We start from the raw sequence: 71639 nt of genomic DNA, 5'->3' as shown, positions 1-71639 counted from the left end.
TCCAAGGGAGAGAGATACGGCATCCCTGTGCCCCTGTCAGTCCCAAAGGAGCCCTGCTGACCCGCAGAAGCCCAGTTTCAGACAGCCCTCTTTCCCTCTGTGCACTGCCAGTGGTGTAGGACAGTTAGAAACAACAATGGAAAGGATATTACTCTCTATTAAACTCTCTAGGTTTTCAGAGCAGTTTCAGTTTCAGAGCCGCAAGTCGTCAGTTTCGCCAGGAGAATGCTGTGGGAAACGGTGTCAAAGACCTTACTAAAGTCAAGGTAGACAACATCCACAGCCTTTCCCTCATCCAATAAGTGGGTTGTCCTGGCTGTTTTACTGCAAAGAGAAGCCTTTTGGCTTGCTAATGCTGTTCTTGTGTCGGCTTCCTTCTGTGACTAATCTGCTAGGGTGCCTAGGCTCTGGACTAAGAACTCCTAATATCTGGATGTCCAAATCAAAGTGTATAAACAACAGTGACTAAATAAAAATATATGGGTATTTGTATATCTATAAATAAATAAGACATTTAATAAGCGCTTGTATATTGAGCTGTCCGTGCATAGCCATCTGCTGGGATTGTGCCTGCCGGAGTGGGAGAGTAAAATACGTGAGATATGGAGCAGCTGGGAATATACACACTAAGATACACTTACAAACCTCCTGACAGCTATTCTGGAGAAATTCCCAGACCTGTAGAGTGTGAATATCTTGAAATTTGGAGGAGCAAGGAATAGAGTACCAAAGTTTACCCATCAGAAATTGCCGCTCCAGCAGTGGTGAAAGTCTGTGGTGACTCCAGTAAAATTAATGGAGATGCAGTAATGCAAAACTGTTGTGAGACTGGCATCAAGCACTTTGCTTTTCTAGGAGATATTAATCAACATTCTGACCTTTTCCCTGGGAAATTGTATTCCTTTTTAATTCTGTCCATAGGGTTACCAGATGTGCTGTGTTAGTGGGATTGTCTTAGCCGTGCAAGGCATTCTTGGGGTCCCAGTTGATTTGCTGAAACTGGGGTCTGCTCTGATTTCAGTAAAGCACTGGGATTTCCCAAGGGTTTTGCTGACTGTCTTCTCCATTCTAGCAGCAGGTCTATGTGGCTGAGCCCATCTTCTTCTCCAGTAACCTCAAACCCCAGCTGCCGGTCAGCTGAAAACCTGAGACAGACAATCATATATTGCTGTCTTTGCCGTGGAAAGATCTGAATTATAACAGCAGAAGTTCAGCAACAGCAACAGTTTCAAGCCTGACATGTAGGGGAAAATATCTTCATCCTTGCTTGCAGGCACTTACAGCAGGGCCATGAAAAGGGCAGACCATGTACACTGACTGTGTAAGGGGTAAAGAAAAGAGAAGAACCGGAAAACCCAGCAGAAGCGAAGCTAGTAGGGTAGAAAATGGAGTAGGACTGGGAAGTGAAGGGTAAAAGGAATTACAAATTGCATTTTGGGGGCTTTTTCTCTGCAGAGACCTGGTAGAGTTTGAAACAGATAAAGATCGTTTATATAAATGATCTGAACTAGCAACAACGGGTTTAAAAGCTAAGTCCAGGATCTCCTGACAAATCGAGGGAACTGATCTTTAGGCTTGATATGAGACTCAGACCAGGAATGTTTGGCATGATTTTGCATTTCCTAATAAAAGCTCACAGTGCCTGACATAGCATCCTACTCTTGTTAAAACAGCAGTAGTGTTTTTAATGAGCAAGTGTTTGAGAAATTGCTTTAACGTCCTTTTCAAAAAACAGCCCCTCGTATCACAGCACTCCTTAACACCGTACACAGGACTGTAACTTTACAGCCTCCCTTGAGCAAGGCATGGTGCTTAGCTGTCCCAGACCTGGGTAAGCAACAAGCTGCAACTTGGTCACAGACCCTGTGCTCCATCTCCTTCCCCCTGGGGTCTTGCAGAAGGTAAGTACCTCTTACCCCTTGAAGTGAAATAAGCTATTGCACCTCATTTTACATTCTGGCTGAGAAGGAGAATGCTCCAAACTCAGAATATTAAACAGGCTTGAAACCCTTTACATGTGAGATGCTGCAGATGCAGGCAGCGCTCTGGCCAGGTGCAGACAGACTGGCTTCCAGGTGCTCCCCATGAGCTCCTCCAGGTGACAACTCCCGCCCCTCCATGCAGGTTGCTACATGTAATAGGAAAATTAAGCCTGGTAGAGAACTTCTGTGGTCACCTTTTCCAGCTTCTGGAGCCTTTCTTTCTTCCAGCTGTGTTTTGTTGGTTTTTTCCCTAGCTGTTAGCTGTAGGGGCAAAGAACGACGTGGCCTGCCTATGTTGTGTGCCACTGCAGCCGATGGGTGCTCCGGAGCCGAAGCAGCTTTGTATCAGAGCTGCTGACAGGGGACTTTCACCCCTCGTGTTGCCAACTTGACTCTCTTGAGCCATGACTTGCCAGTCTGAAATGCTGTGATATAAACCTATTTTTCTGAATCCAGTGTTGTCTGCTGAATTCCATCCCATGTCCCCTGGCCTTGGTTTTATTTGTCCTCCTGTGCTGGACGTCTTCTATTTGCAGTTGCCTTTTGTCTTGCCATCCTGGATCTGTAACTACCTCATATAACAAATATTGCAGTGCACCTTGCACATTGCCTTTTGCCCTTATTTCATGTAGCTATTTGACAGCAAGGTGAAAACCCATTTGCAGTGTGATCCCAGGTCTTTCGCTTTTTTGTGACAAGCAGGCTGTTGGCTGTCACTCTGTTGCCTTTCCTTGTGTAGCTTGCACTGCTCCTTCTCTGGGCTCTTCATGGGAAGCTATCATGTTCCCCTGTCCCTTCAGTCAATGCTGAGTAACTAGTCCTTGGGAAAATGCTTCATGTTGGCATGTGATGGTCCATGCTATCTGATAAGCAACATACTTCTGTCCTCTGTGTCTTTGACATCAATCTCTGGGCTGTCTCTACTGCTGACGTTGCTTTTGCAGGCATCCAACAGAAGATGCACTGCACTCGCATTCCCTTTTGGCACTGAGTTACATGAATGCTGCTGCAGGGCACAGCGGGCGGTTGGTTGAGCAAAGATGTTAGGTTATGACCCCCTACGGAGTACAGCATCAGGTCTCTGAGCTTGCCTCTTGCCCTCGTGCCCCCAGAAGACCTTCCTTGCAGGGGTAAGAGTAGCGATACGCTGTGACCATACAGTTCCGGTTACTGACAGTGAAAAGTCACCTGTCAGCACTTCCTTAGGTATAGCTTTGAGTTTTTTGTAGCTGTAGAATCTGAAAATTAGAAAATACAGCTTTATACTCCCAATTGTGTTTTCATGAACAGCATACTGCAAACTTTTTATGGGTCACCTCAGATGGGACTCCAGCCCCAGGTGTAAAACACGTACCAGTCTCATGAGATAATTCCCAATCTCCTGGGATGACTGCTAGTCACCCTGAGGCAATGTTACTTTTCCCAATTTCAGCTGGAAGCACGGGGTTACCTCTTGTATGAGTTGCTTCATGTGATCTGGTCAGCCCTGGGATTTGCCTGCCCTGAGGTCTTTTAGCAAAGAAGCAAAGATGCTGCTGCCCCCTCATGCTGTGGCGCACAGCAGCTTTGACCCCCAATGGAGAAATGCCTCGATATTGTTCTCAGAAAGGTTTAGGGAGATCAGAGCCTGGAGGGGTGTTTCTAGGGCATACTGATATCTCATGTGCTAAAGCTGGATTCTCAGCCACATGTGTTGTGGACACACACATGGCTCCTAAGTGTTGGTCTGAAACCCCGTGCAGTAGTTTCCCATGCACGCTGACTTCAGGTCAGTGCCTGCTTACTGTTTCTCTTACATGTCCCATAGGATGAGGTGCTGCACCTACTCTGACTATACAGCTGCCCCACAGCTCTCAGTCTTCTGTCTATTGTGCAGCCTCTGGAAGGATGGCTGCCTCTTTCTATATCCCAGAATCTCTTTCATAACCCCTGCTCTGGTGATTTCCCTAATGCTTTCCAGTTTCTCAGGATGTTTTGATATCATACTCCTGAATTGCTTCTCTGTTGTCAGCTCCTTCTGTAATAGCAATGTCATTAGTTACAGCTTTGGTGGCTGGGAGTTGCTTTAATGGTTCAGTTTACCCAGCAGGCTGGGCTGATGCCAGAGGTATTTGTGACCAGCCAGAGGTACTTGTGTACTTGCCAAAAGGTACAGCAGAGGTTGTCAGGAGAGTTCCTCTAACACGGTATGTCTGGGTTCACTTTTTGGCATTGCTAGCGGGAATGCTTTGCCCCAAAGACCCTGTGGAGTACGTCTATAATGACACTGGTTTTTGAACTGTGTAATGGAGCGAGTCTGGCATACCTGAAGTCTTCCTTGTCACTGCTAGGCTGGAATAGTGGGAATAAAGATGTAGCTTTGCCAGCACTTTCCTTAGAGACCCCATCATGGGTAATGGAGCTCCACATTTCAGCAGGCTCAGGTTGCCAACAGGGATCTGTTTTTAACCTTAGTTTATTCAATATGTCTGTCCTTGACATACATCTGTATATTCAGCAGCAAAGCTGCACAAGGGACTCTTTTCCCTTCCCTTTTGAGCTGAGAATATCTGGCATGAAACTACAGTCCTATCCAAGGCTTGTCCTATTCTGCCTACATCTCTTTCTGTAAACTCCGAGTGATAACATCTCCTGCTTGGTGGGTTTCTCACAACAGCCAGAATTTGTCCACCAGCACAGGCAAGGAGAAGAGACCAGACTGAGACCATTCAGCAACCCCATGACAGAGCTGGCACCAGAGCACAACTGTCCTGGATTCTGGCGCTGCACTGAGTTCAGTAAGCAGCAGTAGCAACCAGGTACTATTCTAAAGAAAGTGACTGCTTCTGTAATAATGCCACTCGAGTTCACACAAACATGTACATATTTGGTAGATGCTGTAGCCACCACCACAACTCTGAAAGCAGACAAGTATTGTTGGTATACCTCCCTGTTTTTCATGCTATTTTGATTAAGCTCATGCAAATATTTTCTTATTACTGATAAAATAGGCTAACCACCAAAATTTGGAACGGATTTTTTATTAGAATAAATATTTGAGATACTTACCATGACTATAGCACATTCCATTAGAAGGATCCTGGAGTGCTTTTGCAGTTACTGAGAAGAGCTGCTCCAAGGCCTGTGAAACTCACAAGTATCTTTACATTAACTTCATGAAGGTCTGGTTTAAACCATATTTGTTTATCCTCCTGTTTTAGGTATAGCAGTTTCCAAATTTTACAGATAGAAAACCAGAAGCATACACAGTGAAGGCCAGATCCATGGATGAATTTAAGCACCCACACAGCGTTTACGTACCCAGAGACAGGAGGCTGAGTCTCCAAGCCCATGTCTAGACCATAGATTTCCCAAGTCTGTAGATGATATTTCCACCAACAGAGTTTTCTTAGGTGCCTGCCACCTTTGCACACACCTGGGGCTAGCTTCAGAGTGGTGAGCCTCGCAGCCCCATTAGCACCCTTCTGCTAGGCATTGCTCTGCTGATTTCCTATGTAAAGCTTCATCCCACAGGTGCAATCAGAGGAAACCTATGGCACTCCTAACAGTTAAAGCACGGCCAAAGGCAGCACCTGCCTTTTATATACCAGCCTATCAGTCAGAATAGGAAAGCAGGATTAGAGCATAGGACCCAAATCCAGTGCCTTCCTCAGCAATTTCACTACGATAGATCAGTCACCCATCTCCCCAGAGGCATCTCCCACACCCTAAGCTATAGAGTCACACTCACTCTTCTTCCTTATTTTCCCTTTCTCCCTCTCCTTCTCCATGGATCTCCTGTCCTATCTGGCTGGATACCTGCCAGGAAGGCTGGAGAGGGCCCTTTCCAGAATAGCTGATAGCCAGGCAGCTAGGCCATTTCCTGGAAAGTAGATGTTCATGGTGGGAGGCTTTTGGTAAGAGACCCAACCACTAGTGGTCTATATGAAGGGGTAAGAGTGTAGGACCAGCCGAAGCTCCTGCTCTATTTAAAAAAAACACTTCAAAAAATAAAAGTGATTTTGACTCTGCTTTGGGAATGAACAATACAGATGTTGAACTCCAGAAAAGGCTGCAGAGCTGTAAATCCTAATCTGACAAATCCTTCCATGTCAGCCTGTGCTTGATGTACAGAAAAGGAGAAAGTTTAAGACACCTCACTTCCCTTTGTCATCTGTTGCCCAGGATGCTTGGTATCAGAATTAGATCCCAAAGCTCGATTTTCTCCCAGCCTCGAAAAAGTTCAGAAACAAGTTATCAAGCAAAGTAATTCTGGGGTGTAAATCCTAAAAACCAACGGCAGCTTTCTGGCAAAATCACTGAGCCCAGAGCATCATCCCTGACTTCCTAGCTTTTAGCCTTACATTCTGATCAGTAGACAATCAGTCCTCCAAAAGCAGTTGGTGTGTATTCAATTACTGATACCTAAATTTCTGAAAACACTGGAAACATCTCCTGGCAAGATGAAAATTTTGCCTCCAAAGTGACACCCAACTCAAGGAAACCACTTAGGAGAAATTAAAATTTTGTTCAGCAGTGATCCAACTTTCTTACTATTTGAGATGCAGTTCATATTTAGAAAAGTATACAAATTTCTTAGCTTTTGACAGCTGAATTTCCTAAGTCAGTGTCCCGATCCAATGTCAGGGGAGGTTTCGATACGATCCCAAGAGCGAGATTAAGACACAAACGAGGTCAAATGCTGTATACCCAAAACAGGTTTTTATTATTAAAAAAGTGAAGAGGGGCAGCAATAGGACAGAATGGAAGGAAAAGACAGAAATAAAACAAGGATGCGGGACAGGGCTGCAAGAATAGTCACCACCATGGATCCAGCAGTGTCCCCTTGGTCCTCAGTCTTCAGTTCTTGGGTGATGGGTGCACACGGATCTGGCTTTGATGGTGGGTGCACGCTGAGCAACATTTTCTGCTGCCTTTTTAAGTTCATCATATCCGCTGATTAGCATATCTGCTCGCCTTTAGGTTTTTTTCTCTGGTCCCACAGGTTTTGTTGCATCTGGCATCAGGGCAGGAACGTTTGCCTCTTGTCAGTCATTAGCAATGCAGGCATGGGCCTGGCTTACAGCATAGAGCCACAAACAGCTACAGGATGGGGCCAGCTCAGCACACCTTGTGTTCATTCTACTGAATTCAAACACCTTTGTTTCTGTATGTTTGTCCATTTTGTTATGTGCATGCATGTGTATATATATATATATAGGTACCGTTAAGTAAGTTAGTGTGAATCTTGTCATTTTAGAATCTGAATAAGTTGCTTTTCTTTCTTTTAGTATCTCTGAATTATTTTATAATAATAAATTGCTATTAGTTGTTAATAAACCTAGATTTCTTACTAAATATTACCGTGTCAATACTTTCATCCGCGACAAATTGGCGTAGTCGGCAGGATGACAAGCAAAATCACCAAATACTTACAAAAACACGGTATCCAACCAAATCCCACCTTCCCAGAGGATTGGGCTTATAAGAATTGGCACAACTGGGAAGAGGTAGAAAAACAGTTAACTATTGCTAGAGGTGCAACTAAATTTGGAAAAAATAAAGGTATGATTTGTAAAATGTTGGGAGTGTGCCTGGAAGCTGCCTGTCATGAATGAGAGAAAGTTAATCGTAAAATACAAAATTTACAAGATGAGATTACAGGGCACAAATCCACCAATCTGCTGTTATCGATTAAAATAGAGCAGCTGCAACAGCAACTTAAGGAATCCCAATTGAAACAACAAAAACTGGGGGAACATGTTGAAATGATGCTAATGCAGTCTCTGAACCCCCCTGATATCGTTCAAATCAGAAAATTAATTGTGTCTCCTGAAGACTGGGATGGTAATATTTGGAGCGATACACGTAATGACGACTCAGACGAAAATAATTATTTGCAGCCGCCTGAGTCTCCCCCTCTTGCAGTCAGACCAATTATTAAAACAGAAGAAACAACAGGACCTCGGGGTGGTGTGAGAAGTCGCATCAGCAAAACAACCCCTTTTGATCCAATTCAAATAGCCAATTTACAAGATCGTTACGGCCGTAAGCCTGGAGAAACTGAAACTGAATACCTATGGAGAGTGTCTCTAAACGGGGGAGATAGAATTTTACTAGATGGCGATGAAGCCAGTGGATATTGGGGTCCTGGTGTCTTTTTGGATGCTGGTCCCAACCCCCCGAATGACCCCCACTCACTAACAAGAAGAGTGGCATATTGGGCTGGTGGCATTGATGCCTTAGAGAGAGGAGAACCTCTGTTAATACCTATCAAATCTCTAAATGACCTCTCTGCAGCTTTTACAAAAGCTGCCTGTATTCAAGCCATGCATCAGCGTAAGCCTACTGATGTTCCTCTTTCGGCAACTGTAGCTCCTGCTATACTTAAAGTACTGATAAAAGGAGCCCCTGCCATGCTCAAACCTTTTCTCATTGCAAAACGGGATGAGATCCAGAGAAACTTAAATTATAATGAATTGGTAAATCTAACACAAAATGTTGGAAATAGTGGGGAAGAAGAATTAGAACCAAGAGTATTACCCACTTGGGCAGCTTTAGTGTGATAGACAGTAAACTGTTTGTTCATCAAATTCCATAGAAGATACTGGGAGCTCGTGACATGTTATTCCATAAACTATGTAGGCCTAAGCTTAATCTTAACTATTACACTGTGTAACGACTAACAGACTGTAAGTGCTTATCTAAGTTGAAATGCTGAAGCAAGGACTCCTACTAGGCAAAAGACTGAAAAGAGGGAGAAAGGGGAGAAGGACAAAGGGGAGAACAAGAAAAAAAAAAAAAGAGGGGTAGTGCTTATATTCTGTAAGATATAAACAAAAGCTTCGTGAGCCACTCTCAGGAAAGCAGGAAATATGAGGAGCTGGTGACGTGAGGAAGACCCGGATGGAGCGACCCCCTAGCTGCAAAGTGCGCAGACGCAGGATACACCTCTCAGAGAGACCCGATACCAGAAGGCGGAGGATATAAAAAAGACGGACCCTCGGGGAGTGATTGCGTGCCGTTGGTGGAGCAGGGACTCCCCGGCCACCCAGCGCTGTTTTGCTTATTGCCGCTTGCTAAATAAACAATTTAAATTTAATTAGTCCTAACTTGCATCATTTTGGCAAGATAGTCTATAACAAAATTGGTGCCGTGACTCGGATAGAGGCAATCTGGTGGGAAGCCCCCGTACGGGGAGGCGCGCCCCGCTGAGTTCAGCGGCCCCGGCTGAGTGCTATCACATCACACCCTCTACCGACGAACTCCAAAACTCGGCAACAAGCAAAAAAAATACCGGTAACCCCGTAATCTTTGTGCACGAAGCCCCGGACGAAGACGCAGGGTTGCGTGAGTATAGGCCGGTTACCGTTCGGTTGGGGTTGGGTTTCCCGGAGTGTGGTGTGTGAGACGCCCAGCAGGGCGAAGCGAGTGCGGACCCCTCGGTAGTGCAGTTCCCATATCCCGCGAGGGACTGGGTCACGAAAAGGGGGAAGCGAATTGTGTGAGTGTGTGAAGGCGCTCCGGAAGATGGGACAGAAGAAGAGCAAGCTTTCTGATCCCATGGGTGATTTGGGACCCGAGGTGAGGTACCCCCAGATACCACCAGATAGCCCTTTAGGCTTGATGTTAAACCATTGGGAAGATTACCCCTCTAGGCGGGGTAAGGACAAAGCAAAAATGATTTATTATTGTATGGAAGTTTGGGGAGGGAAACAAATCAGAGGCGACCATCTCTATTGGCCTGTTTTTGGGTCCTTTGAAGAATGGGTCTGCCAAGCCCTAAACATTTATGTCAACTCAAGGGAACCCTTTAATTTAGAGGAGTGAATATGCACAGGTATGGATAGCATCAGATACCCGAATAAATCTATATCCTCTAAAAGAAAAAGTTAAGAAAAAGAAGGTATGTGATGAGGACGAACCTCCCACCTCTCCTCCTCCTTACATACCTCCACCCCCACCTCCGGCGCCTTCACCTCCTCCGACTGCGCCGGAGGACCCAGAGAATTCAGACTCCCCACCTGAATCCCCGAAAGAACCAAGACGAATAACCCGTAGTCAAACTAGAATGGGGGGGGGGTGACAGTAGCTTGTACCCCCTAAGGGAGGTTGCGATGGGAGGACCCGAGCCTGGCATGGGATATGTGACTGTCCCTCTTAATTCAGGGGACGTCAGAGAATTTAAAAAAGAGATGGGGAATCTATTGGAGGATCCTTTAGGTGTGGCAGAGTGGGTGGATCAATTTTTAGGACCAAACATCTATACCTGGGATGAAATACAAGCCATAATGGCTATACTATTCACTGTTGAAGAAAGGGATATGATCAGGAGAGCAGGAATGAGAATTTGGGATCAACAGCATCAGCAAGGTCCGGCAGCAGATATAAAATGGCCTCTAAATCGACCTAATTGGAATAATCAAAATGAAATCGATAGAGGTCATATGCAAGACCTGAGGACGATTGTAATCCAGGGTATAAGAGAATCAGTCCCTAGAGGACAAAATATAAACAAAGCTTTTAGTGAACATCAGAAAAAAGATGAACCCCGTACCGAGTGGTTAGAGAGACTGAGAAAAAATCTTCAGCTTTACTCAGGACTGGACCCTAATACCCCAGTGGGACAGGCATTGTTAAAGACACAATTTGTGGCAAAAGCATGGATAGATATTAGAAAGAAGATAGAAAAAATAGAAGACTGGCAGGATCGGGGGTTGGATGAATTACTGAGGGAAGCACAGAAAGTCTATGTCCGAAGGGAGGACGAGACTCAAAAGAAACATACCAGAATGATGGTAGCTGCGATAAGGGAAGGACAGAGAGTGAACGGTGCTGGGAGAAAACAAGAAGGTCAAAGAACAGGCTATAGATCAAAGGAACCGGAGAGAGAGAGAGAAAAAGGGAGTATTGTCTGCTTTTATTGCGGAAGAAAAGGTCACACAAAGAAGAGCTGCAGAAGGAGAATGATGGATGAGAGAATGTTTAAAGAAGATTAGGGGTGTCAGGGGCTCTATTTGCTGGGGACCCGAGAACGAACTGAGCCCTTGATAAAGTTAAAAGTAGGTCCTCAGCAACAGGAGGTAGAATTTTTAGTAGATTCAGGAGCGGAGAGATCTACCGTTCAATCATTGCCCCAAGGGTGTAAGATTTCATCAGAAAAAGTACAAGTAGTCGGGGCAAAAGGAGAACCATTCGGAGTACCGGTAATTAAAGATGTACTCCTTGAAACAGATTCTAAAGTGGGGGTGGGATCCTTATTGTTAGTACCTGAGGCAGATTATAACCTACTGGGGAGAGATCTAATGATTGAATTAGGAATTAGTTTGGAAGTAACAGAACACAAACTTGAAATCAAACTATGCCCCTTATGGGTTGAAGATGAGGCTAAAATCAACCCTGAAGTATGGTACACTCCAGATATGGTGGGAAAACTGAATGTTGAACCTTTTATGGTAACCATCCGGGATCCTGAGGTACCGGTGAGGATTAAGCAATATCCCATACCTCTGGAGGGAAGGCAAGGATTAAAACCAGAAATTCAGAGATTAATAAAGCAGGGATTATTGGAACCCTGCATGTCCCCTTTTAATACTCCCATTTTACCTGTCAAGAAGGCAGATGGGGGGTATAGATTAGTCCATGACCTAAGGGAAATTAACAAAAGGACTGTAACTAGATTCCCTGTAGTAGCTAACCCACACACTCTCTTAAGTCAATTAGGCCCGAATGACCGGTGGTACAGTATAATAGACTTGAAGGACGCTTTCTGGGCCTGTCCCTTAAAAGAGGAATGCAGAAACTATTTTGCTTTTGAGTGGGAGGACCCAGATACCCACAGGAAAACTCAGCTCCGGTGGACAGTCCTACCCCAAGGTTTCACTGAATCCCCAAACCTGTTTGGGCAAGCCTTAGAACAAATTTTACAGGATTACCAGATAGGAGATACCCTTACCCTAGTCCAGTATGTAGATGATCTTTTAATAGCAGGGGAGGATGAGGAAAGGGTTCGGGAAGAAAGTATCAAATTGTTAAATTTCCTGAGCTTAAAGGGATTGAAGGTGTCAAAATCCAAATTGCAATTTGTTGAAAAGGAAGTTAAATACTTAGGGCATCGATTAAGTCAAGGAACTAAGAAATTAGATCCAGAAAGAGTTAAAGGGATACTTTCCCTACCAAGTCCAAAAACTAAAAAACAAGTCCGACAGCTATTAGGGCTATTTGGATATTGTAAGCAGTGGATCGAAGGGTATAGTGGAAAGGTGAAGTTTTTATACACCAAAATAACTAAAAATGGATTATTAAAATGGACTCAGGAAGATGAGCAACGGTTAAAAGAATTAAAAACTGAATTGGTAAATGCTCCTGTTCTGAGCTTGCCCGACCTAAAAAGACCATTTTTCTTATTTGTCAACACAGAGGAAGGAACTGCATTTGGAGTATTAGCCCAGGAATGGGCAGGAAAAAAGAAACCAGTAGCATATATCTCAAAATTACTGGACCCCGTAAGTCGGGGATGGCCTACATGCCTACAAGTTGTGGTGGCAGCTGCTTTGTTAGTTGAGGAAGCGCATAAAATAACTTTTGGTAGTGAATTAAGGGTACTATCACCCCGTAATATTAGAGGTGTGTTACAGCAAAAAGCAGAAAAATGGATAACCGATGCTAGACTGGTAAAATATGAGGCAATCCTCATTACATCCCCCTGCCTGACCCTTGAAACAACATCGTTACAAAATCCAGCCCAATTTTTGTATGGAGAACCTAGTCAAGATCTTTTTCATGATTGCCTCCGTAACATCGAGGAGCAGACTAAGATAAGACCAGGTTTGGAAGAAGAGGAATTAGGGAAAGGAGAAAAATTATTTGTAGATGGATCCTCTCGAGTGGTAGAAGGAAAAAGAAAATCAGGGTATGCCATAATTGATGGAAAAACTTTTAAGGTAATAGAATCAGGACCCTTGAATCCCAGCTGGTCAGCACAGGCATGTGAATTATATGCAGTATTAAAGGCTTTACAATTACTAAATGGAAAAGTGGGAACTATATACACTGATTCTAGATATGCCTTCAGAGTAGTACATACCTTTGGAAAAATATGGGAAGAAAGAGGCTTAATCAATTCTCGGGGGAAAGGCCTAGTACATCAGGAATTAATATCACAAATTTTGCAAGCTATACGAGGGCCCAGTGAAATTGCGGTAGTACACTTAAAGGGACACTAGAGGGGGCTCAATCCTTTAGTACGGGGGAATAACCTTACTGATCAAGAGGCAAAGAGAGCAGCGCTGTTAGCACTGCACTTGGATGATCCGATAGAGGACAGAAAGCGGTGTGTTAATTGTGGAGATAATTACCTCCCCTGTTATGGTTGCTGGAAAGAATACGGAGTAGATGGCATAGAATGTGTATGTGAAAGACCAGGGTTTAAGTGGTGCTTTCTTCATGGAAAATCCTATGAACTTTTAAGTTTTACTGTTCAAGAACAAGCAGAATTAAATCAAATGGGGATTAAACAGAAAGCTAATGGAAAATGGGAACTCCCGGACGGCCGAGAAGTTCTCCCAAAACCCATAGCTACCAAAATAATGTAACAATTCCATAAAAACACTCATTGGGGAACTCAGGCATTAGTGGATCAATTTGCAACTAAATACATGTGCATTGGGATATATGATATAGCCAAACGAGTGATAGGAGAATGTCTCGTTTGTCAAAAAGTAAATAAACATCAAATAAGAAAACGAATATATGGGGGGCGAGAATTGGCTCATAGACCTTTTGCAAGAATACAAATAGACTTTACTGAATTACCAAAGGTGGGGAGGTATAAATACTTATTAGTAATTATAGATCATTTAACTCAATTCGTAGAAGCCTTTCCCACAGCCCGAGCCACAGCTCACACAGTAACAAGGATATTACTTGAAGAAATTATACCTCGGTATGGAGCAATAGAAGCAATAGACTCAGATAGGGGTCCACACTTTGTATCCAGAGTAGCCAAAGAGACTCCGTGGCACCCGCAGAGCTCAGGGAAAGTTGAACGTATGAACGGAGAAATAAAAAAACAACTTACCAAACTAATGTTAGAAACTAAAATGTCATGGGTAAAGTGTCTCCCTTTAGCCTTGTTAAAATATCAGAACTCAGCCCCGAACTGATGTAGGCATTTCTCCCTTTGAAATGCTATATGGGATGCCTTACGATTTAGAAATGCCACCGGATCACCCCCAACTTGAAGAATTAAAGATAAAATCCTATCTGATACAGCTAATGGCAAGGAGAAAACAACTGCAGGCCCGGGGGATGGTAGTACAAAGGCCTCCATTGGATGTGGCCATGCATCAAATCCAACCAGGAGATAAAGTACTAATCAAATCATGGAAAGAATCTTCTTTGACCTCCCCGTTGGGAAGGACCCTACGTTGCTCTTATCACTACAGAAACTGCTGTTCGGACTGCTGAGAAGGGGTGGACACACGCAAGCCGAGTAAAGGGACTTATACAGGATCCGACCTGGAAAGTGACCAGCCCTCCTGGGGATCTACGAGTCACCCTTCAGAAAACCTGAAAGAACTCTCTACACATTGTGAGAAAAGAACCTACGAAGGACTCGATGAGTGAGACCCTAATATTTTGTCCAATTGAAACTTGTATTTGTTTTTCTTTTATATGCATAAAGTGTAATGTATGTAAAGAAGGCTGGGGGATTCATAATGCACATGGAATAAATCTCCGGTCTAGTTGTAATTAGTGTTATTAACGAGAACGGAGATTAACTAATCAGGCCCTAAAAATTGGAGTAAAAACAGGAAAATAATTGAAGATTCGAAAATTTGATGGAAAATATTTACTAAAGGGATAAATCTTGAAATAGAGTGCACTCACCCTAATTGGCCTACTGAATAACACCCTCAGAACCTAAGGGTGATCTGTAGAAAGCAGATCCCCTGGGTCCCCTATCGTGAACCCGAGGTCAAAGATAAAAACTGGGAAACCTATGTGTCCCGGAGTAGAGGCAAACGTACCCCTGAAGAATATGGCTGCTGCCGAGAAGATGGAACACCCTGCTGCTCTAAGCAACAGAGTAGGCAGAGGAGGCAGAGACGTACCAAAGTGGGGAAAAACTTACTGCCCTACTCTGAAGAAAAAAGGGCCTCTGAGGGAGAAGGGCCAGACGAGAGTGCCAGACACCCTGATACAAAAGAGACTAAGAAAAAATATGCTAATCTATAGAATCCCGCCAGTCTTCTATTGGAGCTATTGGATAGTTTGGCTAGGTGTATTAGCTACAATGAATACACTACCAGGATGGGCTAGAACGACTAACCAATCCCACCAATCTTTTGAACATACCCTAACTAACCAAATTATATGGCCTTGGACAGATGCTTATTATGGACATACAGGAAGTATGGATGCAGATTTGTATGGGACAGAGTTAGCAACTGCCATACTAAGCAATAACCTAACACTCCAAACATATAAATGGGAGAATTCATCCCATACCTGGACAGCTAAAAAAGGAGATGAGATACAGATAGGCTGCAGAGTATTCAATGTAAATGTGATAATAAGTCGGCACCCTTTAATTCAAACCGTCCGTCAGCCCCCTTTTACTCAAATCGTTATCAGAGACAAAACGGAATCTAAAATAGCTCAAACCCATTGTGAGTCAGAGGCCTGTTGGTATGCATTTACTGCAACCCAACCGGTGTCCATAGTTTGTTTGGGAGGGACCAGGTCAAGAGATCAAGCTATATCTTTCCGATTTCCATTGAATATACAGGAGAAAATTACAACAACCACAACCCACGCTTCCAAAGAGACTACTCAGACTACTCATACTGTTCCAACACAACCAACAGTCGTGCTTAGCCCAAGAATTTTTGAAATTGGACCATATGCAATTAGAAATACAGGTCAACAACAAATGCTGTTTAACCCGGCGTGGTCTCTCAAACAAGTTAAATTGCTGATGCAAAATAATGTTTCAAATATTCAGCCAGCCTGTTCACCTTTCCTAAAGACTTCTTACGAGGGATGGACAACCTGGCTGCAAAAACAAATTCCTCACGCAAAAAGAACGCAGAGAGACTTAACCGGTGCTTTGGGAACAGGATTGGGAGTTTTAAATAGTATTGATTCGGAGGTGATAATGAACAAATTGGCTACCTCAATTAGTGATTTAACTAATATACAAAGGCCTTTGCGATCTTCCTTATTGGCTTTGGGGGCTAACCAGTGGTTGTTGTCAAATATATTACCAAAAGGGGAAAAGGTAAATATAAAGGATCATGAATTGATTACAGATGCACTCAGTGTGCTCTAAAATAACCTCTCTTTAGCTCTCAGCTGCATCCAGGCTCAAATATGGATGCAGTCGATAGCTGCCTCAATTATAAGAGAAGGTGAAGAAGGTATTCTTCCTACTGAAATTCGGAGAATAATTTGGGACAGTGCTACTAATTTTGAAAAGAAACTCCAATCCTGGTGGAACCTGGTAAACTTTACCTATGATCCCATCACAAACACAGCTACTACCTTTATACTCACTATTTACAATGCCACCATATACCAGATTTACCCTATCATTGCATTAGGGCTGAATCACAACGGGACCATACTCTATCCTTTTGAGCAGAGAGCATGGGCCCGAAAGGTAAACGAAAAATGGCAAACTGTCAATCTAGAGTCCTGCATTGTACGGGAACAACAAGGATTCATTTGTGAAGGCAATGCAATTGAGGCACAAGATATTTGTCTAGATACCGAACAAAATATTTGTCACTTTGAGGTCCATCCCAATGAAAATCCTAAAACAGTACTTATATATATTGGCAAAGGTTGTGTATGTTTGAGGACGGTTTGTGAATTCTTAACCGTAGACAAGATCATAGTAGAAACAAAAAATTATTCAAATCTCTGTGTTTGCAATTTCACAAAGATAATTGGATGTGACTTTTCCTATTTAGCCCCAGTCATGTCTTACGAATTCCTGCAATCCAATTATACATTAATACATAATTTACAACCTACACCCATTGGAATGAATCTCACTTTGGTTAGGCAGTTACTTCAACACAAAGACTTAATTAGAATTTTAGAGAAAATTAGAGAAAACGGACAAAAAACCTTAATAACTGTTCATCACAATGTGGAAGAAATACACCGAGTCTTGGAAAGAGCAAAAAAGAATGCAGAACATAACTGGTGGGACACCCTTTTTGGATGGTCACCTACTGCTACAGGCATCTTGAACAAGTTGTGTCACCCCATTGTGGTTCTCTTGATATTAATCTTAATCAGTTTGACTTTGTCAATAATATTATATGTCATAACTTGGAAAATGATGCAGCGGGTAACATATCTGATGTCTGTCACCCGTCCAATACTCATTAAAGCCAAAACCAACCAATTAGATGATGACTTTAGATTGAAAAAAACTCTCCTGTTAAGTCAACAAGAATTGCAACGATTTGATGAACAAAATGATAAAAAGAAAAAGGGGGGATTGTGATAGACAGTAAACTGTTTGTTCATCAAATTCCATAGAAGATACTGGGAGCTCGTGACATGTTATTCCATAAACTATGTAGGCCTAAGCTTAATCTTAACTATTACACTGTGTAACGACTAACTGACTGCAAGTGCTTATCTAAGTTGAAATGCTGAAGCAAGGACTCCTACTAGGCAAAAGACTGAAAAGAGGGAGAAAGGGGAGAAGGACAAAGGGGAGAACAAGAAAAAAAAAAAAAAGGGGTAGTGCTTATATTCTGTAAGATATAAACAAAAGCTTCGTGAGCCACTCTCAGGAAAGCAGGAAATACGAGGAGCTGGTGACGTGAGGAAGACCCGGATGGAGCAACCCCCTAGCTGCAAAGTGCGCAGACGCAGGGTACACCTCTCAGAGAGACCCGATACCGGAAGGCGGAGGATATAAAAAAGACGGACCCTCGGGGAGTGATTGCGTGCCGTTGGTGGAGCAGGGACTCCCCGGCCGCCCAGCGCTGTTTTGCTTATTGCCGCTTGCTAAATAAACAATTTAAATTTAATTAGTCCTAACTTGCATCATTTTGGCAAGATAGTCTATAACATTTAGTACATGAAACTGTAAATCATGCCCGAGAAATGGGATGGGATGAAATTCCCAATGAAACAAAAAAATATAGGTCGCACTGTTAGGCAAATTAAACAATCGCATCAAAATAATTCTCAGGAACAAAATCCCTCTGACCGACAATCTAGGGGTCAGGAGTGGAGAAATGAACTATGGAAGCAAGCATTATCACTAGGAATTCCTAGAGCCGCCATTCAGAGACAGCCTACCGGCCTCATTCTGAGTCTGATTCAGGCATTTCAAAAAGGTATCGCTTCAAATGCTCCAACCCCCCCCCTCCCCCCATCGCCAGCTCCCAGAGAAAAAAAAAAGATAACCCTTTCCTCCCTCAAGAGGATCAGTTGCAAAGCACAGGATCAAAAAACTGATAAGGTCCGGACGGCAACTGGGCCTGCCAGTCCGGCAAGTAGAAGCTTATCAGTGGATAAATGAGAACGGCCCTTACATTTTAATTCCAGTTGGTCCTCAACAACAATTAATAAAATTTTTAATTGATACTGGTGCACAAATTTCAATAATTACACATCGAGATGCCAATAAGCTAGGCATACGACCTGGCCGGCGAAAGGTTAAAATTACCGGAGTCACAGGAACTAGCACTGTGTGCCAGACAGGGAAAGTTAATTTACTGCTCCCTGGCGAAAACGTGTAACATCTCTTCGCTTTGCGATCAAGGAGCATTATGAAAATATCCTGGGTTTTGATGCACCTCCCTTCACTGAAGATTCACCAACCGAGGGTGTCTGGTTTTCTGATGCCTCGGCAAAAAGAGTGGATGGTAAATGGCAATATAAAGCTGTTGCATTAGAAATCAAAACAGGGAAACAAGTTATTGAAGAGGGTGAAGGCAGTGCTCAAGTAGGAGAGTTAAGAGCGGTTGTTTTGGCAGCACAAAATGAAGCAAAAGCCATTTATGTAGACTCTTATGCTGTCTGAGCAGGTGCCACACAGTGGCTTTGTCAATGGGAAGCCCTAAACTGGGAGATAAATAAATCACCAATCTGGAGAACTGAAGACTGGCAATTACTATTAACCATAGCCAGAAAAATACCACTCCAAATAGGATGGGTAAAAGCTCATGCTAATGACAATAAACCAGCTACAAATTGGAACCAAAGGGTGGATGAATTGACAAAAATTAGGAAAATAGACATTGAAGATTCCTCAAACCCCACATGGTATCGACTAGGAGAATGGTTACATCAAAAATTAGGCCACACAGGTCGAGAAGCACTTTACTTCTCAGCCCAAAGCCGGGGATGGCCCCTCAGTAGGAAAACATGTGAAACCATCCTCACTGAGTGTCCTCAGTGTAAATTAAAATTGCAGATGGACCACCCTGCCAAAGCACCACCTTTACACATTAAAGAGGGGAAAACTTTGTGGTCTACTTGGCAAATTGATTACATTGGTCCTTTAAAATCCTCTGCTGGGTACAAATATATTTTAACAGGTGTAGAAATAATATCTGGACTCCTTACAGCTACCAAGTGCCAAAAGGCTAATGCACAGAATACTATCCGAGGCCTTTCCTCATGGTTCTCAATTTTACCTGTCCCTGATTCTATCCAGAGTGACAATGGCTCACACTTTACTAGTAAAGAAGTACAGGAATGGGCAAAGCAAAAAGAAATAAAGTGGGTATTTCACACACCTTATTACCCACAATCTAATGGTATAGTTGAACGAGCCAATGGACTGCTGAAAAAATATCTTAAACCACATGAAGGACAATGGGACAGACGTCTTTCTGAAATTTTACAGCAGTTAAATAATCGATATGGTCCCTATGGAAGTCCAATTACTCGAGCCTTCTTAACACCTTCTTCAGAAAAAAACCTAAACAATGAGCACACCTGGTCCTCAATGAAAGCAGGACAGCCTGTGATGGCAAAAATACCATCTGTAGGAACAATACCAGTAACCCTGGTCAAGCCACGAGGATTTCTAGCATGGGATGCTATTGATAATAATGGAATAAAACATAAAAATCAGTACTAGATGGATTTATCCAAGCATCCTAAGGGGTAACCTGTTCAGCCTCCCCCCCCCCCCCCCCCCCACCCGAGACTGTTCTCTTTTCTTTCCTTTTCAGAAATAACCGACTCCACCAACGACACTGTGGAAGCAGACACCATACCCAGCAAGTCCACCAGTAGCACTGTGGGAACAACCCTCATCTTCAGTATGAGACTCTTCGAAGCATTGCACCTACCCTTTCTCTCCCTCACCATCATACCTCGATTGCTACAACAATGGTGTCTATACGCCTCTTCTTCTCTCTTCCTTTTTCTGCTCATGAGAGTAAAGACACTTACAATGGCTCACACATCAAATCCTTGGGATCTTGCATTACTGAGATACACTGGAAGCATCAAAAGACTACAAGAAAAGGCAGGTCTAATTGGTCAACTTTCCTCACTACACAGAAGGTGATAGGATTATTGCATTTGTCCTCACCATACGCAATGCCTCAGTGTACAACATACACCCAATCCTTGCATTAGGACTAAATCACAATTGAAACATACTCTGTCCCTCAGAACATAAAGTATGGGCCCACTAGAAAGAGGGGAAATGGCAAACAATTGATGTAAATGCACGTACTGTGCGAGAACAACGAGGCTTCATTTGTGAAGGAAATACTCTTGAGGCTCAAGACATTTGTCTTGATACTGAACAAAACATTTGTCACTTTGAGATCCACCCAAATGAAACCCCTGAAAGCGTAGTCATATATGTTGGAACAGGATGTGTCTGCATGCAAACACGATGTGATTCCTTATTAATAGATGGTACTGTCCATACGACTCCTCCAACATCCTGACTTTATCGACTTCCTGTAACAAGCACAGAAAACTAGACAAAAGACTCTTATCATGGTCCAACATGATATAGAAGAAATACATCAAGTGTTAACAAGAGTCAAAAGGGATGGAGAACATCAGTGGTGGGAAAGCTTATCTGGATGGTCACCCACCGCAACAGGACTGTTTAATTCTATGTTCCACCCGGTCATGATTTTCTTAATTCTAATTCTAATATGTTTACTGCTCATAATTGTATTGTATATTAAGGTTTGGAGGATGGTTAAACAGATTACTCAGTTACAAAAGTATCCTTGTGTGTACACTATCCCAAAACAGGGATTAGTGTGTATACTATCCCAAAACTTTTTTTTTTTTTTTTGAAGCTAATCAAACACAAAATTTCCCTCAACTGTAATTGGATTATGGCATCCTCTGTTTATAGGCATAGAGGCAAGAGGCAACCACACTGCCACTCTATGGACAAGATAAATTGACTTTAGTCACGGGATGGATTGTGGTGGTGCAATTCTTACCCACCCCCACCCCCCCACCACCCCTCTTTGTTGGGCTGCTTGGTGCTAGGTGCGATTCCACCCACATCCCCCGAGCTATACACCAGTCTGTGGAGATAAGGACTGACAATGTTAACGAGCCTGGCTCCTGCCCCTCCCGATTGCTCGGAAATGGTTAAAATGGCCCATCAACTCCTAAGGGCCTGGCACACCTGTGCCTGGGATGTGGTCAAATGGGAACAATAACAGAGTCGCACATTAATCAAATTCCTTTGTAACTGCTGGAAGGCACCAGAAGGTATTTGACAAAAGTCAATTATCTTGGACCCTATAAATGGCGACCACCAGGGAGACCCTTTGAGCTCTCCTGGATCGCAGCGGGCCTGTGACCAGCATCTCCCCTGAGCTGGGACGCCTCTCAGGTACCAAACTCAGGTGTCGTCTGCTCCAGACGGAAGGCCAGGGCGAAGTCCCCTGCTCGAGTCTCAATTATCGCCCGTCGAGGAATGCCAAGGCATTGTGAGTATTTGCTCTAAACTCGAGAGGGAAATTTTCTTTGAGCTAGCTTCTCTTTACTCTGCGTGTGTGTGTGTGTGTGTGTGTGTGTGTGTGTGTGTACGTACCCTTGTTTCTGTGTGTGTATGTCTGTTCTGTGTTCATTCTACTGAATTCAAACACCTTTGTTTCTGTATGTTTGTCCATTTTGTTATGTGCATGCATGTGTATATATATATATAGGTACCGTTAAGTAAGTTAGTGTGAATCTTGTCATTTTAGAATCTGAATAAGTCGCTTTTCTTTCTTTTAGTATCTCTGAATTATTTTATAATAATAAATTGCTGTTATTAATAAACCTAGATTTCTTACTAAATATTACCGTGTCAATACTTTCATCCGCGACACACCTCTGCCCCTTTGAAGCTTGTCTAAAGAGTCCAGACAATGCAACTGCAAGGAAGTGGGGTGTGTGTGTGTGTGTGTGTGTGTGTGTGTGTGTGTGCATCCTTCAATACACTCCCGCTTCTCTGGGTGACATCCCCCAGACCAATTCACAGGCCGCAGCAGCTTCTCTTGGAGGTTTGCAGACACAAGCAAGCTCTGAGACAGTCATACGATATTTCATTTCTCACAGTCAGTAAGAAATTAGGCTCGCTCAAGCACAGAATAATTCCATCAGTAGCCACAACAGATACCCTACCCCATATTTAATTTTATTTAGTGCATTTGGTACAAAGTACAGACAAGCTTTTAAAAAGCTAAATTTTTTTTTAAAAAAAGCAAACAAAAACCCAGCAAACCCATTTGGATGAATTAGCAGCCTACAATGCATTTGTATTCAGGGCCTCTGTTAACATAGCTTTGAAATTTTTTTTTTAATTTTTTTTTTTTTTAAGAGAGAGTTAAGACCAAATTCCTTGAGCAGAAAGGCCTGGTTTGAGTGATTTTATTTAACAAATGCTGATTTTGCAAGGTCGTATATCCTCATGCTTATCTTATCTACCCACAGATATAACTAGTTCCACACCTCCAAAATGAACCTTCCTCCAAGGTTCCGTTCAGGAGTCTCGTGATGCTCACAATTTAAGAAGTTACTTGTAGCCCTGATACAACTGTGGAATCACCTGGTTGGTTCCACAAAATCAGTATTTCAAGGCCACTTAAACTAGGGGATGCTCACATGTCCTGACAGGTATCAAGAGTAACTCCATCAACTTCAGTGAAGAAACATTTCTGTATAAATCCAAGTACATAAGGGTTATACATAAAAGCTTTTCTACAGATAGATAAATATGACTGATTTTTGGAGATTACATTTATACATTACACGTATTCACATACTCATGTAATAGGAATGTAACCTCTGCATATATTATGAGTAACAACTCATATATATCAAATGACCAAAAGCAAATTCCAGATTATTTATTTGGTCTCTTTTCAATCTATTCATAGACAAAACCAGAGGGAAGTTCTCCATTACAAGTTCTGTTGCAGACAATGATTGTTCTGGTCAATTAAACAAAGTCATTGCACAGTTTCTGAAATGGCAAAGACAGCACGGGCATGGAAGTGAGGAGGGTAAGGCAGACGAGGGAATGACTATTTTAAACTAGCTGACTCATCAGAGTACAAGTGTAAATTCAGAATATAGGGCTAAACTTCATTGTCATCTCCTGTACATTGACTAGAACCATAGAAAAGAACTGCTACAGACTTTGCAGAATTTTTTTCACAGTAAGGTAAAAAAAAAAAAAAAGAATTTTTTTCACAGAAAGGAACATTTTCCTGAAATACTGTCACATATTTCCTGCCCCTCTTCTATTCCCAGCACAGGTGACTGCATCAAAAAGGAAAGGAAAGAAAAATTTTAAAATTACTTGTTTGATTAAAAAAAGAAAAAATCTGGGAGAGAAATTATAGAAACAGTTGTGTGGAGCGTTTTTAATTTTTTTATCTTCTTTTAGAAAGGCTACTACTGACAAAAAGGGATTTAAAGTATTTCAGTTAGCTTTCCTTAGACTGGGGCCTCAATCCCTGAGTAACTGTCTGTCCAGTAAAGGTGTTTGTTCCTACATCCAGGAGAACTGGGGTGGCCTGGTATTAGCCTGGGGGAACCTAGGAGAAAGGATTCTTGGTTCATATCCCCTGACTACCCACTTACTTGCATTGGGCAGATCTCAATCTTTCTGTACCATCATCTATTCCCAATAAGGAACTGGAAGCTTAATTAGGTACTGGAAAGTTATTTTAGTATCCCAAGTGGATGCTGTCATATAAGGAAAACGTAACTGTCCATTGAGAGAACACAAGATAAGTCATGCCAGCTTGTTTCACTCCTCTCCAAGAGGCAGCATTAGTCCTGCTAACTGGCTGTCAGAGTGGAGGGCTTTGATTTTGGAAAGGGCACCAGCAGGACAGCTGCAGTCTGCACGGAAATCCAAAGGATGGTAACTTGGACCTCATTGGTGGTCATGTTTTCTTTGATGCTGGGAGATTTCATCTGCTGCCATCTCACACAGCCCCATGCAAAGACAAAGGCTTTTCATCATCTGAATGTTGGTCCCTCCAGGAAGAAATTAAATTACCTGACACAAAAAGGCGCAGCTTGGAACTGAGGCAGTTTCTGTACTTTTCAGGACTGTTGCATATGTGAATCGAAGTGCATGAACAGCACTTAACTTGGTGGCTGGGTTCCCTGCATCGCTATCTGGCCACATGTAGACTGGTTCCTGTGGCTCCAAAACCAGCCTGGAACAAATAAGACACAGGAACAGTGTGCCCTGCCCTGGTCCCAAGGGCCTAAGACAGCCTCCTGGCCTTCAGGGATGTTCCTGCTCTGCTCCCCAGCTGCGACCACACATCAGCAGAGTTTGAAAGTTTGAAAAGTTTAATCATTAAAAAAAACCCACTTAGCTTCTGGTCACTGTTGTAGCTTGCAGTGTTATTCCTAGCGAATAACTTCATGTTGTCTTAATATTTCATTTTCAAGCAGACTTTAGAGGAAGTGCTCATGGAGATGCCTCTGGCACTTCAGGAGATGATGCCAGCCCACCCCTAGGTCCCAGTGGAAATGCCCAGCTGGCCACCAAGTCAGGGAAGAACCAAGAGCAGGGACCTCTGCTCTGGGACGCGTGACCTGGAGCTGGTTAGCCGGGCACGGCCGAGTTACAACTCTCATCCTGCTCCCAGCCCTCTGCTTTCTGCATCAGGGCTTTGAGTAAATTTAAAAAAAATAATATTTCTATACTTGTTCACCATCAAACTTTGGATATAGCTTTTAGGAAAATGGAGACTTGCTCCAGGACTGGGGCTGAAATGGAAAACTGTATAGAAATATAAATGCTAGAGGAGCACTTGGAGTTGAGGAGATGGAAGAGTTAGATCCAGGCTACACAGAGCCTACCCACCTTACAAAATTATTTTTACTAGGGTTTTATGGAAGCTTTCCACCTTTCAGGCAACTATGGCTTACAGGATTGACTTTTTCACTGAAAACTTTAAAAGTGTTTTCTGGTTTAGGGTTTTGAAGAGTGGTGATTTTTTTATTCTTTGGGGGACCGTTGTTTTGTTTCTGCTTTGCTTTTTCGGGATCTGGATTGAGACGACAGACAGAAACACACGGGCCTATTAAGTTTGTGGAAATCACACCTCCTAAAGGCAGTTTATGGGCACAGTGAAATGTGAACCAGAATAAGGATATCTGCTTGTAAAACCTTTCTCCATGCACCGGCTTCATATTTATAACCAACAATCAACTCTTGGGAGTGATGCAACCGTATTGTACCAACAGTTAGTGAGCAACAGATAAGGGATTTCTGTCGAGGAGAAAGGGCTGGCCCGGGCAGCACCGCTTCCTCACCTGTGTGGTGGAAAAACCCCATGGCTCGGGACAGTTTCCCTTAAATTTGTGTTTTGCCAGGACAGTGCTTTGCAATAAAGAAGGACAGACAGGAGCCCAAAACTTGGAAGAGTGAGAAAACCAGAAAAACCCTTCCCCTCAGACAAGGAAAGGCCAAAGTCAAGACTGTAAACTTTTCATTTTATTGAACTTAAACTGATGTAGAACAGAGGGGCAACAATGGCTCAAGTGCTCATTAACAAACCGCCCCAGGATGTTTCCCATAAGAGTCTTAATACAGTTTGTACAGAGACAATTGAAAAAGTTGTAAAATACTCTCAAAGTCAGAAAGGGGCATTCACAGCCCTCTTCTAAGCCTTCACATTCCCAAATATTAACTTATTATTCACGTTCCCCTTGATTAACTTACTATTCTTCCCCAAAAAAAGGTTATGGAGGTGCTGGCCAAATCCCTCCCCCATCAAGTACAGAAACAAGTAACAGTAAACTTACTTCAAAGTAGACACAGGTCTTTGCATGAATCAACACTTACATATGTAGAAAGACTTGTTGTTACAGTACTGTATTTAAAAAGCTAACAAATAAGTTACAATATCAACACATTAATCCAATTTCTGTTTAAAACCTGTTGAAGTAAATTGCCTCTGACACTTGTCTACGTTTTACAAAACACTTCCAAAAGATGTGAACATTGGTCTGCTGCTTTTTTTTTAACACAAACAAGCTGAACTGAAGACTTAAGAGTAGTCAAGTGATCTTCAAGTGACAGTTTAGAGCATATATACAATTTTTTAAAAAATTGCTTTGGGCACAGTTTTTTGCCCTCAAACCCCAACAAGTTGGAAACCAATCTTAACCTATGGGTTTTTTTCAGCCAGCTGGAAAGGGCTATTGCCTCCCTTTTGACCATGGTTTTTTTTGTTGTTTTTTTTTTTTTTTAATAAACTGTAGTGAGAGTCACAGTTTCCACGAAGGAGATGTGCAAAGTTGCCCCTTCTCTACATCAGTCAGTTGCTTCGGATTTGTAGTAGTGTATATCCCCAGCCAAGATGCAACCACGGGCAATGTTTGTTTCTCTGAGCGAGCAGGCCAGTTTTACAGGAAAGGCAACAACAGAGTCAGAGTCCCTGCTTCAGCGGGCTCTGGGCGACTGCTGAACAGGAATGTCAGCTCGAGGAAAACAAGAGATATGTACAATGGCAACACTATTTTGCAATACATAGGCTGTCAGGTATGCTTTTGAGATTTCAGAAATGCTGAATACAAATGGGTAAAACCTTCGGTTAAGGCCTTTACAGTAGCTTGTCCGGTCTGATGGTGGTCTGCGGCGCGGGACCTCTGAAGTAGCGCTAACCTCCAGCGGCAACACGTACACGGCCTCTAAACCAGAAGATGCGCGCGATGGCAAAAGGGGACGGGGGGAAATCAGTTAGCTGCACCGGGTCTCAGTTCTACAGTGACAGCACTGCGGGTGATCGCCAGCCGTCGAGACGGTTGTAGCAGCGCGGCTTGTCCCGTCCTGGCGGTTAACGTCAGACCCGGGCACACAGTTTAGGTAAAAAGCCAACAACTGCCAAACTGGGTCCCAACATCAGGATCTTCCCACCGTTTTAATCTGAGCAGCAGCTCTGTCTCTAGGTTGAAAGCTGGGCCCCCAGCGCGCGGGCAGCAGAACTGCAGTGAAATTAACAGCCCCTGCGTGCGCAGGCTGGGGACCGAATGCAGTTGTTACACCCAGATGAACTCGGTTCTTAACAGGGAGCAAGACATCTGCCCTTCATTTCGCCACTTGAAATGCAGAGGGAAAACAGCTGTGCTAATCCAAGGGACCCAGAGTCAGCCTGGTCTCCCGTCGGTAGCACCACTATCGCTGGCAGGCAGCAGAAAGGGATGCGCCTTCCTCGCTATGCCGTCTTCACAAACACGTATCGTCTCTGAACGCAGAAATTTAAGGCAAAAATTCCATCGCTCCCATTTACCTGAACGCGTGTTTTCTGGCAGTCAGACGTTTTCTGGTTTACAGTGATAATACAACAGTTTTTTCTGCCTATCAGCAATACTACCAAAACTTTGGCAAAAGGTCCAAAATCAGATTTGTAAACATAATGCTTCCCTCTTCAATTGGCAATGCGTTGAAAAGACAAACACAGTAAGACACACAAAGATTTTGCTCAGTTTTGACCAAATAACCTGTGTTTTCACCTGATAAAGTAAGCAATGGCTTGCATCAAAATACACAAAAAAACTTCATGAAATGAAAGCTTGTGCTGTTTGGTGATCACATCATTTTATAGTTAAATACATCTCCTCTTTGTTGTCTTCTTGGCACCCAGGACAAAAATCTTTAAATACCTATTTCATGCAGGCAATAGCTTCTTTGCATATCTCTCTTCAAAAAATACTTTAAGTAGTATATAAATAGGTAACCTACATGTCTAATTCCATAATCTTGCCCCCAAACTATATATCTGTTTCATTTTGGTAAAGTATCAATTTCCCCAGTATTATTAAAGCTGACAAATGACCGAAATGGAAATGCTCTCACCTTCCAGAACACAAGTAGCAATTCTGTAGGAAAAAGCCTACAGCAACACTCGTCAGTTGTTTTAACCTGAGCGTTTGGCCTACTTAGAGCAGCAGCTTGGTTTTTTCCCCATCGCACACGCTCACACCCACACATTCTCGCACACACGCGGTACAAGCACACGCTTCCAGACACCGATAGGCCACGTAGTGCTTCCCAGGTGCTTCGGCAAAGCGGGAAGCAGTGCAGCTCATGATTTAACTACACTAAATATACACAACCAAACACCTTAAGGCAACCAGCCACTGCAACGGGGAGTTTAAATTGCAGGGGCGAGTTTCTTTTGTCACAAAATGCCCTGTATACCGCACATCTACGTGCCTCTTTAACCCTCCAAAACAATGTGATTTTTTTGTTTTCTGCTAATTTCTAAACCTTCTACCATTTAAGGCAAAGAGTTTGCATTAACAAGAAAGGTCAGAAAACAGCCTTACATCTATCCATCAGCATTTCAGTTTGCTACAACTTTTTCTTAATATGCGCACAACGTCATAGTAAAGGCACTGGCTCCCCAGTTATCTACTGCTAAAACTAATTCAATGGACAAACAAAAATCTTGAAGAAAAGAAGGGACCAGAAAAAGCAGCTTTAAATACACATGTAAGCAACATCAACAACAATAAAAGTAGTTAACTCTGCTAATACGGAAACTTCTGTAACAAAAAAGTTCAATGCTACCTTTTAGAATCTTAGAGAAACTAATCTTAAGTTTTAAATAAATAAGCTTCTGTCCATTCACGTGTCCTGGTCGAAGCAGGAGACTAGTGCTAGAACTCTTGTTGCTGTTTGTCAAATTCCCCTACTAGTTTCTTAATGTGGGACAGCTTGCTGTGGAGATACTGGCATCTACACTTCTTTTCAAAGTAGCTGGGGCTAGACTGTAAAGATAAGATAAAAAGAAAATCATGGCATGAAAACGTTTCTGCAGAGTTGAATATTTCATGTCCTTTGCTTAAAAATACCCTTGAGCCAGGCTCAGTGATTACTACCTCCCACAAATCTGGTGTTACACATACCTCTTTCAACTTTCGGTACTCTTCTAAGACTTCCTCACAAAGCATCTTCAAGGAAAAAACAAACAAACAAACAAACATGAAGACAACATGAAGAACATTTCACTACTACCAGAAAATGCAAAAATAACCTCCCATCCCCCCACATCACCCCAAATATGCAATTAAACATGTAAATAGGCAACAGAAGGGGCATGTGTTTGACGATTCCCTTTGACAAGTCGCTCACGCTGCTGTCTGTTCGCAGACAGCTCAGACAGGTGGAGTTTGAGGGCTGAACAACTTTTTGCAGGGTTTTTTCAAGCTTCAAAAATCCAGGCTAGCCCACACAGGGTCTGAGGATGTATGCCCATTCTAAAAGGTTTCCCTTTGTCTAGTTGAGCAGTACCAGGGATTTTAAAATACTCCTTCTGCTCACAAATACACTTGCAATCTGACCAAAAACTAAAAAAACGCCAGCCAAGAATCCTCAGCGTGCACACAGAATTAAAGAATTCTGGTACTGAACATGAGGAATTTGTATGTCCAAATCAGAGAAGTCTGCGTGGAAGGCCAGAGTATCAGTTTTTGAACACCCTTCTCTGCTAGAATCATAGCTAGCATCAGGAAGATGGGTAACCTGTGGCTGCAGGTTTAGTTAAGTGTATAAAACCATGGGAAACAGAGGGTCAGGAAAGCTTTGGCATTACAGCTGCTGGTTTCCACGTGCTTCCAATCTTCTCCCCGGTCTGTGTAACAGCACCGCAGCACCCCCACGCCTCGACAGCGAAGCATGAGCCAGTCTGGCAGTTCCAGCCCTGCGACCGGTTACTCAGTCTCAGATGTTCGTTTTAAAACCACGTCCATATAATTTAACAGATATATATACTGAAAGGTCTGCCTGTGCTGAAAATGTGGGCTTTTGGAAGGGATAAGAGGGAGATGAAACACAATCCTGACACTTTTATCCTTCTTTACCTTATATTCTTTGGAACCTGGAGAAAGCATGTGCCATTGTGCATCAAGACTCCTGAATTGCTGGCTGATACTCTCCATCTGAGCATACAAGTTCCTGTATTCATCATACTCTGCACAGAAGTCATTCTTGTAACGCTGGCGTTGCTCGTATGAGACTATGGCTGTGTATTTTCTGGTGCAAAAATAAGCACACATGCAGTTTCACACCAAGGACATAATGAATATCAAGCACAGACACCCAAGCTTTAAGTCAGTTAACTACGTGACTGACTGCTTCTACAAGTAAGCACACGTGCTCCAAGGGAAAGCGTTTAGGTAATGACAGAAATCTACCATATTTCTGTGAGAGCTGTTTGCTAATATTTTACTTCTTAGAGTGTCATTCACAAGGTGCACAAGGAAGGCGTAGCATACTTAGAAAACATAAGCAATCATTCAAATATAGAAGGATCAATAAATGCATCAGCTTCAGAGAGAGAAGAGAAACTGCTAGATTATAATCTCTTTCTATGAAGGGAGAAGTTAATTAGATTATATTTACTTTTGAAAATTCATTTCCATTACATTTTTGGAAGGGACTACATTTACAGTGTTGGATGCAGTCAGATAGGCACCAATGTAGCCAAAAACCTAACAGCCAAGCATAGTTAATGATAACATTTTATTATTTTAGGGAACACCAGTTCCATTGCTGTCCACTCAACTAAGGCACTTGCAATACAGCAACACAAACAAACTGCAGAGAGGTCTGAAACAAAAAGAAACCCCATCACATCACCTCCTAAGGAGGGAAAAACCCTTAAATGCTTAAAGCCACTGAAGCGGTTGAAACTTTCTTCATTCCCCTCTCCCTCAAATCACCAGGAGCAGATTTAACAAGGTCATTATGCAAATCCAAGATGAAGCGGGAATGCGAGTAATAGATAGGACTTCCCACCGCTGTCACACCAGTGCTTCTGGTCCTCCTAGCCTAAAGACCCTGTTCTCTTTGGGTGACACAGGCACCTCCACACGGGGACAAATCCTTCAAACCACCTTTAGATTAATTTTAACGAGCAGTAAAACTTTAACAACTTGAAAGTCTGCACCAATGCAGATGACAACTTTGCTCAGTGATGTATCCCAGGCCAGAGGCACCTGGTTAGAGTGCTGGATGGTTTTTAAAAGAAAACTACAGGTGCCCCCCAGCATTTTGGGAAGGACCTGTGAAGCTTGTGCACAGTTACATCCCACAGCAGGAGTTGAGCACAGGAGTAGAGCCCAGCAGAGCACTCGCAATGTAGGCATGTGCAGAGGCAAGAAATGGGGATAGAAGTGGGGAGAAAGGTGAATCTGTTTGGTTTGTCTAGCTCTTCCTTAAGCTTTGCCTAAAAAGCTTGAGTTCCTTTACTCTCAGCATCTTTCTTTAGACTAAGATGGAAAGTATCTTTATGCTAAAGCTGTGATTATACTCATGAATTATAGAGCACTTAGACAGGAAGAGAAATTGAAATAAACTACCAAAGTCCTTTAAACTGGATCAAACTGTAGGTGCTCCCAGGTTTCAATCTTTCTGTAGTGATCAGTCTGAAACAGCACACCCTAATTTTTTTCCAGGACACTGTGGCCAGTAGATTATCTGTGAGATTGCTCCAGATGTTGCTCCTTTCACAGGGAAGTCTTTGTTAAGGTTTTTAATCCCAGTCAGAACTAAACCAACTTCATGAAACCTTGCATGAAGGTTTCTTTGGGGTTTTTGGGTTTTGGTTGGTTGGTTGGTTGGTTGGTCTTTTGGTGGTGGTGGGTTTGTGTTGGCTTTTTTTTTAAACTTTTAACAGTGGCTATTGGCATCCAACTTTAATACTAGATTACATCAAATAACCTTTCTCCTCAGTATCCCTGCCCTCAGCTGACTGGGAAGCAGACAGCGGGGAGCTGGATCGCTTCATTGGCACCCAGCAGAGGCCGAGAATTAAACATCGGTTTGAGTTCTCAGCCTAACACGTGAAGCACTAAACTGCTTCCCTGCAGGGACAGACTTATTTCAGTCTTTCCGTGGAGCATCACTTAACAGAGTAAGTGAGACGCACAGCGCTGCCATGCCGTCTGCTTCAGCACAGGCAGAAGATGCTCCGAAGTTCAAGCGCTAGGCGGAGGCCTGACCTCCCTTGCTGATGTTACTCCTCTGACAGAAGCTGCTGAACTTGGCAATTCGCAGCGTTTTAACACACTTCTCCCTCTCTCCTGCACCGCAGACACGACCATGGGCTCAGCACCGCTGCTGCGGCTGACGCTGGGCAATTGCGCTGCTAGGAAGTGTCGGGCTCGTCCTGGCTTTACCTGTCGGGGTGCTCGTTCCAACTCTGAGCACCGAAGGCCCCTCAAAACCTTCTCAAACTCATCCTTCCAACCGAGGAAAGAGCTTTAGACTGCTCCCCACTGTGCCCATCCTCCCCCCAAAAAGCCCATTTTATTAGAAATTCAGGTGGCGCTGACCACGTTATTCCACAATTATTCCGCTGCGGCCTCCTTCAACTTTCGCATTTTTAAAAAAAGGCCACCAGTAAAACAGTGGGGGAAAAGCCCAGACACTGGGCATTTGCAGAAGCTATTTCCCTGTTTTGCAACGGTAAAGACAAATCCTCCTCCTAGGAAAGTTTTGATACTGTCAAAAACTATTTAGGCAACCAAATGATTCTGGTATTAGAGGTATTTCATTTTAAAGCAAGTTCTTTAACACTTGTCACGGATGAAAAGCTTCTTTATAGAGGAGGTAAATTTCAGCTTTTTGGAAATGTCAATCTGATGTTTGACAACTTGTTCAGGAGCCAAAAGTAAACTCACCAGGAAGCCCTTCTGTAGTTTTACAGACTGCAACATGGCAGTCACTGTAGGTATGTTACCTTTCACATGCAAGTTTAATGTCTTTTTATCTTGCTTTGTAGTCAAAATTAAGCAGGTAAAAGTTAAAATCTGAACTGAGGTTCTCCTGTTTTCTCTAGCTCTTTGGTCTGCATTTCTGCGGTGAAATTGGATATTTTGCTGCAGCTTCAAGTTAGCCAGTGACCATTTTACATCAAAGCTTTAGAAATAACTTTGACGGTTAACTCCCGTTAGCTCACATATAAGCTTTGTAACTCTGGACTTTAAAGTCTGCTACCTTCCCTCCCCACTTTCCACCTTAGAATGCACTAAGCAGTGAAAGTGCAGGAAAGGTGTTCAAATTTATGGATTCCAGCATTCAGCTTTCCTCCTGATTTGCCTTGCCTCTAAAAAGAAAACAGCGCAGGTTCATGTTCCTTTCTTATGGTGTTCTTGAAGAAGAAGGAAATTAAATGGTTTACGTCTTCTTCTAAAGGGTATTAAAAATACTTTTTATGGCTTCTTTTCGCACCGCAATAATTAAGGGACACCCTCAGAGTGTAAAACTTGCAGGTAGTTGAATGAGGCAGCTGGGTGACTTGAAGGAACTTGTCATTATTCTAAAACTACATTTTGGTCAATTCTCAATTTTGTAGCTAAACGAGAGTTTTTATAGGTGATTTTCCATCTGCTTCAATGAGTGGCAAGAAAGTTAATTGTTATTTTACTCACGTGAAGTAGTCTGGTGGTTGGCTTGCTGAAGGAGAACCTGTGGAGGCAGTGCAAGTTTCTTCAACTCCTACAGAAAAGCAGAATTTTGACACTTGCGGTAAACAGATTTTTAATATAGCCAAACAATACCAGCTTAATGGGCTTGAAAACATCCTTTAGAGTTTTATTCTCACAGTAAATTACTTGGAATAAGCTCTGTAAGTTAATAATAGGGCTCACATGACCTTCTCCATAGTAGGCAGTACCGGGCTTTAGAAAGAGGGCACGGCTACTTTATTCTACAGGTTCTGCGCTACCGCAGTATTAACCCAAGGTCAGCTTTTCTTATTTGAAGACACGATGTGGCGTCTGCACAGCCGTTCAAATTATGCAGCAACAGATGTGGCTGCACAAAAGACAACAGCTTGAGATGTATCTGTATCTATGTAGATATAGATGTATCTCAACGTCCAGGTTCCAGCAAGAAATAGAGCAGAAAGCTGAAGTTCTTTTCATGCCATGTTTTTATCCCTCCTTCCCTGCCAATTACAGATATCCAAGGTCAGATTTAATTTCAGCACTCTAAGCAGGAAAGTCAGGAGCATTGTATATAGCTTCCCGGCATTCAGGCTTCAATGACCTGCAACAAAGACTTGCTCCTCATTAACGTGGCAAAACTGGCTTTGAAAGTTATTTGCACTTGTAAATTGCTCTTTTGCTCTTTTAAACGGCATTATGAGAGCACGGTACACTTAATCTCTAGTCCCTCTTTTTAAAGGAATATTTCAGGAGCCTCCCGACTTTTTGATAAATAAGAAAAATAGCTGCCATAAGGAAAAGTTAGCTGGAACACGGAGGAACACTCAAGATCTTGGTAATCTCTCTCTGCTTTTCATCTGGGGTCTTGCAGTTAAAAAACACACAGTCCTATATATTCTTTGTTTGCTTCCACTGCCACTGCTTAAACACAGTATTTCTGCTAAAGCTCAACTGTTCTTGCAATCTCTAAGCTCTCCGAGCTTTAGGTCATGGGGAAAAAAGAACTATCATGTGATGTTCTACTCTATTCTTTTACTTTTAGTATTAAAATTATTACGCAGTACAGCAGTAGAAAAAGTGGTGTAAAAATGGGAGCAACATTTGAGAGAAATGCAAACAGCAATATTAATGGTCGCGGTATGTACAATACAACTTAGGTGAACAGTTTCACTGCGAGCGCTTCATTTCCAAAAATTCAGGTGTGTTTGTTGACATGGCTCAGTGTAAGCACCAACTTGAAATGCAGTGCAGATTTTTCCTTCCCTAGCTGTTCAGAATTTCGTTACTGGCATCTGCAGAAAGACCCTCACCTGTATATAAATTCATAAATATCTCAAAGCACAAATATTTGCAAAGAAATCCCAAGCCACGTGGGCACTGTGTAGTATGTCCAGGGTAAAAGTGAAAAGAGCATCTCAAAGCACCCTTGTCTACAAGCACAACAGCACTTCAGAGAGGCACCCTGCCTAGTCCAAACACGCCTCTGGGCTGTGATAGGAAAGGGCTAAACCTGACTTCTCATTTGCACGTCAAACCTCTGAAATTCGACAACACACAGACTTAACAAAGGAACTGAACTCTGCCCTACTCTCTGTGTGTGTGTGTCAAGAAATCAAGTATTCTCCGAGGGCTGCTGTTTATCTTTTCAATACCATTTTCAGTGCACACCGTTTGTACACCTTTGGAAGTAATAAATTCTGCAGATAGAGAGGAGCTCACAGCACAGTTCAGACCAAAACTCCAGCAAACCTCATGCCAGTTTATGCAGGTTTTAGGCTCTCCATGAAAAGGCAGAGGCTGATGAACCTTGCATTGTGATACGCGATGAAATACATTTAAGTCTGATCTATGTGTTTCAGTAAGCCAGCATGCCATAAACCAGTGACAGGTTTTATCTGCAGCTCGCGGACCTTAAAACTGGCTCATGGAAGAAGCAGAGTAAGTTCAGTGAACTGTCAGTTTACTGGAAATTAAGGAAAAACGAAACTCCATTCCTTGTGTTTTTCTAGTTCCTAGCTCTTCCTTTTAACCAGTTTCTGCCCTACAGCAATCCATTTCAGATTTCTTTCTAACGATTTTTGTACTACAGAGGGAGAATTCTTAAAAATGAACCAAATTCTAGATAAGCTTCCAGCAGAACAGCTTCTGCTTTTTGATGTTGTTCTGTTTGAACTAACATTTACAAGGTAATACAACAGCGGAAAACCAATATGGATTCTTCATGACCATAAAGTAGGGATAATGGCAAAGCCAAGTGAAAAAATAGACCATTTGTGTTTCCAGTCCCTCGTTTTACAGGTCTCTTTGCACCACGGTTACCCATACAGGAGTTAGGAAAAGCAGCCTATTAATACCTTCACCCGAATCCAAACAGGAGGATGTACTCAGCTCGGCAGTTTCTTCTTTTCTGAGGTTTTTCTCCTCCATGCTCACACTCACAGTGTGCTGCATCTTGCCTTCATGCTTCTCCTTACGCTTCTTGCCTGTGGACTTAGGAGGCTTCACCTGCACCCCGGCAGGCTCTGGGATCCCCAAAGAACTCCAAGAGGTGTATTTTTGTTGCTGGTCCTCACAGGCCTTAGTGCTATTAGGACTGAAGCTGTCCATGGGCAGGTTTTGTGTCCCCTGCCCCTCAGGGGTGCTGGGGGAGGTGGAGCTGGCAGGTTTTGGCAGGTTGGAAGCGTGAAGGCGCGCCCCAGGCAGCGGGTGAGGAGCGGGAATGGAGGTGGTCGTGGGGCGGGGAGGCGGCGGAGGGGCGGCAGCAGCTTTCTCCCTGAAGGCAGACAAGCGGTCTCTGAGCGGGGACGGGATTCCACTGCCCAGGCGAGAGATCCTCTTCTTTTTGTTCAGAGGACCGATGAAAGAGGAATCCAAGACCCTTTTCTGTGATAATAAAGAAAAAAGCCCGTAAAAACCAGCAGAACTAAGTTTTGCTCCCGTTCTGGAAAAGGAACAGTTCTGAACTGGCAATTGTTGAAAACACATCTTTCTTCTCCAAAACTAGCTGTCAAACGAGGAAGTACTGCAGCTAAATACATGGTTTCTTTCATCCTTGGTTTCTAATTTTATGATTAACAAGTCGTTCTTCAAACCTACAGCTAAAAGGCTTTGGGAGAAAGACACTCTCTTCAGCAGCTCTAGCAAAGGCTTCCCCAAAACGAGGAGGTCAGGTTGGTACCGTTTAGGCACCGATTTCCGTTCGGACACACCAGGTGAAGAGTCAGCTTTTGCTGGCACACAGCCACGCGATGTCCTAAAGCGGCCCCGAGAAGCACGCAGCGGCATGCTTCTCAGAGCGTGTGATGTGCAAAGCCGATAAGAACGGGTAAACCCCCCAGTTTTGCTGCAGTTGTTGTCCCAGCTGCTCTCCAGCTGGTTCACATCCTCTCCTCTAGCAAGCGCACGCTGCTCACGTCGATGTACAAGCGGCAGCTTGGGCCGGGAGCCCCAGGCACGGCTCTGTGCCACCCTGTTGGAATAAATCTGGGTTCTGTGGGTAGGGAGGCAGGTGGGAAGAGGTCCCTGGGACCTGCACCATTTCGTGCTCTGAAAGAAAGTTAGGGAAACACAGAGGTGTGCCCTCCCTCCTCTGTGTAAATGTAAATAGCTCAGTGGTGAAAGGCTTTCTGTGCTTCCCATCTTATCTTAAGTATTTTAATAAACATTCTGAAATACAGAACACTAAATGTAGCAGCCCTTAAAGCTACGTGACTAAGTTTTTTTGCAGTCCTTGACAGTGCAACCGCCTTTAAAAGGAAGAAACGTCCAATCAAAGAGAAATGCTTCAGGTTTTCATGTGTTTAAGACAATATTAGTGCTTCACATCACAACTTTTACATCAGTGTAAAGTGTGATAAATCTTAATACACTGTAAATAATGATAAAAAAAGTACAAAATACCTGAGCATTTGATGGGCCATCTTTACTGGGAGTTACAGGAGATCCCGAATGACTGGTGCTGGGGGCATCCTCAGATGAATTTAATTTTCTGTAAGCATGACCCAACATTTCAGGTTACAAGGCAAAAAATGTCTATGTCATAGCTCTTTCATTATAGGGAAGACAGACATTCATTTCCCAGAACAAGTTTTTTAAATGGCAATTTTCCTTCCCCTAGAGACTGAACTTACCTAGAAAGTATTAACTCCAATGACTGTTTATCGATTTCATTGTATCCAGGCCAATCTTTTTGAATGTCTTTAAACAGATGATCCTTCAGACTGTAAGAATTATCCTTTGTATTCAGGCTGGCTACCTATAGGCAGACATTTAAGAAAATAAATGTTCATGATACCTAAATGCACACTGCAGAAATAAGATTGGTACTGCAAAGTAAAATAAAAGTTGAAAACAGAATCACACACCAGTTTTCCGGGTTTTTTAGATGTGAAGATCCAAGTAGCTCTCATGTAACGAGCACCAATTTTTAAAAATGTGGTCAACTTGGGATGTAGAAATTTGAAGGTAAGAAAATCCCAAACTGCTGCAAACCTCTCTCTGCACCAGGGGTCTGTAATACAGCACTGGGAATCAAGGCAAACTATGCCAAAACTTTAAATATTCACTGCATGAAATATGCTGAGAGGCCTGTTTTGTGGGGGGTTTTGTTTGCCTTTTTTTGTTTGGGCCTTTTTGTTGTTTTGGTTTGGTTTTAAGAACTGAAGAACACTATCTCCACATACAAATTCAGATTTGTTCAACTTCAGGAGGACACCTGCTGTTCTTTGGTTGTACACAGCTATACGGCAATGGCAGAGCACAGACTGTGCTTGGAACAACGCCTGTTTTCCATCATCACATTAATGAACGCACTATGTCATCATTTGTCTTGAGAAACAGAACTGCTTTTCTTTCTCAAGTGCCTGAGCCACAAGAAACTGTATCTGTCTACTGAACAGTTGTACCTGATAACCTAACTAGCGCTAGACAAGTCCTTCTGGTACAAAGATGAATTCTTCATCTATCCCATTAGTTTTAAGCCATATCAAAGTTTTACCAATTGGGAAAAAAGTAACTGTACTCATGTCTAACGATAGTTTAGTGCTGAAATGTTTAAGGGGAGGTGTGCAGGCCAGATGTGCGCTTCCTTCTGCAGACGCAGGGTTCAGTATTGTCACGAGAGGCTTGTGTGCATGCCTCGCTCTATACCTTTGAAAATAAAATGGGCTTATAGCTTCCTTAAGAAAAATGCAAAGTATACTCAAAAGGTTAAAATGAGCTAAAAAGCCCTTGAGATCATTGACACCCAAAGTGCTGGTTTAGACTTCATCACCTGACACCTGTTCAGAGTTTCAGGGAAAACCCCCAAAACTATCTCTCTTTGCCTGACACAAAATGTGGAATAACTACTCATCAACACACCACCACCACTTTTCAGCTCAGCCTATTTTTTTTTTCCTCTAAAACATGGCAAATACTGCAAATTCATGCCTGTGTCCACGTCTGTCTGTCCCCATCTAAAAAAATAATTAAAAGTAACAAAGATACCCTTAAACAGTAATTCACTTGTTAAAAACAACTAAAGCTGTATTCTAAGAGAAGCAAATCTGTGCATATCAGATCTTAGCAAGTTCAGGCTGCTGATTTTAGATATGTACAAAAAAAAAAAACTCATTACAGAGCTAAGAAAAACATGAGCAAGGCTTTTCAGGGTGTAGCGTTGCTAACACGACCACTTCTGATGCAAACCAGTACCTTGAGGTACTGGTTCCTTGAGGTTCACACCACATACAGGAAACAGACTCCAGGAAAGTCTCCTTAAACATTGCCAAGCATAATGGGACAAGAGGAAGTTTTTGCACCTTTCACGCTCTAGGGAGCTGAGCTTTTAGAATTTTATAACCAACTTAAAATATAGATTGACTACTTCAATTTGTATGTAAGAACATGGCTGTCATTAAATTGTGTCTGTCTTCGGGGTGGAAAAAAAACAACTACCATCGCACTGGGGAAACAAAACAATAACACTTAACATATTCAAGGAATGAGGTTTTAGAATTCAGTGTAGGATCAACCAAAGCTGTATAAATGTTGAATTTTGCTCACTTTAAGAGGTTCCCAAACACTTTTTTCCTAGACAAGTAGGAAATATTCCTACTTCACCCATTAATACGTGCCTAATTCAGCCACAGTCGGTGGGTACAGGGAGTATTTGAAAAGTAAGGGAGGAGCCACTGCATCTTACGGTACTTTAAGAAGCCTTTTCTGAACTGTTTTTGTAGCAAATTAATAAGTGACGCTCTTGAACACGCAGCTTAAAAGTTTCACCTCTACAACATTATAGACTTACCAATAATTTTGAGGGATGTGATAAAGAAATACAGGTGGAACTTAAAGGAGCACTGGAAAAGCTACTGAATAAAAAAAAGTTTCAAGGAAGGTAAAGACACAGTCCACATGATAGCAAAGAAATAATATGCTCAAAATCGGACCACCACCTTTAGCATTTACGATTTCGCTGGAACACCCTTCCCTTGGTTGCAATTCCGACAGATCCCAAGGGAAGTCAAGTACCACTTACAGGCCACCAGCCACGTTCAAACGAAGTACTAACCCATGCGATTGCAGTTACCAAATTTCTCTCCACATAAACTCGTCACAAAAACCATGAAGTACTATGACAAACTATTTCACACAATTGAGAGAACGCACAGTCAACTTCTCTCAACTAAGCAGTCCAAGTAAAAGAGAGAGGGAAAAAATAAGACATTAGGAGAAACAAAGCTAGAAATAGTTAATACTGCCTGGCATTCTAGCAAAACAAAACCACTCGCCAAGAATTTTTTCATCTGTCTTTCCTTTCCTCACACTGACTTGCAGTTTGGGGCATCTGCATGAAGTTTATTGAAAAACTTCAACAAGAAGCATTAAGTTGTTTACTATTTTCTGATTTAAACACTGAAGTGACACAGCTCAAAATTATTTTGAAAAGAATAGCAGGAAGGAAAAATTTCTGGCACAAACTCTATGATCTCACCTGATGAAGGATCATTCCAAGGCAATTCTTGTCCTTTTGGTAGACACCATCTTTCCGCAAGCGAGTGAGTAACTCTGGTTTCTTGTAATTCTTCAGTGCCAACAAATGAATCACCCTATCCCTGTACGGCCGCCGACAAACCACATTCTGTGTGCAAGTCCTCCCTATTATGTTTGCAGGGTTCATGGGCGTTGATCTCTTCCTCACAGGCACAGGATCTGGAATTTTTTGTGGTGCTTTTCTGACCTGTGCTTTTCTTCCTGAAATAAGGGTAAAAAGAAAAAAAAAAAAAAAAAAGAGAATGATGTGGGAGATTGGCAGAAGACAAGGAAGTTGTTTTAAAGACTTTACCAAGCCAGATAAACTCTAAAAATGACTTAAGTTAGCATTTCAAGATCTATAAGAATACAGGTAGCAAAGCTGCATCGAGCTGGGCATTAACAAAGAAATATTCAGTATTAAAACAACTGGGGAGTGATGCCGGTAGGAAGGCTTTACTGATTATTTATATACATGGTGCTTTTATTATTTTTCCAGTTTATAAGCTCAAGCACCGAATACTCAAAATCGGGCATTTTTTTCAGGAGAGTACTCCCAAGTGTGATGCAAAGGTCTTCCATATAACTAAAGGATCCCCCGTAAATGCCTAGGGAGAACAAGTCTACACAATTAATCACATCACTGCTTAAAGAAACTACCAACACTTGGTGTTGATCACTTTTGAGCTACCATAACTTACACCACGTTTTAAGCTGAAACGTTCCCCTCTTGTTAAATAACCCCAGGTTTGTCAGCAACAGTACACCCAAAATTTAACAGTTCTTGGGATCAAGGCCGGAGAAGTTTTAAAACATGGCCTGCACAGCATTTTGGATCAAACTCTATAAAAAGATGTGTTTCTCAACTGGAGGAACAATGCAAGTGTGCGCAAGCAACGCATCCAGAATTTAAAACCAACACTACCCGAGCTGAATCTCAGCTTTCCAGAAAAAGACCTGAGCTCCTTGCTCTGCTATCAGGCAGGAAAAAAAAAAAAAAAAAAAAAAGTATCAGAATGTTACAGAAAATCATTGTAGTAAAACCTGTTTGCAATCCAACAGAGGATGTGACACAAAGCAGCTATTTTTTTGAAACCAACAGCTCACGTTTGGTACATGAGGGACACTTAATGAGTATTGGTGAGAAAATCTGGAGCTTGCTCTCTCCATCAGACACACAGAGACTGAGCTGTGCTTAGGTACTGCTTGTCCTCAGGAGTAGCAGGAATTTGTTTCCGTTTTGCAGTGGAGGCCAAACCTTTATAACCTTGGCACCCTGCATGTTCCCTGGACTTTGCCCTTCTGGTTTTCAAGAAGAAACCTAATCATGCAAATGCACACAGTTCCATTTTTTGAACAGTGTGAACTTAGCAGTTTTAAATTGAATTCATTACAAACATCAGGACAAGTTAATTTCTGTGTAGATACACACACACACACCCCCGGCACAGCTGATGGTGTAACCAGCATTCAAACAAAACACCTCCTAAAGTCATGTCTCTGAATCCCTTAAAAAGAATAACGGAGAACATAACCAAGCATTAACATGATTAACAACCGCAGTTCCTGATTTGTACTGCATGAAGCACGCTGCAGAGTCACCCCCGTGACCTACCAGCAACAAGACCTGTCCTACCTGAGCCTCCTCAACGCCAGTCTGAAACAAAAGTGCCCCCAAATATCCTAACTGTCCTACTGTCAATCTTCAGACCCCATTTATTTAATGTTAAATATTCGCTTAAGATCTATTTAAACCACCAACAGGAATCATGCAGATCATTCACATGTAAAATAGAACTTCCCCAAGGAGAAGTTTTGAAATCCATGAAAGTGGCTCCTCTCACGCTGCCGTTAAAGAGCAGTTTAGACAATACAGGGGAAGCAGTCCCCACTCCATGTCTCTGTATCAACCCGTGCTGAGCTGCCTTAGTGTCAAGACCACACACACTTAGTGTTGTATCTCCAAAAAGCTGTGACAAAGCTGGCTTCAAACGCCCTGCTGAGGCAGAGCAAGCGTTGTACCATCGCTGTCAGGGATGTCCGTGCTGGCGGACGACTGCGGCCGCAGCCAAGTGAGAGCCTGTTTTACGTAATGAAGATGGATGTACCTGGTTCAGCTCGCTGCTGCGGGCAGGACCGCCGCTGCCCGTACCACTGAGTGCCTAGAAAGGGGATGCTCACCTTGCACCTCTCTGCAGCCAGCTCCAGGCTCCTCAGGAAAACGGTACTCAGAGCAGTTTAATAACAAACAATACCACCTAAATGCTTTCTGTTTTGTGGAAAATGATGAAATCCATGTTCCCATGCCAGCATTGCCTTACTTTAACTTTTTTTTTTTTTTTTTTGAAAACCAACCATGGTCTTGTGGTAGCAGTTGCTTACTGATGGCCAAGACATAAATAAAATTTAATCAGCATTAGCAAGTGTGGAAAGCAAAGTTTTTCCTATAAAGCCTATGAACTTGTATATGAGACTTCCTCAGTGTGAATTTTTTTAGATTACAAATTCAGGCTAATGACTTAGCACAGTATTTAGGTCCTCAAAAGTGCTGTCACAAAAACAAAACGTTACGTACTGAACCAGAGAATTTCAGGGCATGGGGTGGTAAAATCCCTCACCTCAGTGGTCAAAATTTCAACCAGTCAAGCGATATGGGAACGAGGAACGACTGGCAGGCTTTCTCGGGGGAAAAAAAGGGCCAATGTCTGAAAGCAGCACGGGCAGACTGTAACATGAGAGCAAGCTACCTACATCAGAGATCTCTGAACACACCGACTTTCCCAAGAATCCTGAAAAAATGAATTACTGAGTTTAAAAACATACAGGCATCTAGTAAAAAATGAAACACCGCCATACCTAAAAATGGCCCATCAGGTTTAATAACCTTTGCACTTCCATTGTGCAACTCCTCTTCTGGCTGGGCCATGCACGCTTTGGTCGTCGGATAGGAATCACTTGTGGTACACACTGTAATTTTGTTCTGTATAAGTCCCAGGCAACTGAGTTGAGAGGCTCCAGAACTATAAAAACATTGGAAAAGGTTGAGCCCAAGCGCTAGTTCACGTTTAGAAGCATGGTTGTATCAGGAACTTTTAAACCTGTCTTAACAGGTGAAGAAAAATCTTTTTTCCAGTCCTGACAGCTAGCTAGGGCGTAAATCTATTCCAAATTGTCTCTGCATGTCCAAATGGTATCAGTTTTACCTGTCCGTGTAGTGTGCTTGAGAGGCAGGCTGCCCGCAGCGTTGGTGGCTCATTGTTGTAATGACTGTTGCCAGGACAACTCGGGCAGTTACACCGGCCCTGTGACGTCAGGTAGGCCCCGCCCCAGGGGCCTTCCACCAGCCGCCCGGCTCTCAGGTGGGCACATCTCTCCTCCCCTCCACCTGAGATCGTTTACACTGGCCTAACTGTCACTGCTCTTAACGAGTACACTGTGTGGCACCCGCCATTGCAATGGCTCTGAACAGAGAGAGGATACTGGCTTTAGCTCACCCAAAAACACTTTAGCCACCCTCAAACTCCCCATCAAGCCTCCAAGAAGGGTCAAGAATCTCGTGTCTCAATTTACCACGTCATTTCTGAAAGTCGAAGCTGGACCAAGGCCCTGACCAACATTTCAAGATGATCCAGCTACAGTTCTGTCCATAGCCTAGAGCTAGGTATTGATCCCTTGTTCCGAAATCCCTGCATTTGCAACAGAAATAAAGGTCCTTCTTGCCATCTAAAGCACAGCTTTTATCCGTTGCCTCTTTCCTTTCACCACAGGAACAGTCGAGCACTGACTGAGATGATGTGTAATCCCTCCCCTCAGGCTGGGCATTTTCAAAATCCAAGACAGTTTTGAAGCCAGACCTGACTGGAGCACAAAATTAGACTAGACACCCTGCAGAGGTCCTTTCTGGTTTTATTTTCTTTTAAATGACTCTGTGTGTAACACCACACAAGTCTTGCATTAACTTTGCAGGCACTTTGCACAAACTGAGAGCTGGCTACAAAGGACCTCACGAACGCTAGTCTGATTAGATTTTGAAGAAGATTCTTAAACCCACATTAAAACTACCTAGACATGCTATCTGGAATTATTCAGAGCTAAAGCAGCTTAAATTTAATCTTACTTAAAAAACACAGTTTAATTTAACTGAAGGTGCTCCTTCCTAAAGGAGAGAGTGTCATCAGAGATGCTGGGGAGGAGCAAGCCAGGAGCGGAGGCAGGACCTCTCAGCCCTGGCATGCACTCCTGCCGCTTGCTTTCTGCCAGCTGTGGCAGCTGTCTGGCCCCTTTCAGATACAGTTTAACCAAAAAAAAAAAACCACAAAAAAACCAAAAGCCCACACTGCCCCAGGCTTGCCCAGGTCTGCCACTAAACCATCCGGCTTTTTGCCAATCCCATCAGTTAAATGAGTTCACTGAAAGGTTGTATTGTAGTAGAAGAGACCTAGCGCAAGGGGACAAAGAGGAGGACGGGGATGGTGAGAGATCTCCTGTTAGGCAAAGAGCTATTAAATCAGCTCATTCGCTTATTGCTCCCAAAACCCACTATCTAGAGAAATCTCTGTTCTGAAATTGAGGGCAGAAGCTCGCCTGTGACTGAGAACCTGAACAGCGTCCACGTGCCTGTTTGCTATCAGCTTCCCAGATCAGTGCATAAACTCTGCCTGTGATAGCCCAGTTAATCAAATGGGAGAAATAGTTATTCAACACCACTGGACCACATTGATACGACGCTGAACGTAATCTTCCAGAAGCTGAAGCAAACTTAATGCAAAAGCAGGGCATTTTCTTGCCTTTTCGGGAGATGTTAACACTGTTCACTTTGACTCAGAGAACCAGGACAAGGTGCTGCTGTATTACATTTGGGTTCTGAAACACCATGGTCACGCAGTTATGGATAAGGTCACCGATTTATGTTCTCTTCTAATATCTTGGCAGTGTTATTTCTAGCTGTTCTCTACTTGCCTTACCTGAGCCCATCAGCTAAAGGACTCTGCTATTCTGCCATGTGGGAGTGGGGTACAGCCTTCAGCGTCTAGGAACTAGTGAGGTGATAGCAGAGGGTGTTGAGGCCTTTGTTGCTTTTCCACTGTGTAAGCACTATGCTGCGTATTTGTTGCAGCCATGTGCAAATCACCACTGGCCTTTCCTCTTCACTTGTTTTTGCCCATATCACGATCTTCTCTGACCTTAGAAGAGGAGCCTCCTTTGATTCCACCAGCAGCCGTCAGACACAGCGACAGTATCTTGGGGATGTTCACTGCTCTGGCAGTGCAGACAGCACCTTAGATGCTTGATAGCTGAGCGCAAGCAAAGGGTCTGCGTAGCAAGGTCTGTGTGTGCTGGCGTTTGGAGAAGCAGCTGGCGTATGGATCGCAGGTTTCCTCAATTTCTTGGCGTTTCACTCGAAGGGGAAAGCGAAGGTGGTGAGTTTGAGAGTCCCTCTGAAGTGTCGGCATCTCCTATAGACAGCCGAGATATTTTGGTTCTGTAAAGATTTGATTTGAACGCTGGTTTCTCCAGAGGTATTACACACATAAAATTCTCTGCCACTGCAGTTTACCATTAAGGTGATTCCTTTCGGGGAAGAAAGTTGAGTGGAAAGTGCACTTGTTCTAGAGAAACAATCTTGAATTAGAAGAACAGTGATCTCTGCTAGCTAACAGCTGAAGAAGGAAAACACCTTTTGTGGTAGGTGTTGGTTCAGAAAGTCTCTTGGGTCAGAAAGAGCTGCCAGGAGGGTATTGCCCAAAGTCAGTGGGATATGCCTCCTGAAGTAGTTATTCTTTTGTCTTTACAATACTACCTTCGTTTTATAGGTAATATTTATTTTACAGGAAGTGCTGAAGAGGTGTAACTTGTTAATGTTTAAAAAGGGTTTTCTCTGACCTGAATGGAAGTTTCTACAGATGAATGTGTTGTATCTTTGTTTATGAATAGCTGTAAATAGAGAGCAGAAACACTTATTTTTCTCTTGATAGAGGAAGAGAATTAACCTGTTTAATCTTTGCATTGTTCTTTAGTTATATTTTGGGTGGGGGTGGGGACCCAAGCCCTTGGACAGCTGATGTTGTGTAGCACTGGTATTTGTTCTAGATGCATTATGGCTCGAACATGGCTCTGAGACTGGTTGTGGGCATTAAAGCCTGATCCTAATACCCCCGATGCACTATCTCTTATCATGCTGAGGAGTCTTTGTCATTCATTCATTCATTCATTCATTCATTCATTTCATGCAAAGATCGCATCTAGTTCTGATTGCTTGCAGGGAAGCTCTAAAGAGAGGAATGGATACCGATAATTGCTGAAACACCTCAGGTCTGTGTGAGAACTGGGAGAAATGCTCATATCCATCAGCTTTGTAGTAAGCCCTTGCTGAAGTATTTTCTCGCCTTTTTACATGATAGCATGATGTTCAACTTCATGCGGAAACTTAACATCTGTCAAAAAATAGTCACTTTGAATTGTAAACTTGAGCCCACAGCAGGGAACTCTCAGCTGGCCAGCTTCATCGAGCTGGTCTCCGGTGCCTGAGGAGGCAGAGGCTCACCCCTTCAGCTGGCAAGGCTCTGGGGAGGTTGTGTCGGTGTGCTTGTTTTTAACCCGTTCTTGACAGGGCCCATTGTTTGAAGGGAAACAAAAGATAACATTAATAATAAATAATTCTGTTAGAATGTAAAACACAAGTAAGTTATGTTGATCCTTTTAATAATTGCTCCGTTGCTGGCAGTGTGGCTAGGCAGTGCATCCAGACATGGATAACCACTGTTGTCTGGGTGGAGATGTGCTCTTGCGGAGACCTGCTGTCTCCTGGAGCTGACCAAGGACAATGCTGTTTGTTCTGCTGCTGTTTGTTCTCAGTCACTGTTTTCCCACAGTCTGTGTGTTCCCATAGTCCTTACACTGAAATGAGGAAGGAGAAATTGAAAAAATGTTCAGTTACAACTGTTGGGGGGAAGTGGAGGGAAGAATGGTGGTCTTCGTGTGCCTGTAAATTTACCCATAAGTGCGTAAGTGCCCATAAGTTGCCCATAAGTCCCCATAAGTGCAAGTATGCTTTTTGTTAAACTACTGCTTCCTTCCCTTGAGGGACGACCAGCAGGTTCTTAATGTTTCTGGGGACTGTTGCGTAATGTATAGGGATAACGACACTGAATACGCTCTACAGTCTGGACAAATACAATTTGTTGCAGTGATCCTAGAAAGCAATCGGTACTGTTAAGCAGAACTTTTTGTTCATGAATCATCTTCTTAACGCTTGACTTAGGTTTTGGTGATTGGTATACTGTATCTGTGTCACTTGAGCGTGATGCTGCTGAAATGCAGATTCTTGTCTAAACTTTAGGCTCCAGAGGCTTATGCAGGGCTTTCTAGTGGGCATGAGATCTTTCTGCATGTGCCATGCTGTATGAAGTGGGCTCTGCTGTGACGCTCTACGTTCTCTCACCTGACTTCTTTTGCACGTGGTCCTCCTGGCTGTGCCGTGTATTTCGAGGTCGCCTGCCTGAGCAGCACAGTAAGAGAAGAGCTCAGCTCTGAAGCGCAGGGCTGCGATCTTCTAGCAGCAAAACTGCGCTGATCTTGCTGCTGTGAGAATTGTCCTCGATGTGGCGTCCGCATGTGTGTAACAGTATCTCTGAATTGTCTGCTTTTGCTTTAGGGTTTCTTTCGATGCCCACAATTTCTTGAGGCAAAAGCCAGGAAGTAAAATTAATTTTTTGAGGCATAAATAATGTGATTAGGCGTTTAGATGTTTCTGTGGTATGTGATCTGCACCCCGTGTTGGTCATGGCCGCAGGAAGAACCTACTGGCCAAATGCTTGGTTCATAACTGTGCTGTGCAAATCTTGTTATCATGTCGTGGTCTGAGGTGGAATGTAGCTGCTGACTGAAGGTCTCTCGGACAGGCTGGGTCTAAAGTGAGAGCGTAGGCACAGATCTGGAACTGTTACTCTGCAGCTCAGCGACTTGTTGTTTATTTGTAGTCATGTAGAAGTCTTTTGTATTATTCACTAAGCAAGAGACTAACGTGTAGACTGCCCCACCTCTTTCCTGGGACTGTAACTTTATAGATGGATTCTTTTTTTAAAATTATATGAGAATTCATTCCATTTCTCCTTTTATGTACCCCATCAATGAAGCACACAGGAAGATAAAAGTATTAATTGCCTTCAACAACTTAGATGGAGAATAAATAGGTTTTCATATTGCTAGTTTCATACTGTACATACTGTACTGTAATGATCAGCCCTCGAGTGCCCCCCAGTGTGAAGTGTGGAACTTGAAAAAGATTAGAAAAGAAATCTCGGTGCTGTTCAGCCTCTACGTCCAGCTGTGCAGCTTTCCCAAAAGCATACAGTAGACTTTCAGCCTAGTGAGTATTTCTTGACTGAGAGCAGATAAAAGCCTCCAGTCTCCTGGGAGAGGACAGAGCATAGAAAATGCTGGCTGCAGAGTCACTGGTGGATTCCCTTTAATGCTGGCCTGACACCTGTGAGAATCTTTAAAGTAGCGATAGGGAGAATCTAATTCCAGTGAAGCAGTGTTCGTTCTTGGTAAAGGGATTTCCTGCAACCAGTTCACTGCAACTGTAGAAACCCCTACCTTTTCTAATCTTTGATGGAAAGGGAGAACAGACTTTTCTGAGTTCATGGTAAATCCCAGAGCTGATAGTGAATGCTGAACACATTGAACGCAGGAGGAGAGAGACTCTTTGGAACTTGTTTCCAGGAAAGCATTCTCTAAAGCAGAGTAACATCCTCACTAAGCCACTTAATAGCGAAAGCGGTGCTCAGAGGAGTGTGGCGGTGAATGTCCTTGGGGGTGGGAGGAAAAAGGCTGAAGCAATGTAAGTTAAGTTCCTGAATCTTTTGTAAAGTGATTATTGTCTCTGATCACAGCCCTCTCTTAGGAAATTGGAAACAAAATCAAGTGTACTTCTTTTGCACTGCCAAAAGAAGAAAACAAAACTTTTGGTAATACTAAACAGGAGTGGAAACGGTACAGAACGACTGTTCTGTAGGCAGCTAAAACTGTGGATAATACGACAAAGATGAAAGGCTACTTTAGAACTAGAGCTTTACTGTAAAAGACAAGTGTTGGGTGAAAGTCACTAGGAAAGCGAGCACGCTACTTAAATTTGAACAGGATTTGATACGGAGCCCGGTTCAGACTGAAGTGGTACACGTTGACCCTGAACTAGTTCTTCAAGCTCTGCTGGAAAACTTGTTGCTCTTCTTTTTGCTTTTCCTTCCCATTTGGCAACAGCTAAGATGGAGCAACAGGAAAGATTTCTTTGAAGGTGCTTTTGTTTTTTGATGTAAGGAGATCTTTGTTTATTTTGGAACGCTCCCTCCGTGGAGGGGTAACATGCAATGTGCTTCAAACTGTTTGTGAAGGAATTTAGGGAGTAAAACACATTTTAACAATATCCATGTGGGCTAAGTCACATCACACTAAAATAAATAATGGGTGATAAAGCACAAGGTGTTCAGTGTGACCATTCACAAATAGCCTATTCAATGTCGTGCTTTACAAAACACTGAGTTTCCCATTCTTCCTGTTGCTAATTTTATAGATCTTGTCACTATGAGCTAGATTCTCAGCTGGTGAAAACCTGCGTATGTAATCAAACTCGCACAGTTTAATTGTAGCCACCTCAAGTACCTCTATAGCGCTGTGAAGACAGTAACTTTTTAAGTAGCAAGGCGTCTGCCAGTAGTGAATGCCACTAATGCAATGCATGAAAACTTAGTTTGCAAGCAGTATTGCTCGAGAAGGATGATTCCTCCCTCCCTGCTTCATGCAAAAGGGAAGGATGTGAGGTGAATATAGTCTCCTAAAATTTCTCAAGGAGCTGCATGGGTAGTTAGACACACAATGACTCTTTTATTTAAGACAACTTGGCTTTAATAGGAGGTATTAAGGCCTTCGGTTAAGGCCTTTACAGTAGCTTGTCCGGTCTGATGGTGGTCTGCGGCGCGGGACCTCTGAAGTAGCGCTAACCTCCAGCGGCAACACGTACACGGCCTCTAAACCAGAAGATGCGCGCGATGGCAAAAGGGGACAGGGGGGAAATCAGTTAGCTGCACCGGGTCTCAGTTCTACAGTGACAGCACTGCGGGTGATCGCCAGCCGTCGAGACGGTTGTAGCAGCGCGGCTTGTCCCGTCCTGGCGGTTAACGTCAGACCCGGGCACACAGTTTAGGTAAAAAGCCAACAACTGCCAAACTGGGTCCCAACATCAGGATCTTCCCACCGTTTTAATCTGAGCAGCAGCTCTGTCTCTAGGTTGAAAGCTGGGCCCCCAGCGCGCGGGCAGCAGAACTGCAGTGAAATTAACAGCCCCTGCGTGCGCAGGCTGGGGACCGAATGCAGTTGTTACACCCAGATGAACTCGGTTCTTAACAGGGAGCAAGACATCTGCCCTTCATTTCGCCACTTGAAATGCAGAGGGAAAACAGCTGTGCTAATCCAAGGGACCCAGAGTCAGCCTGGTCTCCCGTCGGTAGCACCACTATCGCTGGCAGGCAGCAGAAAGGGATGCGCCTTCCTCGCTATGCCGTCTTCACAAACACGTATCGTCTCTGAACGCAGAAATTTAAGGCAAAAATTCCATCGCTCCCATTTACCTGAACGCGTGTTTTCTGGCAGTCAGACGTTTTCTGGTTTACAGTGATAATACAACAGTTTTTTCTGTCTATCAGCAATACTACCAAAACTTTGGCAAAAGGTCCAAAATCAGATTTGTAAACATAATGCTTCCCTCTTCAATTGGCAATGCGTTGAAAAGACAAACACAGTAAGACACACAAAGATTTTGCTCAGTTTTGACCAAATAACCTGTGTTTTCACCTGATAAAGTAAGCAATGGCTTGCATCAAAATAAACAAAAAAACTTCATGAAATGAAAGCTTGTGCTGTTTGGTGATCACATCATTTTACAGTTAAATACATCTCCTCTTTGTTGTCTTCTTGGCACCCAGGACAAAAATCTTTAAATACCTATTTCATGCAGGCAATAGCTTCTTTGCATATCTCTCTTCAAAAAATACTTTAAGTAGTATATAAATAGGTAACCTACACGTCTAATTCCATAATCTTGCCCCCAAACTATATATCTGTTTCATTTTGGTAAAGTATCAATTTCCCCAGTATTATTAAAGCTGACAAATGACCGAAATGGAAATGCTCTCACCTTCCAGAACACAAGTAGCAATTCTGTAGGAAAAAGCCTACAGCAACACTCGTCAGTTGTTTTAACCTGAGCGTTTGGCCTACTTAGAGCAGCAGCTTGGTTTTTTCCCCATCGCACGCGCTCACACCCACACATTCTCGCACACACGCGGTACAAGCACACGCTTCCAGACACCGATAGGCCACGTAGTGCTTCCCAGGTGCTTCGGCAAAGCGGGAAGCAGTGCAGCTCATGATTTAACTACACTAAATATACACAACCAAACACCTTAAGGCAACCAGCCACTGCAACGGGGAGTTTAAATTGCAGGGGCGAGTTTCTTTTGTCACAAAATGCCCTGTATACCGCACATCTACGTGCCTCTTTAACCCTCCAAAACAATGTGATTTTTTTGTTTTCTGCTAATTTCTAAACCTTCTACCATTTAAGGCAAAGAGTTTGCATTAACAAGAAAGGTCAGAAAACAGCCTTACATCTATCCATCAGCATTTCAGTTTGCTACAACTTTTTCTTAATATGCGCACAACGTCATAGTAAAGGCACTGGCTCCCCAGTTATCTACTGCTAAAACTAATTCAATGGACAAACAAAAATCTTGAAGAAAAGAAGGGACCAGAAAAAGCAGCTTTAAATACACATGTAAGCAACATCAACAACAATAAAAGTAGTTAACTCTGCTAATACGGAAACTTCTGTAACAAAAAAGTTCAATGCTACCTTTTAGAATCTTAGAGAAACTAATCTTAAGTTTTAAATAAATAAGCTTCTGTCCATTCACGTGTCCTGGTCGAAGCAGGAGACTAGTGCTAGAACTCTTGTTGCTGTTTGTCAAATTCCCCTACTAGTTTCTTAATGTGGGACAGCTTGCTGTGGAGATACTGGCATCTACACTTCTTTTCAAAGTAGCTGGGGCTAGACTGTAAAGATAAGATAAAAAGAAAATCATGGCATGAAAACGTTTCTGCAGAGTTGAATATTTCATGTCCTTTGCTTAAAAATACCCTTGAGCCAGGCTCAGTGATTACTACCTCCCACAAATCTGGTGTTACACATACCTCTTTCAACTTTCGGTACTCTTCTAAGACTTCCTCACAAAGCATCTTCAAGGAAAAAACAAACAAACAAACAAACATGAAGACAACATGAAGAACATTTCACTACTACCAGAAAATGCAAAAATAACCTCCCATCCCCCCACATCACCCCAAATATGCAATTAAACATGTAAATAGGCAACAGAAGGGGCATGTGTTTGACGATTCCCTTTGACAAGTCGCTCACGCTGCTGTCTGTTCGCAGACAGCTCAGACAGGTGGAGTTTGAGGGCTGAACAACTTTTTGCAGGGTTTTTTCAAGCTTCAAAAATCCAGGCTAGCCCACACAGGGTCTGAGGATGTATGCCCATTCTAAAAGGTTTCCCTTTGTCTAGTTGAGCAGTACCAGGGATTTTAAAATACTCCTTCTGCTCACAAATACACTTGCAATCTGACCAAAAACTAAAAAAACGCCAGCCAAGAATCCTCAGCGTGCACACAGAATTAAAGAATTCTGGTACTGAACATGAGGAATTTGTATGTCCAAATCAGAGAAGTCTGCGTGGAAGGCCAGAGTATCAGTTTTTGAACACCCTTCTCTGCTAGAATCATAGCTAGCATCAGGAAGATGGGTAACCTGTGGCTGCAGGTTTAGTTAAGTGTATAAAACCATGGGAAACAGAGGGTCAGGAAAGCTTTGGCATTACAGCTGCTGGTTTCCACGTGCTTCCAATCTTCTCCCCGGTCTGTGTAACAGCACCGCAGCACCCCCACGCCTCGACAGCGAAGCATGAGCCAGTCTGGCAATTCCAGCCCTGCGACCGGTTACTCAGTCTCAGATGTTCGTTTTAAAACCACGTCCATATAATTTAACAGATATATATACTGAAAGGTCTGCCTGTGCTGAAAATGTGGGCTTTTGGAAGGGATAAGAGGGAGATGAAACACAATCCTGACACTTTTATCCTTCTTTACCTTATATTCTTTGGAACCTGGAGAAAGCATGTGCCGTTGTGCATCAAGACTCCTGAATTGCTGGCTGATACTCTCCATCTGAGCATACAAGTTCCTGTATTCATCATACTCTGCACAGAAGTCATTCTTGTAACGCTGGCGTTGCTCGTATGAGACTATGGCTGTGTATTTTCTGGTGCAAAAATAAGCACACATGCAGTTTCACACCAAGGACATAATGAATATCAAGCACAGACACCCAAGCTTTAAGTCAGTTAACTACGTGACTGACTGCTTCTACAAGTAAGCACACGTGCTCCAAGGGAAAGCGTTTAGGTAATGACAGAAATCTACCATATTTCTGTGAGAGCTGTTTGCTAATATTTTACTTCTTAGAGTGTCATTCACAAGGTGCACAAGGAAGGCGTAGCATACTTAGAAAACATAAGCAATCATTCAAATATAGAAGGATCAATAAATGCATCAGCTTCAGAGAGAGAAGAGAAACTGCTAGATTATAATCTCTTTCTATGAAGGGAGAAGTTAATTAGATTATATTTACTTTTGAAAATTCATTTCCATTACATTTTTGGAAGGGACTACATTTACAGTGTTGGATGCAGTCAGATAGGCACCAATGTAGCCAAAAACCTAACAGCCAAGCATAGTTAATGATAACATTTTATTATTTTAGGGAACACCAGTTCCATTGCTGTCCACTCAACTAAGGCACTTGCAATACAGCAACACAAACAAACTGCAGAGAGGTCTGAAACAAAAAGAAACCCCATCACATCACCTCCTAAGGAGGGAAAAACCCTTAAATGCTTAAAGCCACTGAAGCGGTTGAAACTTTCTTCATTCCCCTCTCCCTCAAATCACCAGGAGCAGATTTAACAAGGTCATTATGCAAATCCAAGATGAAGCGGGAATGCGAGTAATAGATAGGACTTCCCACCGCTGTCACACCAGTGCTTCTGGTCCTCCTAGCCTAAAGACCCTGTTCTCTTTGGGTGACACAGGCACCTCCACACGGGGACAAATCCTTCAAACCACCTTTAGATTAATTTTAACGAGCAGTAAAACTTTAACAACTTGAAAGTCTGCACCAATGCAGATGACAACTTTGCTCAGTGATGTATCCCAGGCCAGAGGCACCTGGTTAGAGTGCTGGATGGTTTTTAAAAGAAAACTACAGGTGCCCCCCAGCATTTTGGGAAGGACCTGTGAAGCTTGTGCACAGTTACATCCCACAGCAGGAGTTGAGCACAGGAGTAGAGCCCAGCAGAGCACTCGCAATGTAGGCGTGTGCAGAGGCAAGAAATGGGGATAGAAGTGGGGAGAAAGGTGAATCTGTTTGGTTTGTCTAGCTCTTCCTTAAGCTTTGCCTAAAAAGCTTGAGTTCCTTTACTCTCAGCATCTTTCTTTAGACTAAGATGGAAAGTATCTTTATGCTAACGCTGTGATTATACTCATGAATTATAGAGCACTTAGACAGGAAGAGAAATTGAAATAAACTACCAAAGTCCTTTAAACTGGATCAAACTGTAGGTGCTCCCAGGTTTCAATCTTTCTGTAGTGATCAGTCTGAAACAGCACACCCTAATTTTTTTCCAGGACACTGTGGCCAGTAGATTATCTGTGAGATTGCTCCAGATGTTGCTCCTTTCACAGGGAAGTCTTTGTTAAGGTTTTTAATCCCAGTCAGAACTAAACCAACTTCATGAAACCTTGCATGAAGGTTTCTTTGGGGTTTTTGGGTTTTGGTTGGTTGGTTGGTTGGTTGGTCTTTTGGTGGTGGTGGGTTTGTGTTGGCTTTTTTTTTAAACTTTTAACAGTGGCTATTGGCATCCAACTTTAATACTAGATTACATCAAATAACCTTTCTCCTCAGTATCCCTGCCCTCAGCTGACTGGGAAGCAGACAGCGGGGAGCTGGATCGCTTCATTGGCACCCAGCAGAGGCCGAGAATTAAACATCGGTTTGAGTTCTCAGCCTAACACGTGAAGCACTAAACTGCTTCCCTGCAGGGCCAGACTTATTTCAGTCTTTCCGTGGAGCATCACTTAACAGAGTAAGTGAGACGCACAGCGCTGCCATGCCGTCTGCTTCAGCACAGGCAGAAGATGCTCCGAAGTTCAAGCGCTAGGCGGAGGCCTGACCTCCCTTGCTGATGTTACTCCTCTGACAGAAGCTGCTGAACTTGGCAATTCGCAGCGTTTTAACACACTTCTCCCTCTCTCCTGCACCGCAGACACGACCATGGGCTCAGCGCCGCTGCTGCGGCTGACGCTGGGCAATTGCGCTGCTAGGAAGTGTCGGGCTCGTCCTGGCTTTACCTGTCGGGGTGCTCGTTCCAACTCTGAGCACCGAAGGCCCCTCAAAACCTTCTCAAACTCATCCTTCCAACCGAGGAAAGAGCTTTAGACTGCTCCCCACTGTGCCCATCCTCCCCCCAAAAAGCCCATTTTATTAGAAATTCAGGTGGCGCTGACCACGTTATTCCACAATTATTCCGCTGCGGCCTCCTTCAACTTTCGCATTTTTAAAAAAAGGCCACCAGTAAAACAGTGGGGGAAAAGCCCAGACACTGGGCATTTGCAGAAGCTATTTCCCTGTTTTGCAACGGTAAAGACAAATCCTCCTCCTAGGAAAGTTTTGATACTGTCAAAAACTATTTAGGCAACCAAATGATTCTGGTATTAGAGGTATTTCATTTTAAAGCAAGTTCTTTAACACTTGTCACGGATGAAAAGCTTCTTTATAGAGGAGGTAAATTTCAGCTTTTTGGAAATGTCAATCTGATGTTTGACAACTTGTTCAGGAGCCAAAAGTAAACTCACCAGGAAGCCCTTCTGTAGTTTTACAGACTGCAACATGGCAGTCACTGTAGGTATGTTACCTTTCACATGCAAGTTTAATGTCTTTTTATCTTGCTTTGTAGTCAAAATTAAGCAGGTAAAAGTTAAAATCTGAACTGAGGTTCTCCTGTTTTCTCTAGCTCTTTGGTCTGCATTTCTGCGGTGAAATTGGATATTTTGCTGCAGCTTCAAGTTAGCCAGTGACCATTTTACATCAAAGCTTTAGAAATAACTTTGACGGTTAACTCCCGTTAGCTCACATATAGGCTTTGTAACTCTGGACTTTAAAGTCTGCTACCTTCCCTCCCCACTTTCCACCTTAGAATGCACTAAGCAGTGAAAGTGCAGGAAAGGTGTTCAAATTTATGGATTCCAGCATTCAGCTTTCCTCCTGTTTTGCCTTGCCTCTAAAAAGAAAACAGCGCAGGTTCATGTTCCTTTCTTATGGTGTTCTTGAAGAAGAAGGAAATTAAATGGTTTACGTCTTCTTCTAAAGGGTATTAAAAATACTTTTTATGGCTTCTTTTCGCACCGCAATAATTAAGGGACACCCTCAGAGTGTAAAACTTGCAGGTAGTTGAATGAGGCAGCTGGGTGACTTGAAGGAACTTGTCATTATTCTAAAACTACATTTTGGTCAATTCTCAATTTTGTAGCTAAACGAGAGTTTTTATAGGTGATTTTCCATCTGCTTCAATGAGTGGCAAGAAAGTTAATTGTTATTTTACTCACGTGAAGTAGTCTGGTGGTTGGCTTGCTGAAGGAGAACCTGTGGAGGCAGTGCAAGTTTCTTCAACTCCTACAGAAAAGCAGAATTTTGACACTTGCGGTAAACAGATTTTTAATATAGCCAAACAATACCAGCTTAATGGGCTTGAAAACATCCTTTAGAGTTTTATTCTCACAGTAAATTACTTGGAATAAGCTCTGTAAGTTAATAATAGGGCTCACATGACCTTCTCCATAGTAGGCAGTACCGGGCTTTAGAAAGAGGGCACGGCTACTTTATTCTACAGGTTCTGCGCTACCGCAGTATTAACCCAAGGTCAGCTTTTCTTATTTGAAGACACGATGTGGCGTCTGCACAGCCGTTCAAATTATGCAGCAACAGATGTGGCTGCACAAAAGACAACAGCTTGAGATGTATCTGTATCTATGTAGATATAGATGTATCTCAACGTCCAGGTTCCAGCAAGAAATAGAGCAGAAAGCTGAAGTTCTTTTCATGCCATGTTTTTATCCCTCCTTCCCTGCCAATTACAGATATCCAAGGTCAGATTTAATTTCAGCACTCTAAGCAGGAAAGTCAGGAGCATTGTATATAGCTTCCCGGCATTCAGGCTTCAATGACCTGCAACAAAGACTTGCTCCTCATTAACGTGGCAAAACTGGCTTTGAAAGTTATTTGCACTTGTAAATTGCTCTTTTGCTCTTTTAAACGGCATTATGAGAGCACGGTACACTTAATCTCTAGTCCCTCTTTTTAAAGGAATATTTCAGGAGCCTCCCGACTTTTTGATAAATAAGAAAAATAGCTGCCATAAGGAAAAGTTAGCTGGAACACGGAGGAACACTCAAGATCTTGGTAATCTCTCTCTGCTTTTCATCTGGGGTCTTGCAGTTAAAAAACACACAGTCCTATATATTCTTTGTTTGCTTCCACTGCCACTGCTTAAACACAGTATTTCTGCTAAAGCTCAACTGTTCTTGCAATCTCTAAGCTCTCCGAGCTTTAGGTCATGGGGAAAAAAGAACTATCATGTGATGTTCTACTCTATTCTTTTACTTTTAGTATTAAAATTATTACGCAGTACAGCAGTAGAAAAAGTGGTGTAAAAATGGGAGCAACATTTGAGAGAAATGCAAACAGCAATATTAATGGTCGCGGTATGTACAATACAACTTAGGTGAACAGTTTCACTGCGAGCGCTTCATTTCCAAAAATTCAGGTGTGTTTGTTGACATGGCTCAGTGTAAGCACCAACTTGAAATGCAGTGCAGATTTTTGCTTCCCTAGCTGTTCAGAATTTCGTTACTGGCATCTGCAGAAAGACCCTCACCTGTATATAAATTCATAGATATCTGAAAGCACAAATATTTGCAAAGAAATCCCAAGCCACGTGGGCACTGTGTAGTATGTCCAGGAGAATTCTTAAAAATGAACCAAATTCTAGATAAGCTTCCAGCAGAACAGCTTCTGCTTTTTGATGTTGTTCTGTTTGAACTAACATTTACAAGGTAATACAACAGCGGAAAACCAATATGGATTCTTCATGACCATAAAGTAGGGATAATGACAAAGCCAAGTGAAAAAATAGACCATTTGTGTTTCCAGTCCCTCGTTTTACAGGTCTCTTTGCACCACGGTTACCCATACAGGAGTTAGGAAAAGCAGCCTATTAATACCTTCACCCGAATCCAAACAGGAGGATGTACTCAGCTCGGCAGTTTCTTCTTTTCTGAGGTTTTTCTCCTCCATGCTCACACTCACAGTGTGCTGCATCTTGCCTTCATGCTTCTCCTTACGCTTCTTGCCTGTGGACTTAGGAGGCTTCACCTGCACCCCGGCAGGCTCTGGGATCCCCAAAGAACTCCAAGAGGTGTATTTTTGTTGCTGGTCCTCACAGGCCTTAGTGCTATTAGGACTGAAGCTGTCCATGGGCAGGTTTTGTGTCCCCTGCCCCTCAGGGGTGCTGGGGGAGGTGGAGCTGGCAGGTTTTGGCAGGTTGGAAGCGTGAAGGCGCGCCCCTGGCAGCGGGTGAGGAGCGGGAATGGAGGTGGTCGTGGGGCGGGGAGACGGCGGAGGGGCGGCAGCAGCTTTCTCCCTGAAGGCAGACAAGCGCTCTCTGAGCGGGGACGGGATTCCACTGCCCAGGCGAGAGATCCTCTTCTTTTTGTTCAGAGGACCGATGAAAGAGGAATCCAAGACCCTTTTCTGTGATAATAAAGAAAAAAGCCCGTAAAAACCAGCAGAACTAAGTTTTGCTCCCGTTCTGGAAAAGGAACAGTTCTGAACTGGCAATTGTTGAAAACACATCTTTCTTCTCCAAAACTAGCTGTCAAACGAGGAAGTACTGCAGCTAAATACATGGTTTCTTTCATCCTTGGTTTCTAATTTTATGATTAACAAGTCGTTCTTCAAACCTACAGCTAAAAGGCTTTGGGAGAAAGACACTCTCTTCAGCAGCTCTAGCAAAGGCTTCCCCAAAACGAGGAGGTCAGGTTGGTACCGTTTAGGCACCGATTTCCGTTCGGACACACCAGGTGAAGAGTCAGCTTTTGCTGGCACACAGCCACGCGATGTCCTAAAGCGGCCCTGAGAAGCACGCAGCGGCATGCTTCTCAGAGCGTGTGATGTGCAAAGCCGATAAGAACGGGTAAACCCCCCAGTTTTGCTGCAGTTGTTGTCCCAGCTGCTCTCCAGCTGGTTCACATCCTCTCCTCTAGCAAGCGCACGCTGCTCACGTCGATGTACAAGCGGCAGCTTGGGCCGGGAGCCCCAGGCACGGCTCTGTGCCACCCTGTTGGAATAAATCTGGGTTCTGTGGGTAGGGAGGCAGGTGGGAAGAGGTCCCTGGGACCTGCACCATTTCGTGCTCTGAAAGAAAGTTAGGGAAACACAGAGGTGTGCCCTCCCTCCTCTGTGTAAATGTAAATAGCTCAGTGGTGAAAGGCTTTCTGTGCTTCCCATCTTATCTTAAGTATTTTAATAAACATTCTGAAATACAGAACACGAAATGTAGCAGCCCTTAAAGCTACGTGACTAAGTTTTTTTGCAGTCCTTGACAGTGCAACCGCCTTTAAAAGGAAGAAACGTCCAATCAAAGAGAAATGCTTCAGTTTTTCATGTGTTTAAGACAATATTAGTGCTTCACATCACAACTTTTACATCAGTGTAAAGTGTGATAAATCTTAATACACTGTAAATAATGATAAAAAAAGTACAAAATACCTGAGCATTTGATGGGCCATCTTTACTGGGAGTTACAGGAGATCCCGAATGACTGGTGCTGGGGGCATCCTCAGATGAATTTAATTTTCTGTAAGCATGACCCAACATTTCAGGTTACAAGGCAAAAAATGTCTATGTCATAGCTCTTTCATTATAGGGAAGACAGACATTCATTTCCCAGAACAAGTTTTTTAAATGGCAATTTTCCTTCCCCTAGAGACTGAACTTACCTAGAAAGTATTAACTCCAATGACTGTTTATCGATTTCATTGTATCCAGGCCAATCTTTTTGAATGTCTTTAAACAGATGATCCTTCAGACTGTAAGAATTATCCTTTGTATTCAGGCTGGCTACCTATAGGCAGACATTTAAGAAAATAAATGTTCATGATACCTAAATGCACACTGCAGAAATAAGATTGGTACTGCAAAGTAAAATAAAAGTTGAAAACAGAATCACACACCAGTTTTCCGGGTTTTTTAGATGTGAAGATCCAAGTAGCTCTCATGTAACGAGCACCAATTTTTAAAAATGTGGTCAACTTGGGATGTAGAAATTTGAAGGTAAGAAAATCCCAAACTGCTGCAAACCTCTCTCTGCACCAGGGGTCTGTAATACAGCACTGGGAATCAAGGCAAACTATGCCAAAACTTTAAATATTCACTGCATGAAATATGCTGAGAGGCCTGTTTTGTGGGGGGTTTTGTTTGCCTTTTTTTGTTTGGGGCTTTTTGTTGTTTTGTTTGGTTTTAAGAACTGAAGAACACTATCTCCACATACAAATTCAGATTTGTTCAACTTCAGGAGGACACCTGCTGTTCTTTGGTTGTACACAGCTATACGGCAATGGCAGAGCACAGACTGTGCTTGGAACAACGCCTGTTTTCCATCATCACATTAATGAACGCACTATGTCGTCATTTGTCTTGAGAAACAGAACTGCTTTGCTTTCTCAAGTGCCTGGGCCACAAGAAACTGTATCTGTCTACTGAACAGTTGTACCTGATAACCTAACTAGCGCTAGACAAGTCCTTCTGGTACAAAGATGAATTCTTCATCTATCCCATTAGTTTTAAGCCATATCAAAGTTTTACCAATTGGGAAAAAAGTAACTGTACTCATGTCTAACGATAGTTTAGTGCTGAAATGTTTAAGGGGAGGTGTGCAGGCCAGATGTGCGCTTCCTTCTGCAGACGCAGGGTTCAGTATTGTCACGAGAGGCTTGTGTGCATGCCTCGCTCTATACCTTTGAAAATAAAATGGGCTTATAGCTTCCTTAAGAAAAATGCAAAGTATACTCAAAAGGTTAAAATGAGCTAAAAAGCCCTTGAGATCATTGACACCCAAAGTGCTGGTTTAGACTCCATCACCTGACACCTGTTCAGAGTTTCAGGGAAAACCCCCAAAACTATCTCTCTTTGCCTGACACAAAATGTGGAATAACTACTCATCAACACACCACCACCACTTTTCAGCTCAGCCTATTTTTTTTTCCTCTAAAACATGGCAAATACTGCAAATTCATGCCTGTGTCCACGTCTGTCTGTCCCCATCTAAAAAACCAATTAAAAGTAACAAAGATACCCTTAAACAGTAATTCACTTGTTAAAAACAACTAAAGCTGTATTCTAAGAGAAGCAAATCTGTGCATATCAGATCTTAGCAAGTTCAGGCTGCTGATTTTAGATTTGTACAAAAAAAAAACCTCATTACAGAGCTAAGAAAAACATGAGCAAGGCTTTTCAGGGTGTAGCGTTGCTAACACGACCACTTCTGATGCAAACCAGTACCTTGAGGTACTGGTTCCTTGAGGTTCACACCACATACAGGAAACAGACTCCAGGAAAGTCTCCTTAAACATTGCCAAGCATAATGGGACAAGAGGAAGTTTTTGCACCTTTCACGCTCTAGGGAGCTGAGCTTTTAGAATTTTATAACCAACTTAAAATATAGATTGACTACTTCAATTTGTATGTAAGAACATGGCTGTCATTAAATTGTGTCTGTCTTCGGGGTGGAAAAAAAACAACTACCATCGCACTGGGGAAACAAAACAATAACACTTAACATATTCAAGGAATGAGGTTTTAGAATTCAGTGTAGGATCAACCAAAGCTGTATAAATGTTGAATTTTGCTCACTTTAAGAGGTTCCCAAACACTTTTTTCCTAGACAAGTAGGAAATATTCCTACTTCACCCATTAATACGTGCCTAATTCAGCCACAGTCGGTGGGTACAGGGAGTATTTGAAAAGTAAGGGAGGAGCCACTGCATCTTACGGTACTTTAAGAAGCCTTTTCTGAACTGTTTTTGTAGCAAATTAATAAGTGACGCTCTTGAACACGCAGCTTAAAAGTTTCACCTCTACAACATTATAGACTTACCAATAATTTTGAGGGATGTGATAAAGAAATACAGGTGGAACTTAAAGGAGCACTGGAAAAGCTACTGAATAAAAAAAAGTTTCAAGGAAGGTAAAGACACAGTCCACATGATAGCAAAGAAATAATATGCTCAAAATCGGACCACCACCTTTAGCATTTACGATTTCGCTGGAACACCCTTCCCTTGGTTGCAATTCCGACAGATCCCAAGGGAAGTCAAGCACCACTTACAGGCCACCAGCCACGTTCAAACGAAGTACTAACCCATGCGATTGCAGTTACCAAATTTCTCTCCACATAAACTCGTCACAAAAACCATGAAGTACTATGACAAACTATTTCACACAATTGAGAGAACGCACAGTCAACTTCTCTCAACTAAGCAGTCCAAGTAAAAGAGAGAGGGAAAAAATAAGACATTAGGAGAAACAAAGCTAGAAATAGTTAATACTGCCTGGCATTCTAGCAAAACAAAACCACTCGCCAAGAATTTTTTCATCTGTCTTTCCTTTCCTCACACTGACTTGCAGTTTGGGGCATCTGCATGAAGTTTATTGAAAAACTTCAACAAGAAGCATTAAGTTGTTTACTATTTTCTGATTTAAACACTGAAGTGACACAGCTCAAAATTATTTTGAAAAGAATAGCAGGAAGGAAAAATTTCTGGCACAAACTCTATGATCTCACCTGATGAAGGATCATTCCAAGGCAATTCTTGTCCTTTTGGTAGACACCATCTTTCCGCAAGCGAGTGAGTAACTCTGGTTTCTTGTAATTCTTCAGTGCCAACAAATGAATCACCCTATCCCTGTACGGCCGCCGACAAACCACATTCTGTGTGCAAGTCCTCCCTATTATGTTTGCAGGGTTCATGGGCGTTGATCTCTTCCTCACAGGCACAGGATCTGGAATTTTTTGTGGTGCTTTTCTGACCTGTGCTTTTCTTCCTGAAATAAGGGTAAAAAGAAAAAAAAAAAAAAAAAAAGAGAATGATGTGGGAGATTGGCAGAAGACAAGGAAGTTGTTTTAAAGACTTTACCAAGCCAGATAAACTCTAAAAATGACTTAAGTTAGCATTTCAAGATCTATAAGAATACAGGTAGCAAAGCTGCATCGAGCTGGGCATTAACAAAGAAATATTCAGTATTAAAACAACTGGGGAGTGATGCCGGTAGGAAGGCTTTACTGATTATTTATATACATGGTGCTTTTATTATTTTTCCAGTTTATAAGCTCAAGCACCGAATACTCAAAATCGGGCATTTTTTTCAGGAGAGTACTCCCAAGTGTGATGCAAAGGTCTTCCATATAACTAAAGGATCCCCCGTAAATGCCTAGGGAGAACAAGTCTACACAATTAATCACATCACTGCTTAAAGAAACTACCAACACTTGGTGTTGATCACTTTTGAGCTACCATAACTTACACCACGTTTTAAGCTGAAACGTTCCCCTCGTGTTAAATAACCCCAGGTTTGTCAGCAACAGTACACCCAAAATTTAACAGTTCTTGGGATCAAGGCCGGAGAAGTTTTAAAACATGGCCTGCACAGCATTTTGGATCAAACTCTATAAAAAGATGTGTTTCTCAACTGGAGGAACAATGCAAGTGTGCGCAAGCAACGCATCCAGAATTTAAAAACAACACTACCCGAGCTGAATCTCAGCTTTCCAGAAAAAGACCTGAGCTCCTTGCTCTGCTATCAGGCAGGGAAAAAAAAAAAAAAAAAAAAAAAACAAAAAAACAAAAAAACCCAGAAAAGTATCAGAATGTTACAGAAAATCATTGTAGTAAAACCTGTTTGCAATCCAACAGAGGATGTGACACAAAGCAGCTATTTTTTTGAAACCAACAGCTCACGTTTGGTACATGAGGGACACTTAATGAGTATTGGTGAGAAAATCTGGAGCTTGCTCTCTCCATCAGACACACAGAGACTGAGCTGTGCTTAGGTACTGCTTGTCCTCAGGAGTAGCAGGAATTTGTTTCCGTTTTGCAGTGGAGGCCAAACCTTTATAACCTTGGCACCCTGCATGTTCCCTGGACTTTGCCCTTCTGGTTTTCAAGAAGAAAGCTAATCATGCAAATGCACACAGTTCCATTTTTTGAACAGTGTGAACTTAGCAGTTTTAAATTGAATGCATTACAAACATCGGGACAAGTTAATTTCTGTGTAGATACACACACACACACCCCCGGCACAGCTGATGGTGTAACCAGCATTCAAACAAAACACCTCCTGAAGTCATGTCTCTGAATCCCTTAAAAAGAATAACGGAGAACATAACCAAGCATTAACATGATTAACAACCGCAGTTCCTGATTTGTACTGCATGAAGCACGCTGCAGAGTCACCCCCGTGACCTACCAGCAACAAGACCTGTCCTACCTGAGCCTCCTCAACGCCAGTCTGAAACAAAAGTGCCCCCAAATATCCTAACTGTCCTACTGTCAATCTTCAGACCCCATTTATTTAATGTTAAATATTCGCTTAAGATCTATTTAAACCACCAACAGGAATCATGCAGATCATTCACATGTAAAATAGAACTTCCCCAAGGAGAAGTTTTGAAATCCATGAAAGTGGCTCCTCTCACGCTGCCGTTAAAGAGCAGTTTAGACAATACAGGGGAAGCAGTCCCCACTCCATGTCCCTGTATCAACCCGTGCTGAGCTGCCTTAGTGTCAAGACCACACACACTTAGTGTTGTATCTCCAAAAAGCTGTGACAAAGCTGGCTTCAAACGCCCTGCTGAGGCAGAGCAAGCGTTGTACCATCGCTGTCAGGGATGTCCGTGCTGGCGGACGACTGCGGCCGCAGCCAAGTGAGAGCCTGTTTTACGTAATGAAGATGGATGTACCTGGTTCAGCTCGCTGCTGCGGGCAGGACCGCCGCTGCCCGTACCACTGAGTGCCTAGAAAGGGGATGCTCACCTTGCACCTCTCTGCAGCCAGCTCCAGGCTCCTCAGGAAAACGGTACTCAGAGCAGTTTAATAACAAACAATACCACCTAAATGCTTTCTGTTTTGTGGAAAATGATGAAATCCATGTTCCCATGCCAGCATTGCCTTACTTTAACTTTTTTTTTTTTTTTTTTGAAAACCAACCATGGTCTTGTGGTAGCAGTTGCTTACTGATGGCCAAGACATAAATAAAATTTAATCAGCATTAGCAAGTGTGGAAAGCAAAGTTTTTCCTATAAAGCCTATGAACTTGTATATGAGACTTCCTCAGTGTGAATTTTTTTAGATTACAAATTCAGGCTAATGACTTAGCACAGTATTTAGGTCCTCAAAAGTGCTGTCACAAAAACAAAACGTTACGTACTGAACCAGAGAATTTCAGGGCATGGGGTGGTAAAATCCCTCACCTCAGTGGTCAAAATTTCAACCAGTCAAGCGATATGGGAACGAGGAACGACTGGCAGGCTTTCTCGGGGGAAAAAAAGGGCCAATGTCTGAAAGCAGCACGGGCAGACTGTAACATGAGAGCAAGCTACCTACATCAGAGATCTCTGAACACACCGACTTTCCCAAGAATCCTGAAAAAATGAATTACTGAGTTTAAAAACATACAGGCATCTAGTAAAAAATGAAACACCGCCATACCTAAAAATGGCCCATCAGGTTTAATAACCTTTGCACTTCCATTGCGCAACTCCTCTTCTGGCTGGGCCATGCACGCTTTGGTCGTCGGATAGGAATCACTTGTGGTACACACTGTAATTTTGTTCTGTATAAGTCCCAGGCAACTGAGTTGAGAGGCTCCAGAACTATAAAAACATTGGAAAAGGTTGAGCCCAAGCGCTAGTTCACGTTTAGAAGCATGGTTGTATCAGGAACTTTTAAACCTGTCTTAACAGGTGAAGAAAAATCTTTTTTCCAGTCCTGACAGCTAGCTAGGGCGTAAATCTATTCCAAATTGTCTCTGCATGTCCAAATGGTATCAGTTTTACCTGTCCGTGTAGTGTGCTTGAGAGGCAGGCTGCCCGCAGCGTTGGTGGCTCATTGTTGTAATGACTGTTGCCAGGACAACTCGGGCAGTTACACCGGCCCTGTGACGTCAGGTAGGCCCCGCCCCAGGGGCCTTCCACCAGCCGCCCGGCTCTCAGGTGGGCACATCTCTCCTCCCCTCCACCTGAGATCGTTTACACTGGCCTAACTGTCACTGCTCTTAACGAGTACACTGTGTGGCACCCGCCATTGCAATGGCTCTGAACAGAGAGAGGATACTGGCTTTAGCTCACCCAAAAACACTTTAGCCACCCTCAAACTCCCCATCAAGCCTCCAAGAAGGGTCAAGAATCTCGTGTCTCAATTTACCACGTCATTTCTGAAAGTCGAAGCTGGACCAAGGCCCTGACCAACATTTCAAGATGATCCAGCTACAGTTCTGTCCATAGCCTAGAGCTAGGTATTGATCCCTTGTTCCGAAATCCCTGCATTTGCAACAGAAATAAAGGTCCTTCTTGCCATCTAAAGCACAGCTTTTATCCGTTGCCTCTTTCCTTTCACCACAGGAACAGTCGAGCACTGACTGAGATGATGTGTAATCCCTCCCCTCAGGCTGGGCATTTTCAAAATCCAAGACAGTTTTGAAGCCAGACCTGACTGGAGCACAAAATTAGACTAGACACCCTGCAGAGGTCCTTTCTGGTTTTATTTTCTTTTAAATGACTCTGTGTGTAACACCACACAAGTCTTGCATTAACTTTGCAGGCACTTTGCACAAACTGAGAGCTGGCTACAAAGGACCTCACGAACGCTAGTCTGATTAGATTTTGAAGAAGATTCTTAAACCCACATTAAAACTACCTAGACATGCTATCTGGAATTATTCAGAGCTAAAGCAGCTTAAATTTAATCTTACTTAAAAAACACAGTTTAATTTAACTGAAGGTGCTCCTTCCTAAAGGAGAGAGTGTCATCAGAGATGCTGGGGAGGGGCAAGCCAGGAGCAGAGGCAGGACCTCTCAGCCCTGGCATGCACTCCTGCCGCTTGCTTTCTGCCAGCTGTGGCAGCTGTCTGGCCCCTTTCAGATACAGTTTAACCAAAAAAAAAAAACCACAAAAAAACCAAAAGCCCACACTGCCCCAGGCTTGCCCAGGTCTGCCACTAAACCATCCGGCTTTTTGCCAATCCCATCAGTTAAATGAGTTCACTGAAAGGTTGTATTGTAGTAGAAGAGACCTAGCGCAAGGGGACAAAGAGGAGGACGGGGATGGTGAGAGATCTCCTGTTAGGCAAAGAGCTATTAAATCAGCTCATTCGCTTATTGCTCCCAAAACCCACTATCTAGAGAAATCTCTGTTCTGAAATTGAGGGCAGAAGCTCGCCTGTGACTGAGAACCTGAACAGCGTCCACGTGCCTGTTTGCTATCAGCTTCCCAGATCAGTGCATAAACTCTGCCTGTGATAGCCCAGTTAATCAAATGGGAGAAATAGTTATTCAACACCACTGGACCACATTGATACGACGCTGAACGTAATCTTCCAGAAGCTGAAGCAAACTTAATGCAAAAGCAGGGCATTTTCTTGCCTTTTCGGGAGATGTTAACACTGTTCACTTTGACTCAGAGAACCAGGACAAGGTGCTGCTGTATTACATTTGGGTTCTGAAACACCATGGTCACGCAGTTATGGATAAGGTCACCGATTTATGTTCTCTTCTAATATCTTGGCAGTGTTATTTCTAGCTGTTCTCTACTTGCCTTACCTGAGCCCATCAGCTAAAGGACTCTGCTATTCTGCCATGTGGGAGTGGGGTACAGCCTTCAGCGTCTAGGAACTAGTGAGGTGATAGCAGAGGGTGTTGAGGCCTTTGTTGCTTTTCCACTGTGTAAGCACTATGCTGCGTATTTGTTGCAGCCATGTGCAAATCACCACTGGCCTTTCCTCTTCACTTGTTTTTGCCCATATCACGATCTTCTCTGACCTTAGAAGAGGAGCCTCCTTTGATTCCACCAGCAGCCGTCAGACACAGCGACAGTATCTTGGGGATGTTCACTGCTCTGGCAGTGCAGACAGCACCTTAGATGCTTGATAGCTGAGCGCAAGCAAAGGGTCTGCGTAGCAAGGTCTGTGTGTGCTGGCGTTTGGAGAAGCAGCTGGCGTATGGATCGCAGGTTTCCTCAATTTCTTGGCGTTTCACTCGAAGGGGAAAGCGAAGGTGGTGAGTTTGAGAGTCCCTCTGAAGTGTCGGCATCTCCTATAGACAGCCGAGATATTTTGGTTCTGTAAAGATTTGATTTGAACGCTGGTTTCTCCAGAGGTATTACACACATAAAATTCTCTGCCACTGCAGTTTACCATTAAGGTGATTCCTTTCGGGGAAGAAAGTTGAGTGGAAAGTGCACTTGTTCTAGAGAAACAATCTTGAATTAGAAGAACAGTGATCTCTGCTAGCTAACAGCTGAAGAAGGAAAACACCTTTTGTGGTAGGTGTTGGTTCAGAAAGTCTCTTGTGTCAGAAAGAGCTGCCAGGAGGGTATTGCCCAAAGTCAGTGGGATATGCCTCCTGAAGTAGTTCTTTTTTTTGTCTTTACAATACTACCTTCGTTTTATAGGTAATATTTATTTTACAGGAAGTGCTGAAGAGGTGTAACTTGTTAATGTTTAAAAAGGGTTTTCTCTGACCTGAATGGAAGTTTCTACAGATGAATGTGTTGTATCTTTGTTTATGAATAGCTGTAAATAGAGAGCAGAAACACTTATTTTTCTCTTGATAGAGGAAGAGAATTAACCTCTTTAATCTTTGCATTGTTCTTTAGTTATATTTTGGGTGGGGGTGGGGACCCAAGCCCTTGGACAGCTGATGTTGTGTAGCACTGGTATTTGTTCTAGATGCATTATGGCTCGAACATGGCTCTGAGACTGGTTGTGGGCATTAAAGCCTGATCCTAATACCCCCGATGCACTATCTCTTACCATGCTGAGGAGTCTTTGTCATTCATTCATTCATTCATTCATTCATTTCATGCAAAGATCGCATCTAGTTCTGATTGCTTGCAGGGAAGCTCTAAAGAGAGGAATGGATACCGATAATTGCTGAAACACCTCAGGTCTGTGTGAGAACTGGGAGAAATGCTCATATCCATCAGCTTTGTAGTAAGCCCTTGCTGAAGTATTTTCTCGCCTTTTTACATGATAGCATGATGTTCAACTTCATGCGGAAACTTAACATCTGTCAAAAAATAGTCACTTTGAATTGTAAACTTGAGCCCACAGCAGGGAACTCTCAGCTGGCCAGCTTCATCGAGCTGGTCTCCGGTGCCTGAGGAGGCAGAGGCTCACCCCTTCAGCTGGCAAGGCTCTGGGGAGGTTGTGTCGGTGTGCTTGTTTTTAACCCGTTCTTGACAGGGCCCATTGTTTGAAGGGAAACAAAAGATAACATTAATAATAAATAATTCTGTTAGAATGTAAAACACAAGTAAGTTATGTTGATCCTTTTAATAATTGCTCCGTTGCTGGCAGTGTGGCTAGGCAGTGCATCCAGACATGGATAACCACTGTTGTCTGGGTGGAGATGTGCTCTTGCGGAGACCTGCTGTCTCCTGGAGCTGACCAAGGACAATGCTGTTTGTTCTGCTGCTGTTTGTTCTCAGTCACTGTTTTCCCACAGTCTGTGTGTTCCCATAGTCCTTACACTGAAATGAGGAAGGAGAAATTGAAAAAATGTTCAGTTACAACTGTTGGGGGGAAGTGGAGGGAAGAATGGTGGTCTTCGTGTGCCTGTAAATTTACCCATAAGTGCGTAAGTGCCCATAAGTTGCCCATAAGTCCCCATAAGTGCAAGTATGCTTTTTGTTAAACTACTGCTTCCTTCCCTTGAGGGACGACCAGCAGGTTCTTAATGTTTCTGGGGACTGTTGCGTAATGTATAGGGATAACGACACTGAATACGCTCTACAGTCTGGACAAATACAATTTGTTGCAGTGATCCTAGAAAGCAATCGGTACTGTTAAGCAGAACTTTTTGTTCATGAATCATCTTCTTAACGCTTGACTTAGGTTTTGGTGATTGGTATACTGTATCTGTGTCACTTGAGCGTGATGCTGCTGAAATGCAGATTCTTGTCTAAACTTTAGGCTCCAGAGGCTTATGCAGGGCTTTCTAGTGGGCATGAGATCTTTCTGCATGTGCCATGCTGTATGAAGTGGGCTCTGCTGTGACGCTCTACGTTCTCTCACCTGACTTCTTTTGCACGTGGTCCTCCTGGCTGTGCCGTGTATTTCGAGGTCGCCTGCCTGAGCAGCACAGTAAGAGAAGAGCTCAGCTCTGAAGCGCAGGGCTGCGATCTTCTAGCAGCAAAACTGCGCTGATCTTGCTGCTG

General features: G+C 43.0%; 2 protein-coding genes across 2 annotated transcripts; both read right to left on the bottom strand.

Annotated features, from left to right (window-relative positions):
* Nucleotides 1–29117: 29117 nt before the first annotated feature.
* On the bottom strand, nucleotides 29118–44181 carry LOC141918741 (RNA polymerase II elongation factor ELL2-like). The gene is made up of 10 exons (XM_074813608.1): nucleotides 44129–44181; nucleotides 43782–43945; nucleotides 40888–41147; nucleotides 38042–38166; nucleotides 37812–37899; nucleotides 36266–36794; nucleotides 33894–33960; nucleotides 30321–30492; nucleotides 29367–29411; nucleotides 29118–29228 (listed from the first exon to the last, which is right to left on the bottom strand). Exons 1-10 carry the CDS (start codon nucleotides 44179–44181, stop codon nucleotides 29118–29120), a joined length of 1614 nt encoding a protein of 537 aa, XP_074669709.1.
* An 8741-nt stretch (nucleotides 44182–52922) lies between these two features.
* On the bottom strand, nucleotides 52923–67314 carry LOC141918740 (RNA polymerase II elongation factor ELL2-like). Its single transcript, XM_074813607.1, has 10 exons — nucleotides 67262–67314; nucleotides 66915–67078; nucleotides 63992–64251; nucleotides 61149–61273; nucleotides 60919–61006; nucleotides 59373–59901; nucleotides 57699–57765; nucleotides 54126–54297; nucleotides 53172–53216; nucleotides 52923–53033 (listed from the first exon to the last, which is right to left on the bottom strand). Exons 1-10 carry the CDS (start codon nucleotides 67312–67314, stop codon nucleotides 52923–52925), a joined length of 1614 nt encoding a protein of 537 aa, XP_074669708.1.
* Nucleotides 67315–71639: the final 4325 nt, after the last annotated feature.

The sequence above is a fragment of the Strix aluco genome, chromosome Z, assembly GCF_031877795.1.
Source record: "Strix aluco isolate bStrAlu1 chromosome Z, bStrAlu1.hap1, whole genome shotgun sequence".
Lineage (NCBI taxonomy): Eukaryota > Metazoa > Chordata > Aves > Strigiformes > Strigidae > Strix > Strix aluco.
This window is presented reverse-complemented; position numbering and strand designations above follow the sequence as displayed.

What these genes read in the sequence shown, in the direction of transcription:
- LOC141918741 (XM_074813608.1), bottom strand. Translation starts at nt 44,181, where the DNA reads ATGAGCCACCAACGCTGCGGGCAGCCTGCCTCTCAAGCACACTACACG. An exon ending in CAAGCACACTACACGGACAG is followed by an intron (nt 43,946 to 44,128) that starts GTAAAACTGATA and finishes ATGTTTTTATAG; the next exon opens with TTCTGGAGCCTCTCAACTCA. An exon ending in TTGGAGTTAATACTTTCTAG is followed by an intron (nt 37,900 to 38,041) that starts GTAAGTTCAGTC and finishes TCATGCTTACAG; the next exon opens with AAAATTAAATTCATCTGAGG.
- LOC141918740 (XM_074813607.1), bottom strand. Translation starts at nt 67,314, where the DNA reads ATGAGCCACCAACGCTGCGGGCAGCCTGCCTCTCAAGCACACTACACG. An exon ending in TTGGAGTTAATACTTTCTAG is followed by an intron (nt 61,007 to 61,148) that starts GTAAGTTCAGTC and finishes TCATGCTTACAG; the next exon opens with AAAATTAAATTCATCTGAGG. An exon ending in CTGTTTGGATTCGGGTGAAG is followed by an intron (nt 57,766 to 59,372) that starts GTATTAATAGGC and finishes GCTTTTCTGTAG; the next exon opens with GAGTTGAAGAAACTTGCACT.